At 44.7% G+C, this 72,089-nt stretch overlaps 1 long non-coding RNA gene and 1 pseudogene across 2 annotated transcripts; one reads left to right on the forward strand and one right to left on the reverse strand.

Moving 5' to 3' along the window:
• Positions 1-8,716: 8,716 nt before the first annotated feature.
• On the reverse strand, positions 8,717-36,494 carry LOC102096953 (sucrase-isomaltase, intestinal-like; annotated as a pseudogene).
• Positions 36,495-51,338: 14,844 nt separating this feature from the next.
• LOC135575480 (uncharacterized) lies at positions 51,339-57,201 on the forward strand. Of its 2 annotated transcripts, XR_010466302.1 has the most exons (3): positions 51,339-51,533; positions 51,853-52,107; positions 53,615-57,201. It is a non-coding gene; the product is annotated as an uncharacterized LOC135575480 (long non-coding RNA). The 2 variants fall into 2 exon arrangements; XR_010466301.1 differs by having other exon boundaries at positions 51,853-57,201.
• The last annotated feature ends 14,888 nt before the right edge of the window (positions 57,202-72,089 follow it).

Raw genomic sequence — 72,089 nt, forward strand, 5'->3', positions numbered from 1 at the left:
CAGTAGCTACAATATGAAATTTAACCAGAAATCAACAGCAGAGCTTAAAGATGGTGTTATCCTTATATCTTCAAAAGGGAAAGAGAGGAAGAAAGTGGTAGAGAAGGAAGAAAACTAAGGTATAAGGGAGAGAGAGAGATATAGAAGGAGAGACAAAGAAATGAGGGTATAGAAAAAAGGAGAGAAGGAAAGAGCAGAGAGAAAGGAAGAAAGAAAAGAGTGAGGGATCCAGTCTCTAATGGCCCCACGGTGTGGATGACAGGACTTGTACAATGATGTACGGCCTCAGTGTTCCACAGCGAGGATGCTGGGGTCAGGAACGCAGCATCCTCCGATGTCTGGTTCAGTCTGAGGGTCCTCAGGGTGCTGGTATTCTCTTGGTGAGGCCGAGCTTGTATTCTCTCCGGTGAGACTGGTAGGCCCTGGTGAAACTGGTGTTCCCTCGCAGAGACTGGTATTCCCTCCCCCCATGCTGTTTTAGGGTGAGCTTTTTATAGCTTCCAGAGTAGAGGAAAGTCGGGGGGGGGGGGCGGGTCAGAAGTGGTGATTGCGAAAGAGGGACAAGTCTGGACAAGTCCTGGGCCATGCTGAGCATCTCCCTTTGTGTCCTGCAGAAATCCAAGGGGAAATGGTGATTGCAAAACATCAACAAGCTTCGACAAGCTCTGGGCCATGATAAAGGGTCTCAACTTTTTCCCCTTGTTTGCCAAGCTGGGCATATCAGGAGATGGGGCTCTGTGCCCTCCAGCACATCCTCCATCTCCTGACGGTCAGCCAGCCTGATCTGTGGCTCGTTAGCTCATCGGTGATGTGCAGATCACAGTGCCTCCTGCTCTGAATGTGTCTTCTTCTGGCTGAACTAGTCACAATGTTTTCAGCCATGATCCTTATCAATCCTCAACAAGGGGGAGTAAGATATCACCACTCCACAGGTACATCGGCCCTGCGACAACCTCTGGAGGGGGGGACGCATTGAAGATTTACACGCCGCCAACCTGTACCATACGTGAGGTTGTTTTATAACCCAGTTCATTTACATGTGAGATAGGAGAAGGCGGTTTGTCTCCTCCTCTGCTTGCTCTTCATGCTAATTAGGAAGACTCTTCTGAAAATGGGTCTGGGGTCTTCAAACTAGGGGAAAGTTCATGGTATTGACCAGAAGTGAGTTGCCTTGCCCATCAGGGGTAGCTGTTGGTTTGTGGTTTCTTCTGGTAGTTGGTTGTCTGACAGATGGTACATCTCTATCATCCCAATCAGGCCATGAGACCTTTCACAGCAACACTGTGGCAATTTACCATAAACACATTGAGGTCTGGTCTTCGCAATATAACCAGCTTCCTTCGCCTGCTGGGCTCAGTGCCTATACCGGGTGAACAACCACCCCTGCCTGGCCTGTAGCCACGCCCAGACCCCAGCTGACACTGTACCATGATTGCCTGCAAACCCTCATGTGGGATATGGCTGAGACAGGAACAGGCTGGGAGCTGAGGCTGCCAAAGCCAGAAGGCTGGAGGGGAACAGGGCACTGAGGGCTGCTGTGGGGGACTGTGCTGGGGGTTGGTTCCCCACCCCTGAGCACACCCTGCCCCAAGCACGGCCTACATGGTGGGTTGTGGGGCTGGGCCAGTGCAGGGTTGGGTCTACCAGCAGGAGCCACGATCTCTGGAAAGCTCCCACCCTGCTGGGACCCTGCAGTGTTAACTGCAGGGTTAAAAGATGTACTCTGGAGTGGGAGGTACAGGTACGCCGTGCCAGCCCCAGCTCTGCTAGAAGCCCTTCTGCAGTCGGAATGCTCCGCATGTTTGGGAAGGAACTCACTGCTGCTCACAGGACTGGGGGATCTCTAGTGGTCTATATATGCCACCACCAAGCAACTGTATCCCCTCCTCTCTCAGAAGCACTTCTGGGTGCATGACACCCCAAGGACAGAGATTTCCTGCAGCCTTCTTTGTCCCGAGGTGGAGCAGAAACAGAGGAGCACAGGGGGAAAACTTGACATTTTTTTTTTAATTGGCTTTATTGATTTTGAAAACAATCCAAGGCCGAGCAGAGGCTGGCAGCACCATGTCCTCAGGGCAGGTGAATGTCGCGGTCGCGGCTCTACTCCTCTTGCTGTCCCGTGTCGGGGATTGGCTCAAGGAGCACAGACATGAGTCCACCAAGCAACTGTACGAGCAGAGCCCATTTTAGTTGACATAAGTAGGCCTTAGTTAGCTTGTCTATTAGGCCGTGGGAAAGGGGGGAACGGAAAAGTACTAACTAAAGCAGGGTCAGGATATTTTTGAAGAGAAAAGAGTCAGAAGAATGCGGGATGCGCATAGCTAGCTAAACCCAAGTAGGTGGAGTAAGTAAATGTGCTTAGCCTATTAGATAGAGACAAGTATGCATAATTATGGTATTTGGTATAAATGCACGCTATCTCGGGCAATAAAGTTGAAGTATGCTTTATCACTCATATTGAGTCGGCTGCATTTCTTCCTCCGTCCGCTCGGGTCTGGAACTCTGATGGGACTTTTCTCTCTGCAGTCCCGCGGTGCAGCTGCAGCGGAAAGCCCGGCGCAGAGCCCGGAGTGCCCTCCTGAACCGGGAAGGCCGTTGCCGTGGAGCTGGGCCCTGCGCTGGGCAGGCGATGTCTGCACTGGTCTCTCCCCCATGCTCTGCAGACATTGGAGAAACCGTGTTCTCTTCTTCCTCCTTTGCAGCTGGGACAAGAGGGGCTGTGCTGGCCTGAACATCCGTGCATTGGGCCAGGTCCTGCTGTTCCACCGGTTGCTGGCCAGGTCCCTGGATCTCAGCCTCAGCCCTGCGCACGGCCTCACTGACGATGTACTCCACAATGTCTGACAGGTCCACATCGTCCTCTGTGGGGCTGTGCTGGGCAGGTGCCAGGCGCTCTGCCTCTGCTGCTGCGTCCATGTCTGTGCAGATGGTCAAGCCAGATCCCTCCTGGGGACCTGCAGGGGTGTCCTGGAGGTGCTCCTGGACCGAGGGGTTGATCCAGATGCTGTGGATGGTGTCTCCACCTTGGCAGCCCTCTTTGCTGTTCTCATCTTGCAAGTCCCTGCGCTGGGCCAGGTCCTGCTGTTCCTCCGGTTCCTGGCCAACTGCCACGATCTGAGCCACAGCCCTGCGCACGGCCTCACTGACGATGCGCTGGGCTGTGTCCCACAGAGTCGCGTAGTCCGCTGTGGGGCCCTGTGGGGCAGGTGCCGGGCACTCTGCCTCTGCTGCTGCCTCGCTGTTGGTGCTGCGAGGCCAGCCATACCCCTCCTGGGGACCTTTATGGTGGTCCTGCAAGCGCTCCTGGACCGAGGGGGTGACCCAGGTGCTCTGGAGGGTGTGCTGGCCCAGGCTGTGGCTGATCTGCGGGCAGGAGGAGGAGCAGGACACCTCCTTGTCAGTTGGCATCTTGGGTCTCCTCTATCAAATAGCTGCAACGGGCACCCAGGGGAGATGCTACCTCGTGAGAAGCTGCTGCCTCCTGAGAAGCTGCTCTCCTGAGAAGCTGCTCTCCTGGGAGTGAGCACCCCAGGGCTCTCGCTCCTTAAATACCCCCACGGTCAGGGCGGGGACCCCCGTGTCACAATGGCCTCTGGCTATGTCGACCCCGTGTCACAATGGCCTCTGGTTATGACGTCACAGAGCCCAGGCAGTCGTCCGGAGACACCCACCTCCGGGCCTGGCTGGGACTGGCTGTGTGCGGCGTGGGCAGCCCCTGCTTGAAGGAGGAGGGAGCAGAGAATGGCGAGGGAAGCTGTCCCCAGCACACAGGACCCCATCGCCCAGAGCTTTATTCAGATGCTGCTGCCTGCTCCGCTACACCTGCAAGAATCCGCATTCAGAGGCTGTTTGCAGGACAAACCAAGGGCCACTCGACAGCCTCACCATACTGATTCTTTGTTTTCAACATGATCGTCATGAGTTTTCTTAAGTAGGTATGAGTCTCCTTTGAAGAAATAGGCTGAAGCCACATTCACAAAACCACACAGTCTGTTTTCAGCAATAGAATCTACCGTTTCCCCCTTTCGTGACAACCAAGTTTCTCTCAAGGTGCGCTATTACAGTACTTGTGAGCTGTTCAGTGACTCACTTGCTAAAGGAGGTGGCCTCATCCAACTCCCAGTTTTAGCCTGCTAGCTCTCCAATGCATTGCCTCTTCCACCTTCCTTCTACTGGGCCCAAAGTGCATTCTACTGCCTGGTTAGGGAGATGCACGTGCCACCGGTCTCAAAGCATCCCTCTGGGGACCCATCATAGCTGGCCATTACCTCTCAGCTGCTGCACCAGCCAAACCTTTCTGGAACAGCAAACTCTCAGAATCTGCTCCAGCTCTGTAAGAGTCGGTCCAAAACCAGAATCTGCCTGAACATGGCCACCAAGAACAGACTGACAGTGACTTAGAGAGAGGCCTGAGGAGAAGCATTGTGTTGCACAGGTGTCTCCAGCCTGGAAGGCTACTGCTGACAATGGCTGCTGTGTGGAGTTTGCATGCTGCTTCAGCCAAGCTAGCCCCCACCTCCTAAAAGGGATTGTTAGATGGGTCTCTCTGACCCAGGGACAATCGCTGCCGTCCAGTAGATGGATTCTTGCCTGCAGCCTCAGTCACACCTTGTCCCCCACCCGCTCCCTCGAACAAAGGACAACAAAAAAGAGCATGCCCAGAAGCTCGCCAAGGCCACCCGATGGACCAGAGAGATACCCCTGAATGCAGGCCACGCAGGCGCAGACAAGCGCTGGCAAGAGAGGCGAAGACTTTTCGAGCCTGCGCAGTTAAGCCCGGATTGAGAAACAAAGGTGGAGGTTGGCCTGAAACAATGGGAGCGAGGTGGGGTGAAGAAGTATAAAGATGGGTCCTGACGGGACGTCATTGAGATCTCCCCACCAGAGGATCCCAAACCACCATGGAGGACCGGCAGGACTCCACGGGACTGGACACCAGAGGGACGCCTTTGGAACTCACCTGCTGGTAAAACAGTCCTCATTCCCATCTTTTCCTTCTTCTTTCCCTGTTTCTTTTCCCTTTCCCGTTTTCTTACTCTCTCGCTATCGCGTGCCGCTTTACGGGCAAAATAATAAAGTAACATTGTTTGATTGCATTCTAATCCCTTGGCATTTCAGATGCCTTCGTTTTGTGCTTCGAGAAGAACGTAAATGAACCATCACGAGTCCATCACTGAGTGGACCCTAACAAGGTTCTTGCAAGCTCTCAATCTCCTTTTGCTCCCCTAGCACACTTCTTCCCCCGTGTGGCCTCCTATGCCCCCAGGGATAAACTGGTGTGCTCTGCTTGCTCCCTGAAATGCCTGCACACCAATGCGCGCAGCATGGGGAATAAGCAGGAGGAGTTAGAATCCTGTGTTCGGTCGGGAGATTATGATCTGGTTTGCAATTACAGAAACATGGTGGGACAGTTCTCATGACTGGAATGTGGTCATGGATGGCTATGCCCTTTTCAGGAAAGACAGGCCAGCCAGACGTGGTGGTGGAGTTGCTCTCTATGTGAGTGTACAGTGTACTAAATTCTGCCCAGGAGCGGATGACGAGCGAGTTGAGAGTGTGTGGGTCAGGATCAAGGGGCAGGCTGGCAGGGGTGACACTGTTGAGGGCATCTGTTACAGGCCACTGGATCAGGCTGAGGAAGTTGATGAGGCCTTCTATGGGCAGCTGAGAGTGGCCTCACAGTCACAGGCCCTGGTTGTTGTGGGGGATTTTAACTTCCCTGATGTTTGCTGGAAGGACCATTCAGCCAGCCAGCCACAGTCCAGGAGGTTCCTCCAGTGCATTGGTGAGAACTTCCTCATGCAGATGGTGGAGGAGCCGACTAGGAGAGGTGCACTGCTGGATCTCATCCTCACTAACAAGGAGGGTCTGGTCAAAGTAGTAAAGGTTGAGGGCTGCCTGGGTTGCAGTGACCACGAGATTGTGGAGTTCAGCATCTTGTGTGGCAGGAACAGAACAGCAAGTAGAATTGCAACCCTGGACTTTAGCAGAGCTAACTTTGGCCTTTTCAAGCAATTGCTGGGGGAAATCCCATGGGCAAGACTGCTTGAAGGAAAAGGGGCCCAAGATAGCTGGATTGCATTCAGAGATGGCTTCTTCCATGCTCAGTATCAGAGCATCCCCACACGCAGGAAGTCAAGGAGGCCTGTGTGGTTGAATAGGTATCTGCTGGGTATGCTCAACAGAAGAAGAGAGTTTACAGGTCATGGAAGCAGGGGCTGGCCACTTGGGAAGAATATAAGGCTGCTGTTAGAGGATGTAGGAAGGCATCTAGGATAGCCAAGGCCTCCTTAGAATTACAGCTGGTGAGAGGGGTCAAGGACAGCCAAAAGAACTTTTTCAAATACATGGCAGATAAAACTAATACCGGAGGCAATGTAGGCCCACTGATGAATGGGGTGGGTGCCCTGGTGGCAGAAGATACAGAGAAGGCAGAATTACTGAATGCCTTCTTTGTCTCTGTCTATTCTGCAGGAGGCTGTCCTGGGGAGCCCTGTACCCCTGAGACCCCGGATGAAGCCAGGTCAATGGAGGAGTTTGCTTTAGTTGATGAGGACTGGGTTAGGGAGCAATTAAATAGTCTGGACATCCATAAATCCATGGGTCCAGATGGGATGCATCCGCAGGTGCTGAGGGAGCTGGCTGAAGTCATTGCTGGACCGCTCTCCATCATCTTTGCCAAGTCTTGGGAAACGGGGGAGGTGCCTGAGGATTGGAGGAAAGCAAATGTCACTCCAGTCTTCAAAATGGGCAAGAAGGAGGACCCGGGTAATTATAGACCGGTCAGCCTCACCTCTGTCCCTGGGGAAGTAATGGAACAGCTTATCCTTGGTGCCATCTCAAGGCATATCAAGGATTAGAGGGTTATTAGGGGTAGTCAGCATGGATTTACCAAGGGTAAGTCATGTTTGACCAACCTCGTAGCCTTTTATGAGAATGTAACAAGGTGGATGGATGATGGCAGAGCGGTGGATGTGGTCTACCTTGACTTGAGTAAAGCCTTTGACACATTCTCCCACAGCATCCTCACAGCTAAGTTGAGGAGGTGTGGTCTGGACAATAGAGTAGTGAGGTGGGTTGCAAACTGGCTTAAGGAGAGAGCCAGAGAGTGGTAGTCAATGGTGCAGAGTCTAGTTGGAGGCCAGTATCTAGTGGAGTGCCTCAGGGGTCAGTACTGGGGCCAATATTATTCAATATATTCATTAACGATTTAGACAAGGGAATAGAGTGACTGTCAGCAAGTTTGCTGATGACACTAAGCTGGGAGCGGTGGCTGACACACCAGAAGGCTGTGCTGCCATCCAGCGGGACCTGGACAGGCTGGAGAGTTGGGTGGGGAATAACCTGATGAAATTTAACAAGGAAAAGTGTAGAGTCCTGCATCTGGGCAGGAACAACCCCAGGTTCCAGTATAGGTTGGGAAATTACATATTAGAGAGCAGTGTATGGGAAAGGGACCTGGGAGTCCTGGTGGACAACAGGATGACCATGAGCCAGCACTGGGCCCTTGTGGCCAGGAAGGCCAATGGCATCCTTGGGTGTATTAGAAGGGGGGTGGTTAGTAGATCGAGAGAGGTCCTCCTTCCCCTCTACTCTGCCCTGGTGAGACCCCATCTGGAATATTGTGTCCAGTTGTGGCCCCTCAGTTCCAGAAGGACAGAGAACTGCTGGAGATGGTCCAGCGTAGGGCAACGAAGATGATTAAGGAAGTGGAGCACCTCCCTTATGAAGAAAGGCTGAGGGAGCTGGGGCTCTTTAGTTTGAAGGAGACTGAGGGGTGAACTTATTAATGCTTATAAATATATAAAGGGTGAGTTCCATGAGGATGGAGCCAGGCTCTTCTCGGTGGCAAACAATGATAGGACAAGGGGTAATGGGATCAAGCTGGAACACAAGAGGTTCCACTTAAAATTGAGAAAAAACGTCTTCTCAGTAAGGGTGACAGAGCACTGAACAGGCTGCCCAGGGGGGTTGTGGAGTCTCCTTCTCTGGAGACATTCAAAACCCGCCTGGACATGTTCCTGTGTGACCTCACTTAGGCGTTCCTGCTCCAGCAGGGGGATTGGACTAGATGATCTTTTGAGGTCCCTTCCAATCCCAAACATACTGTGATACTGTGATACTGTGAAAACTGAACACAGGATCCAAGGTGCGGCATCAGCTGTGCCGAGAGCACACAACGATTCTGATACACAACGGCTGAGCATGCAGCAGAGGCGGCTGAACGTGGAACATGCAATGGAAAGCATTGACCAAGAGAAAACATTTTCAGCTTCAAATTTTGAGGTCGATGTGTATCAGATCACTCAAGGTATGGAGGGAAGAAAATGTATTTCTAGATTCAGAAATTGCTAATTTGAAAGACCTTCCCTGGGAGAAAATGTTATTATTTTCCAGTATTCCTAGTTATCTCTTATCATCAAGACAAGCTGGTGACTTTCTCTTATTTTTCATTGACTCAAAATGTTTCCATTTTCAAATAATAGCTGTAATAATGCACAGCTATTCCATGATTCATCCCTTGCAAACTGTCAATATTTGTGTTATGTATTAGTGCTAGAGTCAGGTTATGGTTGAACTCAGTGACCCTGAGGGTCTCTTCCAACCTAAATGATTCTGTGATTTTATGATTCTATTGAAAACCAATACATGGGTATGCTGAGACTAATTGTTTATTTATTTGTTTAAATTCATAAGTAGGAATTCAGTCCTAGAGTTGCAGGACCTCAGGGCTCAAAACGGCAGCACCAGAGGCGGCAGGATCACCTCAGCACACAAAATGGTGGCAGCAGGAGCACCAAAACCGCTTTGAAACACAAAATGGTACCACCAGAATCACCTCAAAACATGAAATGGTGGCACTGGGGCACCAAAATCACCTCAAAACACACATAAAAAAGCAGAAATTCCAGGTAAGAAAGCAAAATGGACTTTTTTTTTTAATTCCACATACTCCAGGAGGTTGGTCCCTGGTGAACATCCCCCAGATGTGCCAGTTCATGTCGTGGCGAAATGTGGTGTGTTCGGTTTCACCAAATCCATACAGATACTGCGAAGCCAAACGTGTCGGAATCTGGATGAACATGTCACTGAAGGTGAAGGTCGGGAGCTGAGAATCCCAGCTGAAACGGGGGAAATAGAACAAGATGGCAGAAAGTGTCTAAACAATCTCATTATTCCCAATTTGGAATAAAGCTTTTATGGTTATCAAGAAAACTTTAACAACATTAGGACATTTTTAAGAATTTAAAGTATTTTTTGCACAGATTATGTTAAAATCTTGAGTGTAAATAATGTTTTTTTCTGTTAGAAACTAAGTCACACTTTGATAGCTCTTCCAGCAACTGCCATAGATGTGGGGGGCTGAATTGTGAAATAAATAATTTGCTCTGGTTGGCAAAAAGTAAGTCAATTTGCAATTAATTTTTTATTATTTTAAAGAAGAGCTTAGTGTTTGACAGGTGGGGTTGTTTTATGGGACAGACACAAAAGCTTGTCATGTGGCATTTAGAAGAGATGGGACAATAAAATATTTTGGCTTGAAAATTAAAAAATAAAGGAAAAAGGTGAAGAAAGAAAAGGGAAGAGGAAGAAATAATGAAATAATGAGGTGAATTTAAAGTAAATTTATAAATAAAAGAAAAATGAAATTAAATGAATTAAATTAAATTAAAAATTTGAACAAAAAAATTCAAAATGAAAAAATAAAGGAAAAATAAAATTAGTAAAATTGCATTAAAAAATGAAGTTGAATGATATAAGTGTGGCTTACATCACCGTCCCTGTGCTTCAGCGTTGGACCTGGATGCCAAATGGTTTGTCCTGAACCACCACATCATAAAGTCGATTCTCGACTGTGCTCTCGGGGGCCGTGGGGAGATTTATCGGAACCGGCACCTCATACCGTTCATTTGCATAATCATAAATCTATACATGGAAAATGCACATGGAATATGGATAAATTAGCAAGTTATGTTTTCGAGAATTCATGATAAAAATAGTGAAAACATTTTCTTGTAATCCCAGAATCCCAGAATGCCAGGAGTTGGAGGGACCTGGAAAGCTCATCCAGTGCAATCCCCCCATGGAGCAGGAACAACCAGATGAGGTTACACAGGAAGGTGTCCAGGTGGGTTGGAATGTCTGCAGAGAAGGAGACTCCACAACCCCCCTGGGCAGCCTGGGCCAGGCTCTACCACCCTCACCCCCAAAAAGTTTCTTCTCAAATTTAAGTGGAACCTCCCGTGTTCCAGTTTGCACCCATTGCCCCTTGTCCTGTCACTGGTTGTCACCAGAAGAGCCTGGCTCCAACCTCCTGACACTCCCCCTTTCCATATTGATCCCCAGGAATGAGTCCCCCCTCAGGCTCCTCTTGTCCAGCTCCAGAGTCCCAGCTCCCTCAGCCTTTCCTCACACGGGAGATGCTCCACTCCCTTCAGCATCTTGGTGGCTGCACTGGACTCTCTCCAGCAGTTCCCTGTCCTGCTGGAACTGAGGGGCCACAACTGGACACAAGATTCCAGGTGTGGTCTCCCCAGGACAGAGCAGAGGGGCAGGAGAACCTCTCTGACCCACTGACCACCCCCTTCTAACCCACCCCAGGTACCATTGGCTTCCTGGCCACAAGGGCCATCCAAGTGACAAAGGTCATCCACGTCATTGATGAATATTTCAAGTAGTATTGGTCCCAGTGCCGACCCCTGGGGGACTCCACTAGATACTCCTATTGGCTGATACAAATTAATCTACAGACTGAGAGACTCTGAGACGGACACAGAAAATTGTTCCATTTTTTCTTACCAATAACAGTAAAAAATCTTGAACTACTGAATTTTCTCACCAATAACAGTAAAACATCTGAATTACTGAATTATGGTTGATGACATTTCCTGAAATAAGCATTTTCTTTCAATATGTACTTTCTCAAATTCCTTTAAAATATTTGGGTTGGGAAATTATGAACCTTTATTTTGGGCCAGGAATGGCTTATTTAAATATTTAGGTATATTGATTTAAATGTATTTTTGTGTGCGGTAAATAAATTTCAACTTTGCGGTTGAATTTTTAGCCAGATTTAAGAGAATTTTCTTCAGGTATCATAGAAATTGGCAAGAGTCAATTCGAAACTAGGAGCAATAAAAGCAATTTGGTTAAAATGAAAAATTTACTTAGATAACAAAAAATGGACCAAAAACATTACTCCTGGAAATCACATTATTTTGACCAGTGGAAGAATGTAAATTTGGAGAAATTCACCTTAAATTGCAGCATGTGGTTGCTGTGATATATCACCTCCAGGCGCAGGGTGCTGGTGGGTGACGTGGATTTCTGGGACTCTTCGAGGTCCTTCTGCGTGAAGGTGACATTGGCCGTCACACCAGACGACACGTACATGACATCAGCAATGGAATAACCGTTGTCGGGGCCATTGTAGTAGCAGTAGGGAATGCTAAAATCAGAGGTGACTTCCTGCAGATGGAAATGGGATGAGGTGAGTTCCTTTCAATTTCTATTCGCTTTCTCAAATTCCTTCAAAATATTTGGGTCGAGAAATCAAGAATCTCTATTTTGGGCCAGGAATGACTAACTGAATTATTTAAATTAATGGAAACAAATAAAATAAATTAATAAAAATGTAAATGAAACAATATCTAAAGGAATATAAATTAACTGAGAACTATTTCAATTAATTTAAACTTTCTGATGTGATGACTTTTTATAAGTACCTTTTGTTTTTATTTTTATTTAGCAGCAAGAATTCCAAACCCCTGGTTTTTAACCGGGTAATTAATTAATTTTGAATTCGGCCCCAAAATCTTCATGTTATTGTGAAACAATAAAAAAGTGGGGCTGAACCCACCTATCTCTAGACTATTTTAATTGTAATTAATTAGTTCAAGTCTGTTCAGTCCCATCTGTATCATCACAAAGTGTCAATGATTTGATATTCCCTCTATCTGTGAATTTCACCTAAAAAAAAAAACCAAAACAAATATTAAAAAACAACTTTAAATCTCTATTGTCTGGACGTTTTGTACACCTTCAAGAGGATGTGCCCAAAATGAATTCATATAAATATCTGGATTTATAAATAAATAGAGATTTAAATAAGATTCAGCAGGGGGATTTTTTTACAATGAGGGGGGATGAAAATTCAAGGATTTCTTCTGAGAATCTCGATTCCAGAGGAACCTGTGTCATTTAAATATCGTTATTTATTTGCTCATTTATTATTTACTTGGATTTATTTATTTTTCAATGAGTATAAGCCTTGGAGATCTCAAGTCTACTCGGCTTAGTACAAATCTGTTATCAACTTAAAAAATGCCAAGTTTTTCCTCTATTTTTCTCATACTACAGAAGAACAGAAGTTGTTGAAAACTGTGTTCTTTTCAGAAAAGGTCCTTGAAAGGACAAATGAGACAGTTTCTTTTGTTGTAACAATAAAAGTCCCAATTGGTTTGCAGAAAATGTTCTTACTTCCCAGGTGCAGCCGAGCTGTTCGCAGTTTTCCTGGGATGCACTTGGGTTGGGATCACAATCGAATTTCTCATTATTGCTGATTCCCGGTGTCCACCTTAACGAGTATGATTTGCCAAGTTCCAGCTGGAGCCCTTGTATGAGAGTAGCCTATAAATGTTAAACAATAAAGCATTATTAATTTATTCTTTCTTTCAGATACTTAAAAGCAAGAAATTTCGCTCCACCAACCTTAGGAGCTCTAGAGAAACCTTCATTTTTACAAACTTACGTATTTGAAATTCCCATCTGGAACATCTGGAAAAGGTCTGATCCTGCAGATGAGTGCACTCTTTGGAAAAACAAATTCCTATTTTTAAGTTTCAAATTTTGTGTTTTACTTTTAATTTTAATTTTTAAAATTTTAAATTTTGTGTTTAATTTTTATTATGTTTAATTTTACGTTTAATTTTTCCAATTAATAATTGTTGAAAAATGTCAATATTATTTACCCTCCTACAATATCGACTAAAATCCTAGAGCTGTCGCTCGCCTTATAAATGAATATAAATGAATGCAAAAATGAAAGTGGTGTTGCATGCAATGTTTGAGGAGATCCTTTTGTATGTTATTATGTATATTATTAAAACAAAAGTGCATATCATTAAAATAAATTATGTATAATATTAATAATATAATTAACATTATCATTCAGGTAAATATCATAATTTCACATTTTAATAAAATACCTCACCTATACTGTGGCATTTGCCGTAGTACAAAGTAATCTCCCTTTCAATATATAAAATACAGAAACATGTCAGTCCAATTTTCCTATTTCTTACCTTATTTGTAGGATCGTAGGTGAAATTATGTGATGAAATCTGCACATTGCTGTTCTGCAACACGGTGATGGACGCTGGTTCCTGGAGCAAGCCCAAAATCTTGATTTCTTCGAACATCAGGTTGTTGGGATCCACGTAGTTGTTGTGCGTGATGTTCATTTCTAGAACGTTCTGAGGAATCATGAAATAATTTTGCTGAATTGCCAAAATTTCTCCCGATTTAAGTTGGCAAGCAACATTATTTTTCTGGGTTATATATATATAAAATTCTTACATAAATTATAGATGTTTCTGTATTATATGCATAATATACATATGCATATAACAAATTCATGTTCTTCATCTCACTCGTTGTAGACATTCAGCTAGATTTGTTTTTAAATATACCAGAATTTTTGTCAAATTTTCTAATTTTTGAGATCAAACAATCCATTCATTTCCTTCCTTATCCCAACCGCCACTCATGCTTCACAATTTTTCTGCTCTATAAACTGTTATAAACTCTGTAAAGTTCTTCTGGGGTTTTGGTTTGTTTGTTTGTTTGTTTGTTTGTTTTCAGTTCTGGAGAAGGTTTGGAATCTCCAGATATTAAAAAAAAAATAAAGGAAGACAAATTTTATATTTCCTCCTTGATTGAGTGACAATATTTTGAAACGGCAACTTTTCAGGTACTTCGCTTTTAATAAAAAATCTAGGAAAAATAGGGAGAGGAAAAAAAGGTAATGCCAACAGAAAGTATTAGTGATTAAAATTTTAAATTAAAATTAAATCCTTAAAAAAAATATTTATACTTACACTGGACACTTTGAAGTCATAGGAAATGTAGTTTTTACTGGTAACCGTGCCTAAAAAAAAACATTAATGTTATTATTAATTAATTATATATATCATTATAATTAATATTATTATCCTTTCTGTTACCTCCAAACCACCCCAAACTGCAGCAACTTACGACACTGTTTGAAGAGGAAATAAAATGAACTTCCTGCCAATACAAATTTTCCAATAAATTCACCCGGGGTGTCAAAATTTCTACATTTTTCCTGCAATTTTGATTTTTTCATTGTCTTTTTCAAGTTCTGAAGTTGAGATGTGATGTTATTAACATGTGCTGCTGGGATGCCAAAAAACACCTAACCTGCCCATTTTTGCCCTTTCATTATATGTTTTTTAAATTTTAATTATTCTTAGCCTTAGAAACCTATTTTTTATTACTTTTGACAGCCTTTCCTTGCTGTCTGTCATAACCCACTTCTTTTTTTTCTCCCAAATTATTAAGAATTTTCTCTTAGGTGAAGGACTACATACTCCAACTAAATCAAATTGAGTTATACATATTATAAACTTATTAAATTAATTAAATGATATATAAATTTAATTGGTTTTTATAATATATACAATTTATATTATGTCATGTAATACTTAAACAAATTTAAATTGAATAAACCATCCATATTATAAAATATAAATATTAAATATTAATATTTAATTTATATATTAAATGTTAATATTAAATATTCTGTCTTTTCTAGAGAATGTATCTTGAGGGATAAAACTTCAAAAGGCACCCGAAGGATTTAAATATCTAAAGTCAATTAAATCTCATTAAAAATGGATGCAAATCCTCAAAAATTCAAAGTTCTTAATTTTCCAAATATTCCTTTGCCTCAAAATTAAAATAATATTTTGCATTCTGAGGTCCATTTGCACAATTAAAAAAAAATAATAATTTAGCCTAAAATAAAAATTTTAAAAATGAAGAAGATTGCATTTTTCTATATGTAGTAATAATAGCTTGTTGTAACTTTATTAAAGAAAAAATTAATTTCAATTTTATTTAATTGAATTGAAAATCAAATTTAATATTTAATTTGCTTATGACAATTTAATGTCATTATCACAATTTAATTTTAATTATAGTTATTTCACTTAAATTAAATTAATTACAGTTACTTGAATTTAAAATGTAATTATTGAAAAATATTATTAAATTTAAAATTTTAAATTAATTAACTTAAAAATATTTTTAAATTAAACAAATTACTTTTAAAGCTTAAAAATCATTTCAATTTTTTAAATTTTGCTTCTCCCATGAAACCAAATCAAGTCTTCAATCTGCAAGTATTAGTATTTGGATTATCATAATTCCTTCATCTTGACATTTGACTCACCTGTCGATTCTCCGTCATCCCACAATACTTCCCCAATGGCTTCGTTAGCGTCATCCAGCGCGACGATGAGTCCCAGGGGATTCTTACGGCTGTAAAAGACATTTAATATAATAAATTATGATTAATTTAAATTAAAGTATTTAATAAATATCATTATTAAACATGTTTTGTCTCCGGCTGCAGCAGCAAGCAGTGACTGGGAGTTATTGCCAAATTGCAAATGCTAAAGATTACTAACTAATTACTAACTCAAACCCACAGATACTGCTACTGGTAACAATGTGGTGTTGTGATGTAGGGTAATATTAAGAGTAATGCTAATAATAAAACTGATATTATAATATTGCTAGTGTTCATTAATGCTGATATTTATGATCATTCTAATTAAAAAAAAAAAAAACGCACATTAAAACGAAAAATAAAATACCCCCAAATTAAAAATAAAAAGAAGGAAAAATAAAATCAAGAATAATTATAAAATAAAAACAAAATTTTAAATAAAACTTACATATTTACCCCAACATTAAAAGAAAATTTAAAAATTTAGAAATAGAAACCAAACAACAAAAAAGAAAAACAATAGGTAAAATACTAAATATCAAAATTAGCAAAAAAAATAATATTAACCTATAAAATAAAAATTAAAAAAATAATCAACAAAAAAATGAAAACAAAAAATAAAAACAAAAAAATAAAATAAAAATTAAAAATAAAAATAAAAACAAAATTAAAATTAATAAAGTTTAAAACTTTCAAAAATATAAAAACAAACCCAGAAATAATGATAATGAGAGTAATGCCATTTTTTTCATGTGATCAGGTGGCCATGACTGACTTCCTGCCCCTCACTCCCCAGCAGTCCAGGCCAGGTTTACTCAGGAGTTTAGGCCAGGTTTACCCAGTTCAGGTCACCTTTACTCAATTCAGAGCAAGTTTAACCAGCAGCTCAGGCAGACGGGGTTTACCTGTCTGTAGTCGTGCTGGCTGCCCCTCACTCCCCAGCAGTCCAGGCCGGGTTTACCCAGGAGTTTAGGCCAGGTTTACCCAGTTCAGGTCACGTTTACTCAATTCTGGGCAAGTTTACCCACCAGCTCAGGCCAAAAGGGTTTACCTGTATGTAGTCGTGCTGGCTGCCCCTCACTCCCCAGCAGTCCAGGCCGGGTTTACCCAGGAGTTTAGGCCGGGTTTACCCAGTTCAGGTCACGTTTACTCAATTCAGGGCAAGTTTACCCACCAGCTCAGGCCAACAGGGTTTACCTGTCTGTAGTCGTGCTGGCTGCCCCTCACTCCCCAGTAGTCCAGGATGGGTTTACCCAGGAGTTTAGGCCGGGTTTACCCAGTTCAGGTCACGTTTACTCAGTTCAGGGCAAGTTTACCCAGCAGCTCAGGCCGACAGGGTTTACCTGTCTGTAGTCGTGCTGGCTGCCCCTCACTCCCCAGCAGTCCAGGCTGGGTTTACCCAGCAGGTACAGGTCCCAGTGCTGCCACCGCGCCCACAGCTGCCCGCCCTAATTAACAGGGGAAATAATTAATCTTTCCTCCACAGGTGTCGCTTCTTTCTTCATTTGCCCTTTTGCAACATCTGTATCACCATGAATGTCCAAAAAGCAGAGACCACAAAACTACAAAATTCTATCTATAAATAAGCCTAATTATTGAATTTTGCCTTATTAATTCTCCTTATTCTAGCAGACTTTTTAATTAATGAGCAACTTGGTGACAGCCTCTAACAAACCATGGCCCTTCCCCACGCACTGAAACCACCACCACAGGCGGGGAAATGGATTTGCAACAGCAATGCTCTGTGCATTGGTAATACTATGAATATATACTATATCTTGCTTAATATCGTAATTATATATTAATTACACACTCAATATAATATATTATACATTAACTATATATAAAGATCAAACATATTAAATATATTAAATAAATTACATATATGCAGAAATATATTGAGATATTCAGTATATAGTTAATGTATAATATATTATATTGAATATTTGATCTTTATTTGTACATTTAATATGTATAGATATTAAATATTCAATATCTAAATCTTAAATACATATTTAATATCTACAAAAAGACATAATCTATACTATTTTGCATATATTGTACATTCTATACCTTTCCAGAAAGGAGATAGGCAACATTTTGTGCATTATTAATAATATGGACCTATTAATATGTTAATCCCCACGTCCGTCACCCTCATTACCCCCTAATTAATCCCACTTACTCACCGAATGGTAATCGTACCAGACTGCGTCGGGGATGTACGCCTGGTTCACCTCCACCCTCTGCCAGTGCCAAACAGAAATTCAACCGTTATTGTTATTGTTGTTATTACTAATATTATTAACAATATTATGATCTATGATTCCATTAATTATATTCCTTCTTCATATTATTGCTATAACTATTAATATTATTCTTTATATTATTGTTGATTATGTTATTCATATTACTAATATTATTAACAATATTATGATCTGTTAATTATATTCCTTATTAATATTATTAATATTATTGCTATAACTATTAATATTAATAGGGGAATTCAGATTTTTAAACCAAATAAAAATATCACCCCGGTCTGAGTAAGTGAGAAAATCCACAGGCAGTTTCAAACAGAGGGAATAATTTGCATTGTGTTGGTTAATTAATTACAAATAATGAATTGAGAATTACCGGCTCAAGCACAGGGGTGATGAGGAGCCCAGGACCCCAGAGGAATTGTTTATCTACATTCCATGTCACTTCATCAGAATAGAACCTGTTAAAAATATGGGAAATCAGCAGCATTAATTGCACGTACATAAGAACAGATTAATTAATATCATCAGAAGCAATCATAATGTTTCAGGGTCATAGTTGTCTAAAATCACTGCTGAAAAGTTTCATATGGTGATGCTGCAAGATTATTAGAAATTGAAATAAATTAAAATTTTAAAAACAATCAACAATTTTAAAAATAAATCAAATAAAACTTTAAGATTAAAAAAACATATTAAAATTTTAGAATATATATACAAATGTAGAAGAATTTCATCGACTGCCAATAGCATTTTATTACTATGAAATTATTTGAAATTAATATTTTTAGTGCTACCAATTTAATTAAGTTAGGGTTAGGGTTAGGGTTAGGGTTAGGGTTAGGGTTAGGGTTAGGGTTAGGGTTAGGGTTAGGGTTAGGGTTAGGGTTAGAGTTAGGGTTGGGGATAGGGTTAGGGTTAGAATAAGGGTTAGGGTTAGGGTTATGGCCATTAGGGTTAGGGTTAGGGTTAGGGTTAGGTTTACGGCGGTTAGGGTTAGGGTTAGGGTTAGGGTTAGGGTTAGGGTTAGGGTTAGGGTTAGGGTTAGGGTTAGGGTTAGGGTAAGGGTTAGGGTTAGAATTAGGGTTAGGGTTAGGGTTAGGGTTAGGGTTAGGGTTAGGGTTAGGGTTAGGGTTAGGGTGACGGTTAGGGATAGGGTTAGGATTAGGGTTAGGGTTGGGGTTAGGGTTAGGGTTAGGGTTAGGGTTAGGGTTATGGCGGTTAGGGTTAGAGTTAGGGTTAGGGTTAGGGTTAGAGTTACGGCGGTTAGGGTTAGAGTTAGGGTTAGGGTTAGCGTTAGGGTTAGGGTTAGGGTTAGAGTTAGGGTTAGGGTTAGGGTTAGAGTTAGGGTTAGGGTTTCTTTTATGGTTAGGGTTAGGGTTAGGGTTAGAGTTAGGGTTAGGTTTAGTGTTAGGGTTAGAGATAGGGTTAGGGTTAGAATTAGGGTTAGGGTTACGGCGGTTAGGGTTAGAGTTAGGGTTAGGGTTAGGGTTAGGGTTAGGGTTAGGGTTAGGATTAGGGTTAGGGTTAGGGTTACGGCAGTTAGTGTTAGTGTTAGTGTTAGGGTTAGGTTTAGGGTTAGGGTTAGGGTTAGGGTTACGGCGGTTAGGGTTAGAGTTAGGGTTAGGGTTAGGGTTAGGGTTAGGGTTAGGGTTAGGGTTAGGGTTAGGGTTAGGATTAGGGTTAGGGTTAGGGTTACGGCGGTTAGTGTTAGTGTTAGTGTTAGGGTTAGGTTTAGGGTTAGGGTTACGGTTAGGGTTATGGCGGTTAGGGTTAGAGTTATGGTTAGGTTTAGGATTAGGGTTAGGGTTAGGGTTACGGCGGTTAGTGTTAGTGTTAGGGTTAGGTTTAGGGTTAGGGTTAGGATTAGGGTTATGGCGGTTAGGGTTAGAGTTAGCGTTAGGGTTAGCGTTAGGGTTAGGGTTAGGGTTAGAGTTAGGGTTAGGGTTTCGTTTAGGGTTAGGGTTAGGGTGTAGAGTTAGGGTTAGGGTTAGGGTTAGGGTTACGGTGATTAGGGTTAGGGTTAGGGTTAGGGTTAGGGTTAGGGCTAGGGTTAGGGTTAGGGTTAGGGTTAGGGTTAGGGTTAGGGTTAGGGTTAGGGTCAGGGTTAGGGTTAGGGAGAGCGTTAGGGTTAGGGTAAGTGTTAGGGTTAGAGTTAGAGTTAGGGTTAGGTTTAGGGTTAGGGTTAGGGTTACGGTGATTAGGGTTAGGGTTAGGGTTAGGGTTAGGGTTAGGGTTAGGGTTAGGGTTAGGGTTAGGGTTAGGGTTAGGGTTAGGGTTAGGGTTAGGGTTAGGGTTAGGTTAGGGTTAGTGTTAGGTTTATGGCGGTTAGGGTTAGGGTTAGGGTTACGATTAGGTTTAGGGTTAGGGTTAGTGTTAGGGTTAGGATTAGGATTGTAGTTAGGGTTAGGGTTAGGGTTAGGGTTAGGGTTAGAGTTTGAGTTAGGGTTAGGGTTGGGGTTAGGGTTAGGGTTAGGGTTAGGGTTAGGGTTAGGGTTAGGGTTAGGTTTAGGGTTATGGTTAGGGTTAGGGTTAGGGTTAGGGTTAGGGTTAGGGTTAGGGTTAGGGTCAGGGTTAGGGTTAGGGAGAGCGTTAGGGTTAGGGTAAGTGTTAGGGTTAGAGTTAGAGTTAGGGTTAGGTTTAGGGTTAGGGTTAGGGTTGTGGGTTAGGGTTAGGGTTAGGGTTAGGGTTAGGGTTAGGGTTAGGGTTATGGCGGTTAGAGTTAGAGTTAGGGTTAGGGTTAGGGTTAGGGTTAGGGTTAGGGTTACGGCGGTTAGTGTTAGAGTTAGGGTTAGGGTTAGGGTTAGACTTAGGGTTATGGTGGTTAGGGTTAGAGTTACGGTTAGGGTTAGGGTTAGGGTCAGGTTTATGGTTACCGCTGGACTCGTTATGACCCTGAGGATCTCTTAAACCAAAATGACTCGATAATTCTGTTAATACAGCCAATGGGGAAATTGTAAATTTGTAATTTCCGCGTAAATTCTGGGAGTTGCCAGAAATTTGTGGTTCGCACTCGTGGAGCAGCATCCGTGCCACCGTGTCGCCGCGGGTGTGGGCGTAGTAGAAGAGCGTGTACAGGTACGGCAGCAGTGTGCTTTGGATGCTCAGGTAGAGCTTGGAGGAGTTCACCAGAATGGAATCGGCACCAAAAACGGCCGGATCCTGTGGCTGGAAAGAGACAGACAGAAACACAAATAAAATAAAGGAGAAATAAAAAGAAGAAATAAGAATAGGGCATTGAAAAATAAATAAAAACATAAAACATAAATACAAATCAAAACAAAGTAAATATAAAGAATAATAATAAAGTAAAAGTAAGACTAAAAATTAAAAAATAAAATTATATTAATATGGAATTTACAAATAAATGTAAATGTAACTAAAAATAAAATATAAATATACATAATAATAAGATAAATATTAATAATTATTAATTATTAATATATTATTGATTATAAATAAATATTAATAGAATAAAAATTGAAACAAAGAAAAAATAAGGAATGAAAATAGAATAATAATAAAAATTTAAAAATTATTTTAAAATAAAAATTATCATTGCTCTTGCATATTCAGGATACGACAGTGGCGGGTGGTTCCAAGAGCATGAACCATTCCCTGCTGGTTGGAGCCGCCATCAGGTCGAAATCCGTCGTCACATGAGGATTTCAGAATTTCAGAAAATGACATGATGCCAAACGCGTCTCCTGGTAGCCAAAATTAACCTGACAAAGCGGAACCGTCTGGAGCAAGGATTTCCCAAAACATCATTTTGAACCAGTGTAAGCACTAATCACAGCTAAGTTGAGGAGGTGTGGTCTGGACAATAGAGTAGTGAGGTGGGTTGCAAACTGGCTTAGGGAGAGAAGCCAGAGAGTGGCAGTCAATGGTGCGGAGTCTAGTTAGAGGCCAGTATTTAGTGCAGTGCCTCAGGGGTCAGTACTGGGGCCAATATTATTCAATATATTCATTAAAGATTTAGACGAGGGAATAGAGTGACTGTCAGCAAGTTTGCTGGTGACACCAAGCTGGGAGGAGTGGTGACACTGGAAGCTGTGCTGCCATCAGAGACCTGGACAGGCTGGAGAGTTGGGTGGGGAATAACCTGATGAAATTTAACAAGGGCAAGTGTAGAGTCCTGCATCTGGGCAGGAACAACCCCAGGTTCCAGTATAGGTTGGGAAATTACATATTAGAGAACAGTGTAGGGGAAAGGACCTGGGGGTCCTGGGGACAGCAGGGTGACCATGAGCCAGCACTGTGCCCTTGTGGCCAGGAAGGCCAATGGCATCCTGGGGTGTATTACAAGGCGGGTGGTTAGTAGATCGAGAGAGGTCCTCCTTCCCCTCTACTCCGCCCTGGTGAGACCACATCTGGAATACTGTTTCCAGTTCTGGGCCCCTCAGTTCCAGAAGGACAGGGAACTGCTGGAGAGGGTCCAGCGTAGGGCAACGAAGTTGATGAAGGGAGTGGAGCACCTCCCTTATGAAGAAAGGCTGAGGGAGCTGGGTCTCTTTAGTTTGGAGGAGACTAAGGGGGGACCTTATTAATGTTTATAAATATATAAAGGGTGAGTGCCATGAGGATGGAGCCAGGCTCTTCTCAGTGGCAAACAATGATAGGACAAGGGGTAATGGGATCAAGCTGGAACACAAGAGGTTCCGCTTAAATTTGAGAAAAAACTTCTTCTCAGTGAGGGTGGCAGAGCCTGGCCCAGGCTGCCCAGGGGGGTTGTGGAGTTTCCTTCCCTGGAGACATTCAAAACCCGCCTGGACATGTTCCTGTGCGACCTCACCTGGGTGTTCCTGCTCCATGGGAGGATTGGACTAGATGATCTTTTGAGGTTCCTTCCAATTCCAAACATACTGTGATACTGTGATACTGTGAAGCACCAATGGCAGAAATTGAACTATCAGAATTGAATTTAATTTTCAGAATAGAAATTTTGGCAGCGGGATTTGCCACTTACAATGCGTTTCTCGGTGTTGTGGTTCCTGGAAAAGGGGTAAAACGCTCCCACTTGCATCCACCGTCTGCAAAGTTCTTCCGACGCATCTTCAAAGAAACCGCAGATATCTGCTCCCACCTGACAATAAAAAGACATTTTTTTTCAATTCATCCCTACTTGCTGACCAGGGTAACACAGTCATTCAAACACATTTTTGCAAAATTTCACTTCTACCAAATTTTATTTCTACAAAATTTTGTTTCTGCAAAATTAATTTCTGCCAAATCTTATTTCTACAATTTTTCATTTCTACACTTCTTCCAAATCATTTGGCTGTACCTACATTTTCCCGTTGTATTTTCCTCTAGTTGAAGCACAGAATTTCTGATTTATTTTTCAACGGAAGTAGATTTTTCTGTATTTTTTTTTCTGCCTCCAAGGTCTGAAGTTAATTTTAGAGCCACACTATCTCGACAATGGGAGTTGGAATAATTTGTACTTAAGAACTGAAGTTGAAATTAAAATTAAACTGACTATGCATTCACAAAGTAGTTCAAAAGTCACATAAATTCAAATTCTGAAAAGTAAAATGGGTATTTAATGAGCCTCACTTCAGTCATTAATAAATGGCAAATATCAGAGGTACCAGTGCCTGGAAATCTAAAACCCAGTATATTCTATAAAGAAAAATAAATTACATAAATAATGAATAACGAAAATGATAATAAAATAAATACTAAGAATGAAATAAATAATAAAATCAACAATTAGCTAAATAATTCAATAAATAATAGAGATGGACTAAGATCAATTAACAAATCAATACTGTGGTAAATAATGAAACCAATAATAAAATAAAAATAAGTTACTTTATATGATTGTATTTAATTCATATTCATTCTTTTAATTTATTTATGCATTTATGGATTTTAATGTTTTATATAATTATTTATATTTACCACTTCATTTAATTTTATTCTATATTCTATTTTAATAAATATGAACTAATTTCTATTAATTAAATCGCTTATTCATAAGATTATTTATATTTTTATTTTTATATATATTTATTTATCTGTACATTTTATTTGCATCTTTATATCCTATTTTAATTTATATTTATTCATTTGATCTATTCAGACATTTACTGAGACTTCTTACTTTTATATGTATTTTTTATCTACACATCTTTCTTTGTATTTTCATATTCCGTTTTGTTATATTAATTCATAGTTTATCCATACAATTATTTAAATGTTTGATTTATAAAATTTTTGAATCCTTTCAAGATTTTTTAGTCTAAATGTTTTAGAAATCTATTTCTAAGGATTTTATGTTCACGGTTCCCGTACATATGGGATGCTGAAGAGGCTGAACTCCAGCATGCCGGGAATGGCCCAGTGCAGGTACTCCCAGGTGGCCGCGTTGTCCCCCAGCCAGTGCCCAGCAAATTTCCCTGACCCGCAAACGTCGACCGTGAGAGCAGGAAGCTGCGCTTGCCTGGAAAGAGACGTTCAATGGCGCTGGAAGAGAAAGAGACTGGGATCAGGGAAATAATAAGATAAAGCAAAAATCTAAACATTAAAATGTATAAAATTAAATAAAAAATTAAAATATGACAACAAGGGAAACGATGAAAATGAATACAAAACTTTCCCTTTTTCAGCCAAATTTTCAGGCAGATTTCCTCACCGTTGTGTTGAGATGGTCATGGAGTAGCCAAACAGGTTGTGAACGTCGTATTGTCGCCCCCACTGCTGCACCGCGTCCATGCAGAGTGTCTGGGCGTACAGGACTCTGTCAACAATATCTGCAGTGCATTGAAATTGATATAATTGCATTTCTTTTTTTTTTAATTAAATTTAATTACAGGAAAAAAACAGTATTTCTGTTCATTTTTTTCCCTTCATGTGTGTGAATGACATTTTGCCCCTTTTCTCAGTTTTTAACCACAAGATCAAAGCACCAGTTTCTCCGTGGTGTCACACAGTGTTACTGCAGGTTTCCAATTTCAGGAATTGAATTATTTTTTCAATTTAATAAACTTAAATCCAGCTTCCAGATGGATTTTGCCTACAAAGAGTTATTTACCCAAAACAACTACACCCCAAATTTCTGAACAATTTGATCTGACCATGTAGTGTCAAATTCCAATTTCTTGAGAAAGAATTTAAACTTTTTAGCTGATTGGATGATAATCCACAAATATTCTGATTTCTATTATTTTTCACTCCACAGCTAAAGACGAGGGACTTACGGGGTGTGAAAGGAGGATAATTCAGGTCATTTTGCTCACAGCCCCTGGCTGAGCCTGGAACAAAGCTGGCTACTTCGTTCATATCCCAAAAAAATTGTAAATTGCAAATTTCAAATATCACATTTATGCATAACAACAATTCCTGTGTTTTTAGCCAAATATACAGTTACAAACCCAGTAGCGATTTGAGGATGTCATCCAGCAAGGAGGACATGAATTTGCAAAATAATTAAAAAATCTATAATAATTAAGAATATAAGTTAAAATAATTAAAATAAAAATTAACAATAAAATTAAAAATATATTAACATGAAAATAAAAATAAAAAAATATTACTACTACTTACTAATTATTACTAATTACTACTAAACTACTACTACTCAATCTTTCTGAATGTCAAAAAGCTGATTTTAAGTGGTGATGACCACTCCATCCAAACTGGAGAAATTAAGTAAAATAATTGTTCCCAAATCCTGCATTATGAACAAATGTTATTTGTTCTGGCCTGGAAATTATTATAATTAATATATTATAATTATACATTATAATTAAAGTATATAATAAAATATATTATTGTATTATAATTATTTTCTGGAGGGAAATAATTTCTCCCAAAAGGTGGCATTTATTAAAACTAAAAGCTATATCAGCAACTACCATCCTGGACTCAGTTCTTGGATAAATTGAACTACAGTCAATTACTTTAAATTACTGCAAGAAGCATCAAATTAAATTTCTAACAAATCCATCCGACTCCAGAAAAACAAGGATTTTACCCAAACACATTGAACAGAAAATACAGAAATTCCACATGGATTTCAGGTTATTTGCAGGAAATTTTCCTTTGAATCAATCCAGACCAATTTGCCTTTTTTTTTTTTTTTGCAAAATGTGAAAATTTTGGGGTAATTACTCACAATCCAGATCCCGTCGTAGGGAACCTGGTTGTAAAATATTTGACATTCCTCCACCCACCAGTTGGTGCACTCGGGGTTGGTGAAGTTGGGGAACACGGTTCTTCCTGGCCACACCTGCCAATTAAAAAGTGGAAATAAATACATTAATTTTTAAAATGAATTTGCAGAAAGATTGAAATTCTCAGATTTCCTTCAAAATTCTGGGCATTGTTTTATTGGAGCAGCATTTGGGAATAAAATTAATAATTTTGTAGGACAGCTTTGATACCATGACTGGAAAAAGGTTTTTGAGCTGTGAATCACTAACGTTATCAATTAATATGAATGACCATTATTAATATTATCTATCATTTTAATATATGAATTATCATTCTAATAAATACGAGTTATCGTTATTAATTATTCTTAAATTTACACACAGAAACAAGGCAGAAAGCAGCTTCAGTAACTGATGAGTTCTGAACTCCAAACTCACTTTTCAAATCAAAAATTATTTTGAAGTTATGAAAATGTTCCAAATTTGTCCTCTTTTTCTAAAGAGATTTTCAAAGCAGTAAATAGAAAATTAAAATATATTGACCACCCGTGTCTCCCAAACCTTCACAATCTCTTTCCCTTTTGAAAAAAACCAAAATATTAAGAAAATTCATGAAAAAAAAAACATGAAAAGTTGCAAAATTTTGAAAATAGCAAAAAAATGGCTCAAATTGAATGGATTTTTTTTACCTCTCCAACTAACAGTGTGACTCCATCTGACTCGTTAACCCAAATGTTCCGGTTTTGGACCCTCTCGTAGGCCAGGTAGGGGGAACCATCAGCCAGAGCCTCATTACTGATGGCAGGATCCTAAAATGGGAAAAATCACCCCAAAAGTGCAGAGAAAAGTCCCATCAGAGTTCCAGACCCAAGCGGACGGAGGAAGAAATGCGGCCGACCCAATATGAGTGATAAAGCATACTTCAACTTTATTGCCCGAGATAGCGTGCATTTATACCAAATACCATAATTATGCATACTTGTCTCTATCTAATAGGCTAAGCACATTTACTTACTCCACCTACTTGGGTTTAGCTAGCTATGCGCATCCCACATTCTTCTGACTCTTATCTCTTCAAAAATATCCTAACCCTGCCTTAGTTAGTACTTTTCCGTTCCCCCCTTTCCCACGGCCTAATAGACAAGCTAACTAAGGCCTACTTATGTCAACTAAAATGGGCTCTGCTCGTACAGTTGCTTGGTGAACTCATGTCTGTGCTCCTTGAGCCAATCCCCGACACAAAAGAAGAGGTTTCTCTTGGTTATTGGCTCTCTACAGCAAGTCTGAACACGAAAATGAACATAAAATAATAATGTCCACTGGTGATGCAGAGCCCAGCAACAACACCGAAAGATGTCTCATGGCACAACAGATATAGTATTATATTAATAGTAGTAATAAAAATAGATAAATAAAAAACCTAGAAATAATTTCAGATAATAATAAATCAATACATAATAAGCAAAAAAGGACTAAAATAAATAATTAATAATGTATAATTTCTTATTATCTACACTTATTAAAATAATATTAAAATAAATTATTATAAACATATAAAATGGTTATATTATATTACATTATGTTACGTTACGTTATATTAATATTTTTTATATGTAATTGTTCTCTACATCAATTTTTGGTTTGCCACACTGTTTCTGTAGGACCCAGCAGCCACATGGAAAGATGTCTCATGTCACAACATACATATTAAAATATAGATATATATGAACTATATATACTGATAATAATAATGTTTAAAATTAAATAATGTGATTTTAAATGGAAAAATAAATGTTTAAATTCTTACCAGGATGAGGATGTATTTTTTCCCATAATTATGCAGAAAGCTTTGGAAACTGCGCAGGTCTTTGTAATTCATTTTGTCATAAGTAAAATCTTTTGTGGCCTCCATGTAGTCAATGTCTGTGTACTGGACATCCTGCAAGGAGACAGTTCTAAATTTTGGTTAAAAATTGATGAAAATTTGGATTAAAAATTCCCAGAAAAGCAGAAGGATATGGACACCCACAAGATTTTTTTAAACTGCTATCAGTTCCTAAATTGGGGAAAAGAAAATAGCAAGAAATATCCACGTACTGGACTTCTTGGAAGGAGATGGTTCAAAATTGTGGTTACAAATTTTGTTTAAAATTGTGATTAAAAATTGATGAAAAATGAGAATAAAAATTCTCAGAAAAGTAGCTGGATATGGGCACCTACAGAATTTTTTTAAACTGCTATCCATTGCTGAATTGGGGAAAATTTAGCTAGAAATACCTGTGTACTGGGTGTCCTGGGAGGAAATGGTTCAAAATTTTGGTGAAAATTGTGATGAAAAACTGGTGAAAATTTGGGTTAAAAATTGAGAGAAAAAATAATGAGAAATGAGGAAACATGGAAATAAACATATTGAGCTGGACAACTGAACTGAAAATTTGCTCACACACAAAAAAGAATGAATGACACTTAATATTTGTACAGAAAAGTGAAAAAAGAGGAAAAAATCTGATTTTACTCACGTATGGGAGGCCGATGGCCCGGTTGCGCTCCACGACGGCCTTTACCTCCTCCAGCGTCTCGTAGCCATAGCGGCTGAGCTGGAAACCCAGCGTCCAATAGGACGGGAGCGCCGGCAGCCTGATAAACTGGAAATTCAACCTCAAAATAGTGAGTGGTGGCGGTTTGATAACACAAAATTCTCTGATTATCTCTCAAATGATTCTATAATTCTATAATCATCCTATAATTCTATAATCATCCTATAATTCTATAATTCTAAATTCTAAAATGATCCTGTAATTCTATAATTCTAATTTCTAAAATGATTCCGTGAGTCTATAACTGTAAATTCCAAAAGTCATTCTATAATTCTAAATTCAAAAATGATTCTATAATTCTGTAATTCTAAATTCTAAAATTATTCTATATGTCTAAATTCTACACCGATTCTCTAACATACCGTCACATACTCCTGCACCACCTGCTCAGGGGTGTCACCCAAAACGACGCAAAAATCAAGAATTCCACCATTTGTTAGGTAGGTGACAGCTGGTGCTGGCTGCAGGGCAAACTCTGAGAGCAACAAAATGCAACAAAATTAATTTGGGATGTTACTTAAATCTCAAATAACTGTGATACCGAAATGAAAGATTGAAAAATTACAGAAAATATCTAACAAAAATATTGAAGGAAACTGAAACCCGTTACTGGAACTTTAAACTTTGTCATTTAAATAATTGTCCTGGTTTTGTTAAAAACAAGATTCTCTTTCAGTGAATTTGCCTGCCAGCTAAAGCTTCATATTAACTGCATTTTCCTGGAGAACCAGACACATGTTTTGGTAAACCTGGCAATGGAATGCAAACTTATTGATAAGCACGGATGGAGATCTCGCGAGAGGGGCGACGAGAAGCAAGTGAGCAAGAAACTGACCAACTGTGTATAACACCCCATTCATGTGAATACTTCATATAAAAGTGGGAGATCATGAGGATCTCGTCCCTTTTCCCTTTGCTTTTCTCTTCTGCTTATGGCCGACATTAGGAGAGGACCTTGCTAGTCGTCCCTGCGAACTGAGGCCAGTGACAGACTGAATCCAGCTCCAGTTGGCTGCAGAGTCCAGTCCAGGACTTTGGGTGCCTGCCCTGCAGTTGCTGAGACTGTCAAGATTGGTTTTGTATATCTTGTATTATTTTCTCTATTCTTATTAGTAGCATTAGTAAAACATTGTTAATTTTTCCAACTCTCTTCTCTCTGTCCTTCTTTCCCTCCCGATCGCCTGTCCTGAGTGGGAAAAGGGGAGAGGGAGGGGCAAAAAGGGGGAAGTGGTGGGGAGAGGGGGTTAACAATACATTGCCAGGGTTTTATAGTCACCCCGCAATCTAAACCCTCGACAATAATATATTTAATTTTTTTTTCAATATTTTAGGAGCAAACATCCTTTACCATGGTGCTGCAGATCATTTGAATAATTTAAAAAAAAATACTTATGGAGGAAATGTCCTTACCCATGGCATTGCTGTTCAGCAAGAAAACGCCAAGCGAGGCGCCGCTGGTGTCTTCCAAACACATGAAGAAAGTTTGAACACTGTATAAATTATCCATGTTCTAAAGGAAAACAGAAGATATTACTTTTTTTTTTTTAGTCAAAATTCATGCACGCTGTGGTGTCTCAAAAATATCCCACATGTGAAGTTAAATGTGTCAAAAGGAAATAAAAATAAAATCACTGACATGAGTTTCATTATTTTTAGTTTTCTCTTTTTTGGGAGTGCCTTTGAGTTGCTTAAAATCAAAAGCCCAAATTTGAGGAAAACAAATTATTTCAAAGTTAAGATTTATAAATTTCATCTCGAGTAAGGACAGAAAGAAAACAAAGGAGAACTTTTCTACAAATTTTCTCAAGGCAAGTTCCAATTTTTGGTTCAAAATACAAAATAGATATTGCAGCTCATAGACAATGCCTCAAAAGACAATTCTAAAATATTAATTAACTGAGCTGCTGACATTAATTACTGTCAAGCTGCTCCCCGAATCGCATTCGTGTCACTCAGAATTCAGTGTATCCCCTTAAAAACTGTTGCAAATCTGAGTCAGAAAAAGGAATAAGCAAAGAAAAATAATATAAAAGCTGATTTGAAATAAAAAATCAAATGAAGTCACAAATGTAAAATGAAATACTGGTTTTAAATCACAAAAATTTGCACATTGACAGAGTGATAGAGAGATATTTTGCCAAACAGACGCAGATTTGGGGTAAAACGTCTCATTGCAGATGGAAGAATATGCATTTACACTTTTTGAGAAGTGTGTGCCCTAGAAATCACCTGGGGAAAAAAGTAGAAAATGGAGAAAAAAGTAATTGCAGGCAGACCTGCTGCTAAGGGCACGTTTGCATTATTTCTAAAGATACAAGACAACAAAAGGAAAAATACTAAATCTACTGAATTTTGCACACGGCCGTGCACGGACAGGAAAAGACCCAACCAATTCAATCCAAATATTTCAAAAAATCTATTCCAACAGGATTTTTTTTGGTGGTATCTCACATTTTTGTGACACTTGGAGAGCATTTAGGGGGAAAAAAACCTCGGTGGATATTGATGCAGCAATTTGCTGAAATATCAGTTTGTTGATTTGCTGCAAACTCCAAGCAATTCAATCCAAATCTTCCCAAAAGTCTACTCCAACAGGAATTTTTTTGGTGGTATCTCACATTTTTGTCACATTTGATGAGCATCTAAGGGAAAGAACTTGGTGGGTATTGATGTGCCAACTATGGCTGAATTCCAAAATTTACCCAAAAAGGAGGAAAAGCTAAAAAAGTGAAGTTCTTACGGCAGAAGGGGCGGTGTCTTGCCTAAACATGGGCCACGTTTTCCAGTTGACATCATGTCGGAATTGCTTGTGCACGTGCTCGCCCACCCCACAGATGTTGTCACTGGGGAGTTTGATGGAAATTTGTAAAAATTGTTCAGAGTAGATAAGTGGCCCGATGGTGGTGTCAAACCTGGGGAAAAAAAAAGAAAAGTTCAAATATTGTGTAAATTTTTTTGTTTTATTCATTCATATTGCTAAACTCCCCCCCCGGAACCCCAAATTTTTATTTAAGAATTCGTATCATGAGCGACTGCTAATTTTTGTCATCTGCATCTCATAATCTGGACAAATTCACGTGAAAATACAGGGTGTTTTTAATAATAATGTATTAATTGTGAATTATTAATCGTGAACCATAAAATGCAATATTTGTTTTTTTTCCAAAACAAATGAAAATCTAAGGAAAATTTAAGCAATCTCCAAACAGCCCAATATTTTTTTTATTCAAAATTAAAAGAATTTCAGAAAAACTGAAGCAATCTTCCACAGCACTGTTTCAAATAGGTCCCAAATTATTTTGCCAAATTCAATGAAAACCCATGGAAAATTTGAGAAATTTTTTAGAGCACTGTTTTCAACAGATCCCACTAAATTTAAAAATTCACGTGCCAAATAAATCAGCCTTGAGCACCCACTGCTTCTTTCACATGCTTGCTAATGAGGCTGTTAAGAAAGCAAATAACGAGGAAAACAAAAAAAAAATCCTAATTACTAAAATTTGAAGAATTTATAGCAGTCAGCTAAGTAATCACTTTTTAAATGTATTTAATAAATATTTCCTCCTGACACTTCCGCCTTTTGGTGGGTTTTGGTGCTGTTCATCCAACTTTGATTTCTTGAGGTTTGCAGTTTGTTTTTTTTTAGAAAACAAAGAGATTAAAAAATTTAAGTGGAAAATAAGATGTTAAAATCTAAAACCCATGAGAAAGAGCTGCTAAAATCCCAGATTTTATGTGGAAAGTGCTTTTCCGTCCTGTTCACTCATCAAAAGATGGTGAAACTCAAACCTGGTGAGATAGAGCTCCTAACCCCCCAATTGTTTGTCTTTCCATTGTGTCCATCTATCGAAGAGGAGAAGAAGCTGTTTGCAAATGAAAAGGGCACCGGAGGCAACCGACCTCCAGCACGGACAACGAGTGTCACGGTTTTCTGGAGAAAAAGCCCCCAAATGACTCACACGACTTTTCCACTGCTGAAAAAATGAAGAAAAAATAAAAAGGAAAAAGAAAAATGTGAAAGAAAGATGGGAAAGGGAAAAGGGAAAGGGAAAAGGAAAAGGAAAAGGAAAAGGAAAAGGAAAAGGAAAAGGAAAAGGAAAAGGAAAAGGAAAAGGAAAAGGAAAAGGAAAAGGAAAAGGAAAAGGAAAAGGAAAAGGAAAAGGAAAAGGAAAAGGAAAGAAAAATATTTTTTTTAAAAAAAGAGAAAAATATAAGGAAAAAAACAATAAAGAAAGAAAAAACGAAGAAACGGAAGACAAAAAATGAAAAAGAAAGAAGAGACAGTTTAAAAAAAAATGAAGACAAGATCAGATCTTTTTTTGAAATTTGCAATTTTTCTCACAGAGAAAAGGAATTATTGGCCTTTATACACCCCCCAGCACCCCATTCTGCCCCAGTCCCAAATCTGCCCCAACTGGTGCCCAAATCACCGTGAAGCGCAGCCGGGTCTGTGTCTGGAACTGCACGGTCAGCAGGACGGAGCTGACATCCTGGCCAAAGAGTGATGGTGATGGGAGACGAGTCAGCGTCGCCTCCAGCCCTGGCAAGGGAATAATGACATTAAAATAAGGTGAAAGAACATGAAACGGAAAGAAATTTAAAACAAATGAAAACCAACTGGAAGGGAAGGGAAGGGAAGGGAAGGGAAGGGAAGGGAAGGGAAGGGAAGGGAAGGGAAGGGAAGGGAAGGGAAGGGAAGGGAAGGGAAGGGAAGGGAAGGGAAGGGAAGGGAAGGGAAGGGAAGAAATAAAATTAGAAATGGAATTAAATACAACAATGCAATTAAATGCAATGAAATGAAATAAATGAAATGAAATGATGAATGAAATGAAATTATGGAATGAAATGATGAATGAAATGAAATTATGAAATGAAATGAAGTTTAAAAGAAATAAAATAAAATAAAATAAAATAAAATAAAATAAAATAAAATAAAATAAAATAAAATAAAATAAAATAAAATAAAATAAAATAAAATAAAAGAGAGCAGAGCAGTTTTGGTGTGAACTCACCCTGCGGCGTGTCCCGTGGCCCTGTGTCCATCTTGTAGCCGTGGTCAGAGGAGAAGAAGCACCAGAGGGCGCTGCTGGCACTGAGGGGGCTCCAGCAGCAACCACGTCGTGCACACAGCGCCTGGGGCAAAAACCCCACATTTTGGGACAAATAATACCAGAATAACACCCCACACACAGTTTTTATAATATCTCTATATATTTGCACACACAGATTTGGGGATGAAAACCCCACATTTTATACAGAGAAATGCCACAATAACGCCCACCCACTCCAAATATATCAAATATTTAGAACATTTCCATATTTCAACTTTGGCTCCAAATGGGTTTTTCAGGTGGCAAAGAGCATGGAGAAGTGGAAAATTGTTACTTAGTTCTGAAAATAAAATGAAAATTTTGGACATTTGGTCTTTCTTAAGACCACAAGTGACACGAATCTGGTGAAGAAATTAGAGAAATTGGGGAATTATTGTGGTAACAGAGGCAAAACTGTGAAAAAAGTCATGTGCTGAAGGCAAGATAAAAGCTGGATGTCTTATTTGGACTTATTTTATTTTATTATTTATTACCCTGCCTTTGATAACCTGGGCTTTAACGGGATTTATCACTTTGTATAAATAATCATTAACTCTCTTCAGGCTATAAAAACCATAAAACAACCATAAAACCCACATAACCCACCCAACAGCTACTGCATCCCCAGCAAAAAAGAAAGCATCATTTAAAATGTAATTTTAAAATGTAATTTCAGTGTCTTTTTAAGTGCTATTTAAGTGTATTTTTTCAATATAGTTTATACGTATTTTTAAATAATTATTTAAATAAATTGCATGGAATGAGCTTACATGTCATTTAAATAAATTGTCATTTTCCCAGGGAGTATTTAAGCAGGAATCCACTTAGCAGTAAACCAAGCAGCAGCAAATCACCATTATTATTATTATTATTATTATTATTATTATTATTATTATTATTATTAGTGTTGGTGTTATTATTATTATTACATTTACTATTATTACTGCTATTAATGCTATTATTATAGTGTTATAACTTTATTTATTAGTTAATATTTAATGTGGGTCACTTGGTACAGTTCAAAAATGTCAATGAATTCAGCAGCCAAACTGTATTACATGTTATTTTATGACAGTATGATAATGTTTTTTACTGGAAAACCAAAATAACGCTCGATTTTCTAAATTCTGATCTCCATTACCAATGGACATACAATTTGCTTCAGAAAATATTGCAATATTTCTGCCTAAAATGCAAATTTCGTCAACACATAGATTTTGTCTTGGGTTGAAATTGGTTAAATTGGTGACTGTTGATGGCTGCACCTCACCAAAAAAATGTTTAAAAAATCCCTTTTCTGGTATTAAAAGGTTTCTATTCTTTTGTTATTATTGGAGTAATTAATCCCATGTTTTATAGCCTATAGTGGCATTTTTTTTACAGATTTTTCTCCTTTTTCAGACCTTGGTGGCAACTTCATCCGGGATGCAGTCGATGCGCTCCGTTATTTCCACACTGGGGCAATTTGGGGAAAATTCTGTGAAGGAGAGAAATGAAGAGATTAAACTCAAGATTTTAAATGAAAAATTTTATTATTCTTTTTTATTCTTACTATTCTTACTATTACTACTACTACTATTTTTAATTTTAATTTTAATGTTGCTACAACCGGTTTTGATTGTAATGCTATTTTTCGTTTTAATTTTAGTATTACTACTATTTTTACTTTTAATTTTAATTTTACTACTATTTTTACTTTAAATTGTAATTCTAACATGATTCTTATTGTTATTCTATTTTATAATTTTTATTATTATACAGCGTCCTTTTAATTATTTTCCCAAGTTGTTTCTCATCCTCCTCTTTTGCCACTTTGAAGCAAAAGGAAATTGAGGTTTAGGGGGAATATTATTTTATTATGCAATAAAATTTGCCTTTAATTACACTGTATCTCATGTATTTCCACAGTTCAACATCCTTGTTACCAGCACGTGCCTCCGGTTCAATTTTGGTTAATGATAAAACATCAAGAGCCATAAAAAATTCTGCAAATGACAGAAGAAAAATGTTTATTGTCTTTTTTTCCTTTTTAGGAGTTGGTGATTTTTCCACCTTTCTGAAGACCTAGACCACAACATGCATTAAAATAATCAGATCCTGGGGGCAGCATCCCATTTTCACAGATTATACTATACTTTTAAAATTTTAACTATTTTTAAAATTTTAAATTGTATTTATATTTATTATATCTAGTATATTTGTATTTTTATCTATATTAGTTTTATTAATATAATATAATATAATATAATATAATATAATATAATATAATATAATATAATATAATATAATATAATATAATATAATATAATATAATATATTTTATATAAAATATTCTATAATATTTTATAATATTTTATATTTTATTTTCTATATTTCATATAAAAATTATTTTATATAAAATATAAAATAATATACTATACTATGCTATAAATAAATAATCTAATCCCCATCAGATCCTGGGGAAAGTGCCAAATTTCTGCAGTTTATAAAATCATTTTAAAGTTTTAAATAATTTAAAAATTTAATTTATATATATTATAATTGTATTTATATATATAATATTTATATTTCTACATAATTTTAGAGACAGATATAAAAGTAAAATTAAAACTATACATGCATTTATATAGTTTATTTTTATATTTATATTTTAATATATTATTAATTTTACATGTAATTTGATTCTATCAAAGAGATCATTTGGTTTCGTTTTCAATTGGGCACTCACGTGTGCTCTGGGACGCAGGTTCCCTCGTCGCTAGAATCCCAATGAGTACACAGGCCACAGCCACCACCAGGCAGAAAAGGACGATAAATACAATTTCCAATTTGCTGAATTTTCTCTTTTCCATCTCTGTCCAGAAGGAGGAAACCAAAAAATTACAATTTTGGGAAAGCCTAGAAATTATTTCCATCTTAAATTACATCCCTATTACCATTTCCATTCCACTCTAATGATGAAGAATTGTTTTCATTTTCCTGAAACACCCAAACTAAAAATGAATCGATCTGCACATTTTGGTTTTGTAAGCTTGATTTTTTCCAAACAAAACAAAATCCTATTGTAGGAATCAGAATACTAATTGGCCCTAATATATAGATCTATGTCTACACAGATCTATACATATGCATATAGATCTATGCAGATATATCTATCTATATATATCTACAGGGTTTTTTGTAAGTTATTTGTAAAATAGAGGAAAAAAAAGTTATTTGTAAAACAGAGGAAAAATAAAAATAGAAATTTAATAAAAATAAAATCGAAATTTTCAAAAAAGGCTCTGCTCCTCTGCAATGCCTGAATATTGACGAAGACCCCTAAGAATTAACATTAATTTGGGAAGAAAAATGAAATAATAGTGATTATAATTGTAATTAATGACCAAAACAAAGTGTTAAGATATTATTATTACTGTTGTTGTTTTCATGGTTTTCATATTTATTTTTATTCTAATTGTTGTTATTTCTTGTTCTTATTTCATTTTATTATTTTATTTTTATTTTATTTTTACTATTGTATCTTTATTTTTCTTTTTTATTATTATTATTACAATTTTTCTTGCCCACAACACATACCCCAAACCACCACAAAACACAATTTTCCATTCTTTCCTTCCCAAATATTTAAATACTAAAAAAAAAGGATGTTTGACTTACAAATGTCTCTTTGACCACTGGGCAAATAGGCAGCAAAAATAACAAAAAGTCGTAGAAAACCAGTAAAATAACCTACATGCCTCACGGCCCTTTTGCCCTTTTTCTAGCATTTGCACTTGGCTGTAAATCCACTTTTTATTCTGTCTCGTTATCAGCCGGGCACGTCGCTTGCTAACGACATCGGCCAATGGCAGCCATGTGATTACTTTTTTTTAAAGGATTTACAACTTCGTTTTGCAGATTCAGCAGAGTCACCAGAAACAGAGTTTTTCTTTAATTCTGTTTTCTGCTGTTGCAAATTTCCTGCAAAATCAAAATCCTGTAAATTCAAAATTCAGGACTGAAAAAGTCAGGGATTGTGAAAACAAGTTAAAAGGCTATAAAATCCAAGGTATTTTCTTGTATCCTGATTAAATTTGCAGGAATTAATTGTTAGTTATCAACTATTTACTCTTAATTATTATTAGTTATGTCCTGAAAAATGGTCAGTTGAAAGCAAGAATATTCTGGCAAATCTGTGAAAATTTGATTTCGACTCAGCAAAGTTTCCTGTGACCTCCCTGGGTCAAACTCCACCCTCCAAGAAAAAATCAGGCACTAGGAACAACACGCCTACCCCCAAAATCTGCCTTTCTCACACCAAAATGTCTCAATGCCTTCCCTGGGCATTCAGGGAGAAAAAGGGAAAAAATAAAACTAAAAACAGAATTTAAAAAATTGTATTACAGAAGTCAATCAGTGTTGAAAAGATTCATTCAGAAACTAAACCAAAATCATATCACAAAAGTCAATTCACATTGAAAAGCCTCATTCAGAAACTCTATCGAAAAAATATGAATTACAAATGTCAATTTGTATTGAAAAGCTTCATTCAGAAAGTAAAAAAAATATAAAATTAGAAAGAAAAAGGAAAATACAAACTATTCCTGCACTTCCCCCTTTATGGAATAGTTTATCTTATTTTTCTTTTTTTTTTTTTTTTTTAGGGCGGGTGCTTTCGGGGTTAATTTTCTGCATTTCTGTTAAAAGCGGGAACAACGTCCCGACTCAAAGTCCCAACACTTGCGGCTCCTCCTTTTGCAAAGAGCAAGGAGGAGAAACCATTACATGTTCCCTTGTGTTTAATTACAGAACTACTCAATGATCCTGCTGACACAGATGAAAACTTCAGAAAGCCCATTTTTCCCCTTATTTTTACTTTGCTTTTTTAATTTTCCACACAAGGAAACAGAAGCCCCCTAAGCCTGGCTTAACCCCAACCTACAGGTCACCCTGGAAAGGGTTTATCCCACAGTGAAGCTGGGCTCAAAAATCAGGATTTTTCATTCTAGAACAATTTTACACCAAGAAATTTCAATTTGTTTTCCTAGTTGGGTCTTGAAATTTCAACCAAAATTTAAGCCTCTGTGTGTTTAAAAATGGGCCAAAATTGCACTTTTTGGGCCAAGTTTGAAGAACCGCAGAGAGAAGGACCACAGTCTGAAAAGGAATGCTGGTGGGTTTTAAAATGGCCAAAATAGCATTTTGGAGCCAAATAGGAGGAACCGTAGATAGGACAACCACGGTCTGCAATGGAATATTGGTAGTTCTTAAAATGGGTCAAAACTGCATTTTTGGGGCCAAGTTTGAAGAATTGTAGATGGCAGGGCCGTGGTTTGAAACTGAACCTTGGCAGTTTTGAAAATGGGTCAAAATAGCATTTTCTAGGCCAAATATGAAGAACCATAGATACGACAACCACAGTCTGAAACAGAACTTTGGAGGTTTTGAGAATGGGTCAAAATTGCACTTTTTGGGGCCAAATATGAATAACCATATATAGGATAACAACAGTCTGAAACTGAATCTTAGTGATTTTTAAAATGGGCCAAAACAGCATTTTTGGGGCCTAATATGAAGAACTATAGTTAGGACAGCCAATATCTGAACTGGAATCTCAGTGGTTCTTTTACACTTCTTTGTTAGTTTGATTTCTTGCACCAATTGGCCGCATTCCCAACCAAATCAGAGGAGGAACTGAGGGAACTGCTCATCATGAAGCTATAGAGATAACGGTGGCCACTGGAGACCTCGCTGCAGACACGAGAAGAAAACGTGAATTTTATATTACCACACGTGGAAAAAATAGATAATAATAATCTATTTTATTGCTAGTGAAAGTACAAAGAGAAACTGAGGTGGTGTCACATGCTGTATGAGGAAGTTTCGTGATGGTTTGAACCGCAGAATGTTGAACAGTTGCTTGTGTTTGCTAATTAAGAACTGCTGTTCTTTTGCTCAGGGTTTCCATTGAGTGCTTGGGCTACTGATGAGCTTCCTGCATGAGGAGACTGAGTTGGGTCTACCTGCTGGAAAGCAGCTCTGTGGAGAAGGACCTGGGAATTCTGCTGGACAACAGGTTGGCCATGAGTCAACAATGTGCCTTTGTGGCCAAGAGGCCAATGGTTCCAGGGGGGCATTGAGAAGAGTGTGAGCCGCAGGTCAAGGAAGGAGAATCCTCCCCCTCTGCTCTGCCCTGGTGAGGCCATGTCTGGAGTTACTGGATGCAGTTCTGGGCTCCCCAGTTTGAGAAGAGCAAGGAATTACTGGGGAGAACCAGTGGAGGGACACAAAGATTATGGGGGATTTGGAGCATCTTTCTGATGAGGAAAGGATGAGGAAACTGGGGCTGTTCAGCTGGAGAAACTGAGAGGGATCTGATCAATGTGATAAATATCTCCAGGATGGATGTCAAGAGGATGGACCAGACTCTTCAGTGGTGCCCAATGATAGGATGAGGGGCAATGGGCACAGAATCACAGAATGTCAGGAATTGGAAGGGGCATCGAAAGATCATCTAGTCCAATCCCCCTGCCAGAGCAGGAATACCTAGAGGAGGTTACACAAGAAGGCGTCCAGGCGGATTTTGAATGCCTCCAGAGTAGGATACTCCACAACCTCCCTGGGCAGCCTGGGCCAGTGTTCTGTTACCCTTACTGAGAAGAAGTTTCTTCTCAAATTTAAGTGGAACCTCTTGTGTTCCAGTTTGAACCCATTACCCCTTGTCCTGTCATTGGTTGTCATCAAGAAAAGCCTGGCTCCATCCTCCTGACACTCACCCTTTATGTATTTGTAAACATTAATGAGGTCACCCCTCAGTCTCCTCTTGTACAGCTCCAGAGCCCCAGCTCCCTCAGCCTTTCCTCACATGGGAGATGCTCCACTCCCTTCAGCATCTTGGTGGCTGCGCTGGACTCTCTCCAGCAGTTCCCTGTCCTGCTGGAACTGAGGGGCCACAACTGGACACAAGATTCCAGGTGTGGTCTCCCCAGAGCAGAGCAGAGGGGCAGGAGATCCTCTCTGACCTATGACCACCCTCTTCTAACCCACCCCAGGTACCATTGGCTTCCTGGGCACAAGGGCCCAGTGCTGGCTCATGGTCACCCTGCTGTCCCCAGGACCCCCAGCTCCCTTTCCCCTGCGCTGCTCTCTAACAGGTCATTCCCCAACTCACACTGGAACCTGGGCTTGTGCCTGCCCAGATTCAAGACTCTACACTTGCCCTTGTTCTATTTCATTAAATTTTTCCCTGCCCAACTCTCCAGCCTGTCCAGGTCTCTGGATGGCAGCACAGCTTCCAGTGTCAGCCACTCCTCCCAGCTTGGTGTCATCAGCAAACTTGCTGATAGTCACTCTATTCCTCATCCAAGTCATTGTTGAATATATTGAATAATATAGGCCCCAGCACTGCCCCCTGAGGCACTGCACTAGATACAGGCCTCAACTGGACTCTGCCCCATTGACCATGACTCTCTGGCTTCTTCCCTTCAGCCAGTTCGCAGTCACCTCACCACCCGCTCATCCAGAACGCACTCCCTCGGCTTAGCTGTGAGGATGCTGTGGGAGACTGTGTCAAATCCCTTACTCAAGTCAAGATAGACCCCATCCATTGCCCTGCCATCATCCATCCACCTTGTTATGTCCTCATAAAAGTCAATGAGGTTGGTCAAGCACGACTTCCCCTTGGTGAAGCCATGTTGACTGCCTCTAATGACCCTCTTATCCCTGATATGCCTTGAGATGGCACCAAGGATAAGTCATTCCACCAGTTTCCCAGGGATGGAGGTGAGGCTGACCAGTCTATAATTACCCGGGTCCTCCTTCTTGCCCTTTTTGAAGACTGGACTGACATTTGCTTTCCTCCAATCCTCAGGCACCTCTCCCATTTCCCAAGATTTGGCAAAGATGATGGAGAGTGGTCCAGCAATGACTTCAGCCAGCTCCCTCAGCACCTGCAAGTGAATGCCATCTGGACCCATGGATTTATGTATGTCCAGATTGCCTAATTGCTCCCTAACCCAGTCCTAACCCAGTCCCAGACTGAAATACAGGAGGTTCCATCTGAACATGAGGAGAAACTTCTTTAGTTTGAGGTGCCAGAGCCCTGGAACAGGCTGCCCAGGGTGGGTGTGGAGTCTTCTTCTCCAGAGACATTCAAACAAGATGTGATCCTGTGTGATCTGCTCTGGTGACCCTGCTTTAGCAGGTGGGTTGGACTGGATGATCTCCAGAGGTCCTTTCAACCCCAACCAGGCTGGAGAGATTGGACAGACATGGAGATGAGGTTCTCAGGGACATGGCTTAGTGATGGGGCTGGGTTAATGGCTGGACTTGATGGTCTTGAGCGTCTTTTCCAACCAAAATGATTCTGTGATTCTGTGGGTCTCAAGACAAGAACTGGCTCCCTGTTTAGGGTGGAGCAATCAGGACAAGGGACACAGGAAGGGTTGGTGGTTTTGGGCTTCAGCCTCGTGATTTCAGGGTTGGGGACAGGGTAAGGATCAGGGGTAGGAGTTTTGGTAGAGCTTTGTGATAGTGGTTGGTGGAAAAGTATGTGGAAGGTGTCACCATCTGCTGCATGAATATTATTTCATCAAAGACCTTTTCAGCCTACCAAGAGTGGTAACAAATAAAACCAGCAGCAATAAACTAAACCACCAAGGGTGGCCCACTGATAACAGACTCAATGATGGGGATCAAAGGTCTTCGGTGATTAACAGGTGGGTCAGAGGGACATTTCCAGGTGGAGCACTGGAGAAGCCAAGCTGAACATTGCACCTGATGAGGAGGAACTGAGAGAACCATGAGGATTTTGGATATTTGGGGGGTGCCTGTGGGACTCTGTGAAACTCAGAAACTGGGAATTTAATGCAATTTAATTTGTGCCCACTTGCCTCCTGTCCTAGGGATCCGCTGAGAAGAGCCTGGGTCCACCTGCTTAATCACTTCCCACCAGGTGTTTCTGCACATCCGTGGGCTCCCCTGAGCTCTCTCTTCTCATCTCCCTCAGCCTCTCTTCACAGGACAGATGGTCCTGGCCCTTCATCATCCTAATGGCCCTTTGTTGGATGTTCTCCAGTATCCCTGTGTCCCTCTTGTACTGGGGACCCCAGAACTGGACATAACTTCGTGGCCTCTCCAGTACTGAGCAGAGGAGAAACATCACATCCCTCAACCTTTTGATAGGACAAGAGGGAATGGCCTCGAGTTGTGCTAGGGGAGGTTGAGGTGGGAAATTTGGGATAATTTCTTCACAAAATGGTTATCAGGTGTTGGAACAGGCTGCCCAGGGCTGTGGTGGAGTCACCATCCCTGGAGGGGTTGAACAGATGTGGAGATGAGGTTCTCAGGGACATGGGTTAGTGATGGGGTTGGGTTAACAGTTGGACTTGATGGGCTTTAGGGTCTTTTCCAACCAAAATGATTCTGTGATTCTGGCAAGACTCTGCCCACCACAGCCCTGGACAGCATTGGCTGCCTTCACCACAGCACTGGCTCAGGTTCAACCTCGTGTCCACCACAACCAAGGTCCTTCCCAGTGAAACTCCTCTCCAGCTGGTGCAAACTGGTGGTTAAGCACAATGTGGTCATCTCCAAGCTACCACTCCCACCACCTTCTCATCCTCCGTGCCTCAAGAAATGCTTTCAGGGGAGGTTTCTCCACCATCTTCTCAGAGTGGAGGTCAGGCTGACCTAGCTGTGGTTCCCTGGATCTTCCTTCTTGAGGACAGGAGCAACATTTGCTACCTCCCTGTCTTCAGGAACCTCTGCCACTTCCCAAGACCTTTCAAAGGTAGACAGCAGACACCAGTGTGTAGTCTCCTTCTCTGGAGACATTCAAACCCGCTTGGACACAATGCTGTGCGATTCACTCTAGGTGAACCTCCTTTAGCAGGTGGGTTGGACTGGATGATCTCCAGAGGCCACTTATAACCCCAACCACCCCAGGATTCCGTGGCCTTCACCTGGTGTTGCGGACAAGGAATTTGGGGTCCTGTTCGTGTTTAGAACGCAAAGAAAAATGTGAATGAACAGAGTTCGTCAGCAGGGTCCATTTAATGGACAGAATATGTCAAGGACGATTGCATAAGAATTGGTTTTGAATTATTTTTATGGGACAGGAGATGCAAAATGTCAGGAGGACGCCCTTCCGTTGAGTCACGAGGTTCAGAATGGACCCTCTTGCTTTCTTAACTCCTTCTCAGAAAAGTCTGGATGCGGCTGGATCCAAACTTAATCCCAGGCTTGGTCAATGGTTTAAGTCTAAGAGACATAGATGGAAAACAGGTCAAATGGCCAAAGGGTTATATGTGCAGACACAATTCTTTATATGGCTTGGTCAGGATTTCAAAATGTCATCATTCTGCATCTTGACCCGCTTGAGATCCCAGGTCTCTCGACAGAAACCCAAAGGCATCAAAGTTCGCAGAAATGGATAATTTGATTAAGCGGTACAGCAGCAGGGTTGTCCAGAGCTGGTGCCTTCACAGAGGCTCCAGCCCTGCATAGAAGTCCCGGGGATTTTATACTTTTGCCGACTGTTTACCAATCCCTCACACCATGATTCAGTCCAGTTGCAATATTTGAGTCTGGCCAGTGGGACCAGGGCAGTGACCTCGAATCCTGGGGTCAGTTTTGGGCCCCTCACCTCAGGGTTCAAAATGGCGGCACCAAAGTCACCTCAGGGCTCAAAATGGCAGCACCAGGGGCACCAAGATCACCTCAAAACACAAAATGGTGGCCCCAGGACACCAAGATCACCTCAGGGCTCAAGTCTGGGCTCTTCTCCTGGTTGTCGGATCCTTTCACTGACCTTGGACCTTTGTTTTTTGCCCAAATTAACCCTGTTGTTCCTCAGCAAAGTGCAAAAATTGCCTCATCTCGATGGTGTCCATGGTAGTCTGCAGCTTCATGCTGGTCTTGAAGGCCTCATCTTACCCGAATAAATTCTGTTTTTCTCAATAAAGTGCAAACCAGGTCTTGTTTCTCAGGTGTCCATCACAGCTTCTTTTGTTTCCAAGAAGTAAATGCAATTTAGGTAAATTTGACCAGCACTTTACAACACAGGGCTTAGGATTTCAGCAAATCTAAGTTAGTAATAACGAGAGGCAGAGAGCACATTAAAAATCACACAATCTTATAATTCTAAGTTATTAATTCTATTTATTATGCATTTTCTTAAGCTAAATTATTAATATGAAACTTAAATTTGTCTTATTTAGCAGACAGAGCTCACAGCAGCTCCCCCAGGTTATCATATTTAAGGAATACAGTGTTTTCTTTGCTGTCAAATGGCCCACAGTGAGGAATTTCTGCATGAGGTTCCTTGCACCCACAATTTATTGGGGTTCACTGTGCATTTCTACCCTTTTTTTGGGTTTATTAGCAGGAGTTTTGGCCCCTGCCCCCGCCCCCCCTCCCAGATGCCAGAAGACACCAGGCAACACCAGGAAAGAGCACATTCTATATTTGAATTTTTTATATTTTTTTTTCCCTCAGAAATGCAAGAAATAATGGGGAAGGGGATGGGGGGAGGGGCAGAGAGGGAGGGGATACAAATTGAGCACAGGAAAGGAAAAAAAAATAAAGGTTATAGCAACAACAACAACAAAATATTTTCCCCCCACCCCTTTCCCAATCCCTTTTACCCCCCAAGTTTGGGAACTGGGGCTGCCTGGGACAGCAAAGCGCCACCTGCACTGGGAAGAAAATGTTAACAGACCCAAAACTACCCCCTTTCATCCCCAAACCAACCCCAGGAGCCTCCAGCCCCCGCTGTATGATGCCACCCAGCGCCATTCTCACTGCTCCCAGTATCTGGCCAGGACTTGGATTCCACCCCCTCATCCTGGTTCTCCAGGACCTGGGGCTGTGTTTTGGGGCAGAAACCCTCAATTTGAGGGTAAAGTCTGGGAAAACGGGATTAATGCCAGGCCTGAGGCAGCTCCCTCCTCCTCCCAGTATACCAGTGAAAAACCCACCTTCCTCCCAGTATACCAGTAAATCTACTCAGTATACCTGCTAAAAATGGCCATTCTCCCAGTACACTGAGGAAAAGTCCCCTTCTTCCCAGTATACCAGTTAAAAACACCTGACTTTCCAGTATACCAGGTAAAGCCCTCATACCCTCCCAGTATACCAGTAATAAAGTTCAGTCCTCCCAGTACACCAGTGAAAAGATTCTTGTTTTCCCAGCATACCAATGAAAAGCGGCCTTTCTCCCACCATACCAGTTAAAAAGAAAACTTCACCCAGTATACCAGCGAAAAGCCAGTCCTCCTTCCAGGATACCATTTAAGAACCTCTGTCTTCTCAGTACACCGGTTAAAAAGAAATATATTCCTAGCATACAAGTCACTAATCACTATCCTCCCAATATACCAGTTAAAATCCGCTTTCCTCCCAGTATACCAGTGAAAAACACTGTCTTTCCCAGTATAATTGTTAAAAACCCACTCACCTCTCAGCATACCAGTTTACTCTTCTCCTTCCAGTACCTAAAGGGCCTTCCTCCCAGTATACCAGTTCCCCCCACTCCCCAGTCCTCCCAGTGAGCACCTGGGGGACACGAGGCTGCTCCTCCCCCCGCCCCCCAGGGCCAAGGTCTCCAGACATGGTGGGGTGGTCCTGGCAGCGCCCCCCCCTCCACCAGTGCCTCCTCCTTGGTGCAGCATGGCCATGAGTCCTCGTGGGCACCGTGGCCCCGGCTGGGGTTTGCCTCAGATGGAGGGGAAAGGAGAGGATGAAAGTGCAGCCAGGGAGGCATGAAGGACACTGACGTGCGGGGCAGTGGAGACCACCTGAGCTTTCAGCCAGGGCTATGCGGGATCAGAGAAAGAAAGACAGCAAGGCTGGACTTTCTTTCGCTTGCAGGAGAGCCAGGGTTCTTTACTGTCCTATTTATCTCTCAGATTAACCAATTTCTATCCAATTTCTATCTCTGCTTATGAAATCATCCAAGCTGGTCTCTGCCATTTGGCCACCTGCGCTGAGAGAAGGTCCACCTCCAGTCCCAGCACTATGGCACTTGTGTCCCCTGCTGTTACCCAGCATTTTCCTCCTTGCCCAAATCCATGCTATTCCACCCAGGAAACAAACTGGCCTTGATGGGAAGCTTCTGCTTAGGACCCCCACCAGCATCTGGGCAGAGGGACCACCCTGATGCTGCTCTAAAAACTCCAGCCCTGACCTTGAGCAAAGGTTGTTCCTCAGGACGCTGCTGCGAGTGTCGGGGGTTTACAAAGCTGAATTTCACGTTGCAGGGGCAGATCTTCCCTTCCCTTCCCTTCCCTTCCCTTCCCTTCCCTTCCCTTCCCTTCCCTTCCCTTCCCTTCCCTTCCCTTCCCTTCCCTTCCCTTCCCTTCCCTTCCCTTCCCTTCCCTTCCCTTCCCTTCCCTTCCCTTCCCTTCCCTTCCCTTCCCGTCCCTTCCCTATAAATTTCCCTATAAATAGAAAAACCACCAGCATGGAGGGATCTTGGTGTTTTAGGCTCAGTCCAAGTGTCTCAGGTAGTTGGGTGTTTTTTGCTCTCCTGTGGAAAATATTTTGCTGCTTGTGTTTGATTATCAAACCTGAAGATTTCTCAAAATGTCCCATTGGTGTGTGGAGATGCTAAAAGTGTGATGTTACATATAAAATTTTGCTTTTGTATCTGTAAAAGGATTCTCATATCAATATACAGTCATGAATTGACTCATTTGTTTTTCTTTTCTGTATTTATGTTATTTTCAGAATACACAGATGATAACACCCCTATCCCTAAGAACTCATCGGAAATTGTTGGAAGAATCCTGGCTGGAAGAATCCTGGCAAAACACGCATTTTGTAAGTATTGCAAGAGCTTTGTATTCTTTGTGAGGCATTTCAGTGTGTTTTAAACATTTTAATGGATTTTAGTTTATAGTGATGGAGTAGATTTGAATGGATCTGACCCAAAGTAGACTTTTCAGCCTACATTTTTAGGCCTACATTTTTATGCCTGCATTTTTAGGCCCACATTTTTCAGCCGAAAACTTCAGTCCTACATTTTTAGGCTTACATGTTTAAGTTTACATTTTTAGGCCTACGTTTTCATGCCACTTAGGTCAAACACTATGTGTCTCTACACATTTCAAAATAGTCCTTATACTGTGAAAACTATTATGTTGTGGTTTTTATATTTTGTCTTTATTTTAATGTAAATTGCATTTATTGTATTCCAATTAGTTCAGATGGGATTTTATTTCTTGGAAACAGTTATTTTAAATAAAAACCATGATGATCCAGTCCTGCTGGGAATACGATCCAGCCAAGTGAGTGTTGGTCATGTCAGATCTCCTCTCTGAAGATGACGGAAAACTTGTTGTTAACAAGAATGACACATTTTTCTCTTTTTTTCCCCAAAAAACCTTCTAGTTACCTGAAGAAACCTCCACGATCATATACTTGTTTTCATTGTGGAAAACCCAGCCACTGTATAAAGAACTGTCCAACAAAAGGGGTAAGACTGGGAGGGACTTCTGGTGATGTTTTTTTTTAATCTTTGAGTTTTCAATGTTAATATTATTGTATTCCATTTTAAGGAAATACAGAGGTTGTCCGGCAATGTTGCAAAGCCCTTGAAAATACAAGGTAACCTGGAATTCTAAATGTAAAGTTTTGGCTTTTTCTAGGTCATAAGCAATAAATATGGCTGTAGACCATCCTCTGTGATCCTTCATGCCAGTTTTTATCTATTTCAGTATTACTGGAAATTTTTCTGGTTTGAACTGTTTTTAATGACATTTCACAGCTCTTAGGATTTTGTACAAAACCAAGAAGTTTCTATTGACCTTGTCCGTTGGATATTTATGTGTTTTAGCTACACAAGTCTTTTGCTGAATATTCACACAACCCTCATGCTCAGTAAAAGGAGAGGATTAAAAGCTTTGGCTAATTAAAATCATCATTGAAATGTCATTTGAAGTGTGGGTCTTCATATGAGATATGCCTGCATTTCTGTTCGGAACAGGACAAAACTTTTGAGCCTGTTCCCAGGACTAAAAAGAGCACAGGAATTCCCAGGAGTTTCTTAATGAAGGTGAAAGTTCCCAGTACAAGGGGTGCAATGCTGACAAACATGGGAAAATACATAATACTGATTATTAACACGTACGCACAGAATTAATTGGCCTGACTCGAAAGGCAACAAGAGACACCACTGTTGTGAAGGGAGTAATTTAGGGTTCTGCTTGCTGCAGAACAATATTTAGATTTCTTAAAGAGAAGCACAACTTAAAAGAGTTCAGTGGCAGGTTCACTCTATTATTTGCTCCATAGAGTCTGTGTTTTAGAACTCCAGTAGCAAACTTTCAGGCAAGGCCCAATAACCATATGCAGAGCAGCCTTTCAGGAGACAAAATTCTCAGAAAAATAAAAATTGAATGGAGTAGAAGAGCAGAAGGGCTGGCTCAAGCTGGGTACCTGCACAGAGGTACCCCCAAGCATAGAAAACTGCAGACTTTTATATCTTTACAGACCATTCACACCAAGATCCAGTCCAATAGCAATATTTCACCACCAGGTCCTTTTGCTCCCCATTGGACCCATTTTCTCTGACTCCACATGGGCCTTTGTTTTGTTTAGTTGTTAGACATTGGTTTTGGTCCATATCCTCGAAAGTGCCATTTTGTCTGGATAAATCCTTTCTTCTCAGAGAAGTGCAAAATAGGCCCCGCTTTGCAGATGTTTGTAATGTCTCCATGTTAGCCTTGGATCATTGTTTTCCCAGTCAGTTCCATTTTTCTCAGCAAAATGCAAGCCAGAATTTACCTTGTGGGCATTTAGTGTAGTCTGCAGTTGCTTTTGGTAAATACAAGCTTAAAATTTTGGCAAATCTAGTCTACCATATAACATGAATCAAAGAGTATATTAAAAATCATACAACCTTATATCTCTAAATAATCCATTACATTTGGTGTGTATCTACTTAAGCTAAATGATTAATATCTAACTTGAACTGGGCTCATCCACTAATATGTGAGTAATAAAACCATTGACATACAGCTCACTTATTGAGCAGGGAGGGCTCAGAGTGGCTCATCCAGGTTGTTGTGTTTATAGAATGAAGTGGTTGACTCGTACTTAAATCACATGGTAGTCAATGGTGCGGAGTCTAGTTGGAGGCCAGTATCTAGTGCAGTGCCTCAGGGGTCAGTACTGGGGCCAATATTATTCAATATATTCATTAACAATTTAGACGAGGGAATAGAGTGTACTATCAGCAAGTATACTGATGACACCAAGCTGGGAGGAGTGGTGACACTGGAAGCTGTGCTGCCATCCAGCGGGACCTGGACAGGCTGGAGCGTTGGGTGGGGAATAACCTGATGAAATTTAACAAGGGCAAGTGTAGAGTCTTGAATCTGGGCAGGAACAACCCCAGGTTCCAGTACAGGTTGGGAAATTACATATTACAGAGCAGTGTAGGGGAAAGGGACCTGGGGGTCCTGGTGGACAACAGGATGATCATGAGCCAGCACTGTGCCCTTGCGGCCAGGAAGGCCAATGGCATCCTGGGGTGTATTACAAGGGGGGTGGTTAGTAGATTGAGAGAGGTACTCCTTCCCCTCTACTCCACCCTGGTGAGACCACATCTGGAATATTGTGTCCAGTTGTGGCCCCTCAGTTCCAGAAGGACAGGGAACTGCTGGAGAGGGTCCAGCGTAGGGCAACGAAGATGATTAAGGGAGTGGAGCACCTCCCTTATGAAGAAAGGCTGAGGGAGCTGGGTCTCTTTAGTTTGGAGAAGAGGAGACTAAGGGGGGACCTCATTAATGTCTATAAATATATAAAGGGTGAGTGCCATGAGGATGGAGCCAGGCTCTTCTCGGTGGCAAACAATGATAGGACAAGGGGCAATGGGATCAAGCTGGAACACAAGAGGTTCCACTTAAATTTGAGAAAAAACTTCTTCTCAGTAAGGGTGACAGAGCACTGAACAGGCTGCCCAGGGAGGCTGTGGAGTCTCCTTCTCTGCAGACATTCAAAACCCACCTGGACATGTTCCTGTGCGACCTCACCTGGGCATTCCTGCTCCAGCAGGGGGATTGGACTAGATGATCTTTTGAGGTCCTTTCCAATCCCAAACATACTGTGATACTGTGTGATTCATACAGTAGGAAAAGTCTGCACGAGACTCCCTGCGCCCACAAGCCACTGGTGTTTAGTTGCCGTTCTGCTTCCCTGTGAGTCTCCTGGAAACAGTTGTTTCAGGCCTTTACCTCCTCTGGACCAAACCCTGCTGGTTTGACTGGGGAGGGAGGTCGAGTGCATTGGCCACAACCACGTGTGAGCATATGAGTGGCAACATCAGCAAGTTGCGCAGCACCTGTAGTTATGGGGGAGGAAGCATTGTCACTGTGTCCTGGTTTTGTTAAAAACAAGACCAGTTTCACTTTTAGTGAATTTTCCTTTCAGCTAAGTTCTTCTAACTAACTGCACTTCCCTGAAGTTAGCTGCATATTTTTTTTCTGAGACACTGTGCTCTGTGCTGATAAGATGACCAACAGAATGCTGAAGAAGCTCGTGTTTAGATTTATTACTATGGTAACCAAGGTTAACTGATAACGGGACATATTTGCAAGGAGAGGCAGAGGGAACAGATGACTAAAATTGACCAACTGAGTATTCCGCCCCATATACGTCATCCATCCTATATAAGAGGGAGATGACGAGGGTCTTGCTCTCTTTGACCATGGCCAACATCTAAAGAGGACTCTGCCTGCCGGCCCTGCCAGCCTAAGCCTGCAATCCCTGCATCCAGATTCTGGTTTGCTGTGAAGTCCTGCCCAGGACTGCTGGGTACCTGCCCTGCTGCCACTGGAGCCACGCCAGCTCCTAGCTCCACCGCAACTGGAGTGCCATCAACTCCATATCAGACATTCAAGATTGAGGTTTGTATATTTTATATATACTCTATTTATTAGTAGCGTTAGTAAAGCCTTTTAAACCTTTCTAACTTGCAAGTCTCAGTCTCTCTTCCTTCCTCCTTATCTTCCTTATCATCTTTCCAGTCTTAGGAAAGGGTGGGGGAAGAGTGAGGCGCTAACAGAGAGCATCTGCCACAGTTTATTGTCGCCTTGCATTAAACCTTGACACACTGTCTCGCAACCTGAAAATTACATCTCTTATCTCCCTTTGACGAAATCCAAAGGTTGGAAAAGTTTTCCTTTGGCCATCTTCAACTTTTTTATTTTCCATCCCCCCGTCCAGGGAAAGTTATGCGAGAGGGAAGAAGAAAAAACCTTCCTTTTTACCAGCGGAACCACCCTCCTCCTCCTCAAACCACAACCCTGTTTCAGAGGAGTTGTTATGTCCCATTTGTAAGAACATAATGACAGATGCTGTCATTATTCCCTGCTGTGGAAACAGTTACTGTGACAAATTTAAGTGTCTGTTAATTCCAAACATCACATCTGCTCTTCTGAGAGAAGAAAGATAAGAAAGAAATGTCATTTAAAGTATCAGGTAAGAAATAAAAGAAAGAAATACAATTTAATCTGCATTCTTCTCCATGGGAGAGTTGGTTCAAACCTCCAGAACTCAAATCTACTCATGTTTTTGGAGACGTGTTTTGTTTGTTAACCGTGAGGTTGGTGACTTCTCACTGGATGAGATGGTAGAAAAAAGACCATTTGAAACCTCCAGATACAGCCTGGTCTAATTAGACTAATTAGAACACCAGGACACATCCCAGTCTACATCTTCAAATGTTACAAGAGCAAAATATCAAATCTTGATAGTTATTTGCTGCATACAAGAAACCTTTTACACTATGTTCGTGCTCTCAATTCCAGACCCCAGCATCACGCAAGGGGGTTTAGGCATGACCCCAGGATCATGCCAGTGGGATCCCTAGGAGGTCCCAAGGTTAACCCTGATATTACACCAGGGTGGTCTCGACATGACTCCGGGGTCATGCTGGAGGTGTCCTGGGAGCATCCCAGAGTTGACCCCAGCATGACGCAGGTAGGGTTGAGGCATGACCCCGGGATCACCTCCCAGGATTTTCCACTGCATCACCATGGGCAGGTCAAGGTGTGACCCTGGGGTCATGACAGCGGGGTCCCATGGGGGTTCTAGAGTTGATTGCAGCATCTCACCTGAGGGGTCAAACCATGACCCCGAGGCCAGGCTGGTGGCACCCCAGGGGTGTCCCAGAGTTCACTCCGGCATGGGGGTCCCAGAATGATCCAAGGGTCTTGCCAGAGGGGCTCCAGGGACATCCTAGGGTTAACCCCGGCATCCTGCTGAGGGACTCAGGCAAGAACCTGGGATCATGCCACCAGCGTCCAAAGGGGGTCCCAGGGTTGACACACCATCATGCTGAGGGCGTGCTATAATGACCCCAGGGTCATGCTGGAGGGGCTCTGGGGACGTCCCGGGGTTAACCTCGGCATCCTGATGAGGGGCTGAGGCAAGAACCTGGGGTCATGCCACCAGGGTCCCAAGAGGGTTGACAAACCATCATGCTGAGTGTGTGCTATAATGACCCCAGCGTCATGCCTGCAAGGTCCTGGTGGGGTCCCAAGGTTGACCCGGCATCACACTGAGGTGGCGGGTGGGTCCTGACATGACCCTGAGCTCGTGCCGGCGGAGTTCAGGGGGGATTAGGGTTGAGCCTGGCATCACACCAGGGGCATTGAGGCATGATCTGGAGTCATGCCAGCGGGATCCTGGGAGGGCCACTGTGTTGATCATGGCATCACACAGGGAGGGTCAAGGCATCACCCCAGGGTCATGCTGGTGGCATGACCTTGTGGTCATGCCGGCGGGGTCCCAGGTTTGACCCAGGCTTCATGCAGGGGTGGTCGAAGCATGACTTGCGGTCACGCTGCCAGGGTCCTGAGGGGTTGTGGGTTTGATCCTGGCATCGTGTTGTGGGGGTTGATGCATGACCCCAGGGTCATGGTGGGGATGTCATGGAGGGCTACCGAAGTTGATCACAACATCATGACTGTGAGTTTTCCTACAGAATCCATTACTCTTGGCATACCTAGTTGTACCAAGAAAAATGCTACGCCGGTGATCTGCAAGAGAAATATGACAAAGCATGCCGCACAGAGAAAAAACAGCATAGCGTGTGTTCACAAGCTTGTCTGTGATATATGGTTGAACGCAAACACGTTTGTGCCTCTGTGAGACTAAACACCTCAGTCTAAGTCTGTGACTGTGCACACTGGTGCAAGTGGTTGTACATTCACACGGTCCTTGGGTGCGGGGCTTTCAGAAAGGTGTCTGTAGGCCCATGTGAATATAGGCCGCTGTCTGAACACGCATACTCCATTGTTTACCCACACACATGCAGACGCGTTTTCACACATAGTTTTGCATGCACACATGTACCTCTGTAGATAAGCGACCATGTAAATGTGTGTGCACACAGAGACAAAATCGGACCCCTTTGCTTCTGTGTGAACATGCCAATTTATAAGCAGACGCTTGTACTCTCACAGACACATGAACTTGCATACATTCAGCCACATAACCACCAGCTTTTTAACACAGGCTCTGCTGGTTTTGGAAATTTTTCATGTACAATACATCTATACTAAGAAAAAGTTGCTTATGCATAAGGTTAAGGTGGCATAGATTATTACACGGTCTTTGCTGTGATCTAGCCTCCTTGTACAGGAACTGCAGTCGCTTTCGGTGGTGCTTCTGAGGGTCTGTTCGTGTGTTGCTGACCGACCTCTCCACGTTGGCAGCTCTTCACAGAAACGCAGCCACCAGACATCAGTGTGTTATCAGCACTGCTTGGGTCGAAGGTCTAACCCACAGCGCCGTAGGAGCTGCTGTGAGGAAAATGAGCTGCTCTCCAGCCAGGCCTCATGCCCTTGGGAAAACAGGCAATGGGGCTGATGACCTCTGAAGCCCTCACTTCTGCCGTACACTGCAGCGATGTGTGTGAATGCTGCCTGGTTGTCTGGCAGTGACGCCCCTTGGCTGGAGTGACAAGCTCACCGCCTGCCACGGGCTCATCATATTGGAATGTTACTAATCTTAGTAGAAATGCCGGAATGGAGCCAGGCCAGGAGGGAAACCACATTGCCCTAAGCTTCGGGTGCTGAGCATTTCCTAAGTTCTCACAAAACAGAACGTCCCAGGGCTTGGAAAGTAGTTGACAAAGTAAGCAGATGAGAATGCCTGCGAAGAGGGGCTGAGCAGCTGGGCCTGCACGTGTGGTTTAAGCATTGTGGGCGATTGCCAGCTTGTTGACAGCTGCCAGCTCTGCTTGCCCTGCCTCTTGAGAAAGTGTTTTGGGGACGGTTGGCTTTGTCTCAGCTGCACCTTGCTGTCTGGGGGGCAGCAAGTCTCTGCAGGGCCTTGTGGAGGACCCGGCGGTGTAGGCAACCTGCAGGTGTCTGGGCCTCATCAGGGCAGGGTGGGATGGGGAAGAAGAGCTCAAATGTCACATTAAGTTCCACAGTCTCTTTATCAGTCTTTTTATCAATGGCTGGGAGACACAGGCAGCCTGGCTGGGGTAGGGCCTCTGCTTCCATCCTACAGGGTGCCCATCACCAACCATCAAGTGCTCCTCTCGCTGCGCTGCCACAGCCTTTGGCCTCTTCTTCAGGCTTCATGGCACCACCTCTGCACATGGCTCCAGCAGCACCTTCAGCCATTTCCCAGGGTGGGGATCCTCCTCCTCCCCCTCCTCCATGCCCTCCGGAGCTGGTAGAACAGGGCTCGCAGGTGAAATTGAGAGGGACGCTGTTTCACTGCAAACTCTAAGATCAGCAGGGTTTGAGAAGCCAGGGAAGAGACCGAGAGGTTGGCATCGTTTGCCTGGTCTTGAAGGGCTGGACAAAAAGGAACAGAGCTGAGGTTGGAGCCTGGTTCTGTGGGGACCTCTGGAGCTCCTCCACCCATGGTCACCCCTGCCCCCCCAGCTCTCCCCAGGGACAGGAGGGAGACAGAGGTGCCATGATGAGCCCAAGGGTGCTGGCCACCAATGTCCAATGTGTCCCTGAAGTCTCTCTCTGCTCTGCCCACACTGACCCTCACCCGTCCCAGGCTGGGGCAGGAGCTGGGGTTTTTCCTCCTTCCTGCCAGCCCCCCCAGACACCCCACTGTCCTCACTGACCCTCGTAGATGATCTGGAGCTTCTCCTGGCACACACCCGCCTGCTGGCGCCCGATGAGCCCCAGGCACACACAGCCCGTCACACAGCCTGCTAGCCTGCCTCCCCAGAGACCCAGCTTCCTGCCACCAGCCCCCTGGGCTTGGCCACGCTCCTTCCTGCCCCTGGGCAAGGCTGAGCCCAGGGCGCTGCCCCAAATGGGAAGCCCAAGAAGGCTGCGAAAGATGCAGCAAAGCTCCCACTAGGAGCCCATGTGTGAGTCCAGGTGTGAAAGGGCAGCAGAGATCCCCATGGACCCCACGTGGGGCAGGCAGGGCTCTTCAGCTGCCCAGCAGATTTGGCAGCAGCCGTGCTGGAGCTAAGCTGCCGTGGGGCAGGGAGGGTCCCTTGGCAGGGCTGTGGCTCACCCAGGAGTATATATATTACATTGCCCACTTCTGCAGTAGAGAGCTTTAAATTTGTACTAATTAACCAAAACCTTTCTGAAATTCTATCAAAGAAATTAGGTTATGTCCACCTTGACATGTTTTGTCAAGGACCTTCTGGGTGACCTTTTGGTCCTTCTGGGTGACCGGCCCACGCGGCACTTACTACCTCAGCAAGAAGAAACCCAAAAGAGAAGACAAATGTTATAGCCGCAGTGAGCGGGGTCACCACGCCAAAGAATGCAAGCTCCCGTCGCAGCCCAGAAGATGCTGCTTCTGCCGGAGCACCAGCCTTACGCTTGTCAGCTGCCCCAGAAAAGCTCAGCAGCGCAGCAGACAAACACCAGGAGCCTGAAGTAGCCTTCTTACCTGTGGCCAGAGAAAACATAGATAAAGAATCATCACATTAGTAAAAGAATTTACTAACCTTTTAGAAAAGGGGGGAATGATACAGGGAATTGCCAATTAACTAATTAACACTTTAAAACTAACACTTGACACTTAAGGAACTAACCCTACCCCACATCACTAAAGACACTTAGAGAGCCAACCCTTTAACCCACATCACTATTGCCCAGCCTTGCTTAACTCTGTGTAACTTATTGTACAAGAAACGGGACGTCACTGACGCCTTGCAAAAATAATAATCCTTGGTGCATCCTTGGGTGAACTAGATTACAGAAACCTGGGCACAGGACAGGAGATACGCCAGTTTAACCAGCTCAGCAGCCTGAGACCCAACCAACTCATCACACTGACCAAAGGTGACCGTGTACAGAGAAAGAGGACCCGGGGTCACGATCACTGCGCAGCTGCAACCAGGAAGAGCCAGAGGTGGAGACTATGGAAAAGGTCTTTTGAACTCATTGTAATAAGAACCGCCTTCTCTGGGACAGGTTATGAATATGTACAGGCATTCCTAGAACTGTCATGAATATGTAACACTTTACTGCATTTAACCAAGCTCACAGCTACTGTAATTTTACACACATATTAGGTGAAATGATTCCCCTTGTGTCCAGCGTCGTAAATAAATACATACCTTCTTTATAATCTGAAGGGTTGTAAGGTCATTCCGCGCCTCAATCTAAGTGTAATATCGCCCTTTTGGCTCTCCTGCTGCTTGTTCAAATTGCCATTCTCCACAGAAAGTACAGCACCTGCTTGCCAATGGGCTTCTGGACCACCAGGTCTGTGAGCATCTATAGCACTGAATTAGGATCCATCATTCCTGACCCCATCTTGCAAGTAAAACCCTTGAGAAGAGGGAGGGGGGAAGCACAGGGCTGCTGCCAGCGCGAGTGGGAAAAGTGGGGAGAAAGTTTTACAGCGCACTTAAAAACAACTACTAAAACAATTAACTCACATTCCTGACAAGCTGCTTGATTTTCAGAGAGGGAATACACAGGAGCACATAAGATGTACTGTAAAACTCGCAAGTAACATGTTGATAGCAAACATTAGCATTCTACTGCTAATTTCAACACCAGTGCTTCCTTAGCTTCTGAGTTTTCAACCTGCTTATTGATGGCCTCTTGAAGATGGTCAATAAATTGCATGTAGTTCTCACTGGGATGCTGATTAATAGTTGTAAATGATTTGGCTGCTGTGTTGGTTTCAGGCACCTCTCTCATAGCTTGATATGCGAGGTCTGCTGCCTGCCTCAGGATTTCAGAAGCTAATGGCACCTCTAATTGTGGTGTGCCAATTAGTGTCTCTTCCAAGAGTTGGGGGATACCCGCCCCTTTCAATGAATCCCCATCATTCCGTCCTAAACGATCTAGAGCTGTTACATTGCATAGGTCTAATTTTGCTTGAGTCTTTCGTGGTTTTTATCTGATCTCGGGGCAACTCGTACACATACTCCTTCAACTTTTCAAGAAAATGCTGCAAACCCTCATCCTCATCCTCATCATCAGATAACACGGACTTGAGTGGTGCTGGAGACTCATTAGTAACAGGGGGGTTTGGAACAGTGCACATTCTCGGCAACACTTTCTAGCATCGTAATTATTCGTATAACCTGAGTTCCCAGGCGCATCCCCTTTCCCGACACGATCAGCGTGACCGCATTGCCGACTGCTGGATTCACTCGCTATTCACTCATCTGTCACACAGATCTGTTGTCCAGTTCTTATCCAGTGACTCCTTCTGCTCTCTCGTGGAAGTTGGAGGGTTAAAAGGTGGTACAGGCAGATACAAATTGGTATAAGGACTGATAGTACACTTGTTTACGACTTTAGCATCCTCAGCTTTCACAGGTTCTTTAGGCAAGTTGTCTGACTCCAGTTCTTTGGACTTGCTGTTCTCATCAGGGTTGGGTAATTGAGTAGGAGGACACCGCTCGGCATTTTTCCTCCCCCCGCCCCGGACTGCTGAGCCAACGGGGGCCCGAAGGCACAGCAGCACATGGAATAGGGAGGGTATCAAAGACACGAACCGGGTAAACTCCACAGTGACTTTCAGGATCCTTATCAGGCTGCAACGCTACAAAAACTCCAGCAGCAGCAGACCGTTCAGCCTTAAACCTTTTATAAGCTTCCATGTAGTTACTAATGGTTTAGCTTCTTTATCTCTATTGCTGAACTTATCCCATCATTTCTGCCCTTTATCGTCCCAAAGTTAACGTTTAAAAGCCTTCTCGGTTTCTCCCGGGTAGCCATTAATTCTACACCAAACGAACACTCTGCATATGTTACTTTCTCCATATTTAAGTCCTCTCACAGAGAATATCAGGAGGAGCTTCACTCTTCCCTCCTCCTGCCCCAGCCGCTCACCTTTTCTGGTGATCCGTCGACAAATTTATCCCCAGGGCATCCGTACGCCTCCGTCCGGTCTTCAGTCCGGCTGAACCGCCTCCGGCTGGGCCGCTCCAGCCTTTCCCCGATCGCAGTGAGACGCCGTTCAGAGCATCGCGCTGGGGTCACCGTTTGATGGAACGATAAAGGACTCGGCATTCCGATTCAGTGTGAACCACGCAAAGCTATTTATTACAGAAACAAGCCTCCTTATACGTGCAACTGTTCTCTGATCACGCGTCCACGCTCCAAGCACGCATTCACTGATTGGGTATCATCGATGCTCATGAGCTGTCCATGCGCTGGAGTCTCACTGATGACAGGTCCATCAATCCACGTCATGTTGAGGCCTTGTTATTACAGAACTGCTTCTCTCCCACAGAAGGTCCTGTCTTCAGCATTTGAGTTGGCCTTGAAATTCCTGGTTGGTTCAGTAACAAATCTCCATCTAACAGAAACCCCTGCGCAGGTGCCCAGGGCAGAGCTGGCCTGTACTTCCCCAGGCACAGGGTCACAGTGGGGCCCTTTGTGACCTCACACTGTGGCACCCACTGCCCCGCACGTGATCAGCGCAGCTGCAGCCCCAGCCCACACTGTCCGACAGGACGGTGACAGGACAGGGTGCGATCACGGAGCTGGCAAGAGCCCCGAGCGTAGCCCACGTCTGACAGAGAATCAGAGAGTCTTCTTGGTTGGAAGCGACCATTAAGATCACAGAGTCCAACCACAGCCCAGCTCTAGCTGCCCCCGGCAGACTTGGAGCAAGGAGCTCCTGAGCTCACGTCTTTCCCCGACGAGGAGCACACGGGCGCATCCCACACCCTTCACCGCTGCCTCTGGCAGAGCTGCAGCACCGAGGCGTTTTGCCGAAGCGTCCGCCTTCCCCATCCCTAGTCCTTCCCTTTGATTGCAAAATGGCAAGGAGACCCCCCATCCGACGCAGGCTGGCCTGGCAGGAGAGACCCCCCAGCCGCCCCAGGGTGGCCTGGCAGGAGGAGGTTGGGGCTCCCCAGGAGGTCACATCTCTACCGCAGCCCAACCAGGTGGACGTGGCCCAGCCACCGCAGATCGGTGAGTGAGGGGCCCTGGTTGTCTGAGCAGGGTGGGGCCCAGCGATCGCTCCCCGCTCGACACCAGGGTCACGGTTCCCCACACGCTGGCAGGGGGTTCCATGGGTGGTGATTATGCTGCCTGAAGCCCAGGGCTGCTCCGAGCTGGGAGCCGGCCCCAGCACAGCCTCTGCGGGCAGAGGGGATCCAGCTCCTGCTGCAGGGCACGGGCAGCGAGAGGCAGTTAGGCGGGCAGGAGGCAGACGTGCTGCGGGAGTGGGACCTTTCCTGCCCGTCTGAAGCGAGTTCCTCACCCGCTGCACTGGGCGCTTCCCCGTCCTGCCTGGCTCCAGCATCGCAGCCCATCTGCCGGGCACCCTGCAGGCCTGACACACACGGGGAGACTGTGCTGGGGCAGCAGGCACTGGGATGGACATGGGGCAGAGCTCCTTCTGCTCTGTCCTGCCTGCAAACCCTCTCTGCAGCCCTCCCTGCTCTCCTCCTTTACTAGATGCTGATGCATTACCTGTGAACGGATTTCTAAGCGGATACATGGACTCCATCATGTCCTTTCTCAGCAGCCCAGAAAAGGTAACCACGGCCGCTTTAAAGGCACCTGTGCTGGCGTCTGCTGACAGGGGCTCTGCTGCGGGTGCTGGAGGGTGCTGGCTGGGCAGAGCTGCTGCTCCCAGGTCTCTAATGGGCACTGCACCTCCATGCTGCGGTGCCGCTGGCCGCGTGTCCCCATCTCACGCTCCCTGTTGGCCTCTCTGCTCCCTGGCTGCCAGGAGGAGAGCCACAAGATCGGGTTTCTTATGGACATCCGTGACCTGTGCAACACCAGCAGGCGCCAGCGCTCGCCAGTGGGCCTAGGTGTCTTCTGCCGGAGATACGAGCTGGCAGAGAATATCGAGGTGAGGGGATACCCGGCGGCTCTGGGGAAGGGGTCGAGGACTCCGGCACCGGCACCCTGTGAGGACAGCATTGGGCAGGGCCGGGGGCTGGTGGCGCTGGGCACTGGCAGCTGCAGGTCCCATCCCGGCTGTGCTCTGCAGGTGCTGCTGGAAGAGGAGCCCAGGGACCAACTGCGCACGGCGCTGCGGCAGATTGCCATGCGTGCCATTGCTGAACTGAGGTACCTGCCCATCCCTCCCGGGGACGCCTGCACGAGGCCTCGAGGCGCTGCTCCAGGTACCAGCGTGCGGCTGGCTGCTCTCTTTCTTTGCAGCACAGTGGAGAAGGTGCTGGAGGGCAAGGAGACAAGGCTGCTCCAAGCCTGCTTCTCCAGTGTCTTCTCGCTTCCACCAGAAGTGGAGGACATGGACCGTTACCTCTACTTAGAAGTAAGTGCTGCATGAGCTACAGGAGCCCCCGGTCCCTCTGTCTGCTCCCCTACCACCCCGTGCCGCGATATAACCAGAGATCCAAGGCAGGGCAGGGTCTCAGCTCTGCTGTCCCACCCTCATCCCTTCGCCCCCTGACTGTGGGCCCGGTCACGTCCAGTTTCGCAGGCTGCTCTGCCCAGAGCAGATTGTTTGCCCCTGGGTCTCTCCCAGGCACAGCGCAGCTGCGCGGGAGTCGTCCCTCGGTGCTGGGTGTTCACATCAGTCCCCTGGGAGTGAGAGGGGTGGCAGGAAACACGACCACAACCTGTTGTGTTCTTGCAGACCATGCGGTCCATGGACAACATGCTGCAGGCGTTGCTCCTCAACTCTCGTGCCTCCAGAGTCAGCGAGCTGCTGCAGAATATCTTCCAGGTCTGGGTGTGCGAAGTTTGGGCTTCACAAGGGCTGTTCCTCACCCTGGGGATGGGGTGTCCACTCTGGAGGTGACAGTCCCACCCCGTGCCGTGCAGAGAGCACTGCCGGGAGGGTGCCCACCTCCCCGGGGAGCCAGGGGCTGCCCTCCAGGCTCTTCCGCAGCACAGTGGCCGCAGAGGGTGGCATCTGCCTTCCTGCCTGGCCACAGGGCTGTCCTGGGGCATGTGCCCCAAGCCTGCCAGGGACCCCAAGGCAAGAGCCTCGCTACAGGCTTTGGTTGAGTCCTGGGGAACCCTTAATGGAACGGGCCAGTCCAGCCCAGGAGTTGAGCGGTGCTGCTTCTGCTGCAGCGGTGGCTGCTCCCAGGGCTCACCAGCAGCTTCTCTCTTCCCAGATGCTCTTGACTCTGAGCAGCTCCAAGAGAGAACATGTGCGGCAGAGGGCCGTGGGGAGGATTGAGGGGCTGAGCTTCATGTTGGCTGAGAATCCCACACTGGGGGTAAGGAGCCAGGCACCCTTCGGCCAGATCGTCTGCCCATCCCTGCACCCCAGAGCAGCCTGCAGCTCTCCCCACGTGGGGCTGTTGCCCACCCAGCTGCTTTGGGAGCTGTGACCGGCACAGCCCTGGACAGTCCTGCCTGCCCACGAAGCCCTGGACATGCGCTTGGGTTCAGGGCTTTGGCACAGCCGCCTGCCCTCAACCCTCCTGCTGTTCTGTCTCCCTCGCCCAGGCCTGGTGCCGCTCTAGGACAGACATACACGGCCCTGTCAGCTATAGAGACATCCAGATCCCAGGGCTGGGACAGCTGCTGGGGCATCTCCTCCTTTTCCAACATTCCTGGGGAGAGGCAAGAACTCTGGCTCGAGATGCAGTGCAGCACCTCACTGTCTTCCTGGCTGGACAAAACAGTAAGAGAAGTTGTGTTGGGCTCAATCCCTCTACACACAGACATCTCCCGATGGGTCTGCTTCTGTTCCTCACCTCCTTTGTCCTTCCCAGCTGCTTCCCGTAGCATCCCAGCTGCCATTTTGCTGCAGCAGCTGAGGGCTCTCCCAAAGTCTGGGATCTGTTCTCTGCTGCTCTCCTTCCTCCCTCCTTTCGGGATCCTGAAGCCCGCTGTTCTGTGGTTCCCAGACCCAAACAGACGGCTGATTGCCATGACCCAAAGCCATGGTTTTCCTGCCAGTGAAGAGCAGGTCTATCTCTGAGTCCTCCTGGCTAGAGCTTCCAGTGCTTAGAGCAAGAAGCTGTTCCTGATGCCCTCCAGAATTCTCCTTGACCACTTATGTCCTGCCATTGTGAGGGCAGATCTCGGGGTGCTTTGGGAAGCTTGCTGACAAAGCTGCTGTGCTTTACTGAGTTCTCTATGTTTCCCCGCTGTTTAGACAGGAGGAATGAAGCACGACAGCCCCACTTGGAAGATCCCGACAGCTCCTCTGAGGACTGGCTAAAACCTGACGTCATGGTAAAGAGCTCCTGCTGGCACTCTTGTTGGTGGCACCAGCAGGGGACTCGTGTGAACAAAGGCCTCCACAATCAGGGGGCTGGCATGTCCCTGCTGAGAGGGCTCCTGATGTCCCCGAGCAGGGACGATGCGAGGGCTGCTCTCCAGTGTCCCAGCAGCAGCCCCAGTCCTGCTGGCCACCAGCCCTGGTTGGCGGCAGGGCCAGCAGCCTGTGCCCAGGACCCCAACCCTCCTCCCTCTCCCCGGGCCTCTCTTCTCATCTTCCCATGCAGTCACTGCCGCCCCTGCTGCCAGCTTTGCTGCGGGCACTGCCGCAGCACCGCCGGGCGTCTCTGCAGGGCTGCTGGCACTGCCCGGCTACGCAGCAGCACCGGGGCACTTGGTGTGACTTGGCTTCGCTGCCTCCCTTCCTCCCTTAGCTCTTTGCAGAATACCTCCAGCCTCCCGAGAGGACAGACATGGTCCTGGTGTTCATCGAGGCGATGAGCGACTCCAGCACCTTTGGCAAGGAGGCAGCCAGAAACATGCTGAACATGGTCATGGGAAACTGCGATTTCTGGCTGGTGGATGTAAGTGGCCTTTGGCTGGATTGTCCTGCCCTTCGGCCCTGTCAGGCCTTGTTCCTCCCTCCATCCATCTCTTCCTCTCAAATCCCAGTAAAGTGAAGCCACCTGAAGGCGGCAGAGAGGGATGGAAAGGGCAGCTGAGGAAATGGCTGCACTCCAGTGGCAGCACCATCCTCACCTGTGTCCCCTCCAGGTGCCAAAGATCACAAGCAGCATCTATAAAACCCTGGAGCGCATCAACACTGCACCAGCCCGGCAGAGTGTGGAGTCCCTAATCGTCCCCTTGGCTGACAAGTGCCCTGGGGAGGTGGTGTCGACGCTGCTGACAATCGCACCACCAGGAGACAGGTACCGGCCCCAAAAGCCATGAGGGCTTGTTCCCTGTGGGGAGAGGGGCCCAAGAGATGCTCTGGCTGCCAGCACCAAGGAATCCTGCAGGACACCCCCGAGGAGCAGGACCCTCCATCCCACCACGCTTTCCAGCGCTGGGGGTCAGCCAGGCCCGCAGCAGCCACAGCTGAGCAAGCCAGCCCAGAGCCCCCCACTGCGCTCCTGCCAGCCCCACGGGAGCAGCAGCTCAGCCTCTGCTGCTGCCCAGGGCATCCCAAGCGTCCTGCAGCGTGGAGCCGGACACGCTGCTGTGGCCCAGGCTGCCCTGCTGACAGAGCGCTCTCTTGCAGCACTGCCCTGGCACTGTGGGAGGTGATGTTCTCCGTGCCCCACACCCTGCGGAGCGTTTTGAAGGAGCTGCTCATCCACCTCCGGGACCTGAAGAGCAGGCTCTTCTGCACGTACCTGGAGGACCACTACCTCGTTAGCTTGGCTGTGAGTGACCAGAAAAACGCCCTGGTGCCCTTGGTCTGGGCTGCCCTGGGAACCAGGAGCTGCACGGTGCCAGGAGCCCCCGCGGCTCTGCCGGTCGCTCACTGCTGGTTTGCTTTCAGATGCTGGCCGGCAGTGATCTGGGAGATCGGGAGTTTTCTCTGCTCTACATGGCCTTCAGGTTTCTGAAGGAAGAAAGGCCGGCCATGCTCTCCCTGGTGCTCACGGGCATCATGACGCTGTCACAGACAGACGAGATGGTGAGCGGGGTGTCACCAAGGGCAGCCATCGTGGCTGCTCCAAAGGCCCTTCCTGCCATGGTGGGGCTTGGGGGCTGCCTGGGGAGCTCTCCACACATGGACCTGGTCCCAAAAGGGCAACTCTCTTCTTCGTACAGGCAAGGAAAATGGAGGTCATGCTGCCAGACCTGATGTGGGTCCTGCAGTGTGCCAACAAGGCCATCAAGATCAAGGCTCTGGCCATCTTCAGAACCGTGATGGCTCAGCTGCAGAGGGAGAAGGCCAGTCCCATCGCTGTGCGGCTGGCAGGATTTCTCCTGCCCCTCTTTGATGACGTAAGGCTGATGTATAAGGCTGATGTATAAGGCTGAGCCCCGCGGGTGGGCACTGGACAATGACAGCTGCCCTTCAGCCCAGCCACTCAAAGCGGGGGCTTCTCTCCTTTCTCCCCGGGGTTCTTGTGGGATGGTTTCTGTGTTCTGCAGCCCAGCCCAGCTTCTCCCTGCCCGCTGCTCCCACAGCTCCTTCCCACCATGGCTGCTGAGGCTGCTGGGGGTGCTGGCTGGCTGGGAGAGCACTTTGAGGCACAGGCACTGCCTGAGCAAGTCTCACGAGTGGCCTTTCATGGACCCAGGGCCACAGATCTGGCCACAACTCCAGTGTGCACAATGCCGCCCTGGAGTGTCTCCCCTCACATCAGCCATGCAGGAGTTTCTGCTCCCCGTGGCAGAGAGCTGCTGGTGCTCAGGTCCTACTGTGCTGCTCCCTCCCAGGAGCTGAGCCAGCTGAGGGAGAGCTCCATCAGCCTCTTCAGACACCTGATGAAGATGGTGGTGAGGAACGACAAGAGGGAGATGAAGAACACGGTGCGACGTGGCCTGCTCCCTCTCTTCTTCCGAATGAGTGACCAAGTGCAGAGCGTGGCCAAGGTACAGATTTAAAGCCGAGCAGCGATGCAAGGAAGAGACCCCTGGGCGTTTGGGCCAGGGCATGTCCCCGCTCCCTAAGGGCAGAATCGCCCCAGGAACAAAGCCCAGAGCAGGGGGACGCCAGGTCTCCTGCCCCAACCGTGGTGCCATCTCCCAGCTTCTGCTGTTCTGCAGGCTGCTGGGGAAGCCCTCCTTGCTGCCGCAGAGCTCCTCAGGTGGAAACAGCTCCAACACCTGGTGCAGGCACAGCAGACATGGCGGATTGGAGAGAGCTTGGTGAGGACAACCCCCAAGGCCCAGGGCCCAGGCTGGACGGGGCTGCCCCACATGTCTGTGCTGTGGGCTCTGCAGATGTGCCTCCCCTGCTCTGCTGCAGCCCCGAGCTGCATCCTTGTTCCCTGTCCTCAAGAACAGAGCCCCCAAGGACTCTTGTCTCTATCCCGCTGCCCTCCCCGCTCTCAGCAACCCTGGGACTCCTCAGCCTGTGTCGCTCTCTCAGCCTCAGCCCCACAGGTCTCCTGGCTGGAACACGGGAATGGCCAGAGGGGAAGGGGAACATGGGTTGCTGGGAGGAGAGACTGATCCAGCCAAGTGGGGAGGAACAGTGACATGCTCACACCCTTGTGCTCTCTCCAGCTGGAGCAGGACAGGAGCAGGGCTGAAGAATACTTGAGTCAGAGCCTGCTGTACCTGGGGGATGCTCAGGCCAGCTTGCAAGAGGCCGCCTTGAGGTTCATCGGTGAGTCACAGCCCCTGGGTCCCTCTTTCGGCAGCCTGGCCCCAGTCCCCGCCGCTGCCCTGGGACAAGGAGCAGCCCTGTGGCTGCCAGAGCCCCGGCTGCCCAATGCAGGGCCTTGGCCTCCCCTCCCAGCCCTGCCCATGCAGGTGGCCTTGGTGGCCGCCTTGCCCGGTCCCACCATCTCGGATCCTGCTCTCCCCTGGGCTCAGCCCTGATGAGGGGAGGGAGCAGGGGCTGATGGAGCTCTGTGCCCAGGGCTGGCTGTGCGGCACCTGAGGGACCCAAGCAAGGAGAGTCTGTCTGAGATCTGCAGAGGTGAGTAGGGAGCGTGGTTGGGAGGGGATGCCTGGGGGTCTCTGCAGACATGGGAGCTCATCTGGGTTCTGCTTCTTTCTGTTGCAGCCATTCAGCCCTTGGAGCAGGACAGCGAACCCTCCATCTGCTCCCTGGCATCTCAGACCATTGTCATCGTGTGCTCTTCATGGAAGCGGCCAAGATCACGATGGACCCTGCGAGCCCTGTGCTGCTGGCGCTAAACCAGGTGGAGGAGCAGCTCTTCTTGAGGAAAACAGCTGGATTTTAATAAAGAGCCCTTCTTGAAGTTGGGTTGTATGTCTGCCTTTTCCAAGGATCCCAGAACCTCTCTGAGTGCTCCGGTACTTTTGAGAGCACAGCCCAGGATCATGGGCAAGGGTGACGGAGCAGACAGGAGCACTTGCAATGGGCCATTCCAGCAGCTGAGATGAATCTCACTGAGCCACTGAGATTTGTTCCTGGAGTCACACACAGAAGTGTCAGGGTCGGTCAGGCATCCATGCCTGAGCTGGCCTCGTGAACTCCTTCTGCACCCAGGGGTGTTCAGAGGCAGAATCTTTCCCTGTTGCACATAGAGGCCGTAGCCTTGGTTTCCCTCTGGCCTCCTGTTGCCACTTCCAAAGGATGGGAGGCACCTCAGGCCTGTGGTGTGTCACCCTGCTCTGCACTCAGCTGAGATGTCCCACGTCATTAGGAATGGACATGGGGACCTGAGTTCAAGGAAGCACAACCCAGTGCTGCATTCAGGCTGTTTCCCATAGGATGTTTCTGCCAACATGAAGTGACCTCAAGACACTGTCTGTCCCACAGGCCCTCACGGAGCTCCCAGGAAGAGCTGATGTTGTTTGTGCTCTCTTGGATACATCCCACCTCACATCCAGGATGTGCGTGCTCACATCTCATCTGTACAATGCAAACATGGATTTCTGACCTGCTCATTCAGTGTCCCTCCATGGAGGGAAGAGCAACCTCTGTGAGTGGGGGAGAGAGGCCAGAGCTAGAAATGGTGGTTAAGAGGGGCAGTTCATGACGATGCCCTGGGGCAGCTTCTGCAGGGTGCCCAGTGCACAGGGGCACAGCCCAGCCCCTGCTCTGCTGGTCCTGCAGGTCTCTGGCAGGAGCCTGGCTGTGAGAGGACACTGCTGTGTGCCAGCCCTGCACACACACAATGTTCAGCTGTACACCGGTGTTTCGTCTATGGGACACTTTCTTGGGCATGTTCTTGGGAGAATCTTTGCAAGAAGACCTAAACCTTTAGGCACTGCCCTAAGAAGATCACTTTTCTTTATAAAAGTACTGTTGTGAGGCCAGCTCTGTCACAGCAGTGCCCATTGCCTGTCCCTGCCTGTGCTCACAGCACTGACACACAGCAGGACGGTGACCAAGCTGCCAGAGCACTCAGGCCTTGCACCAACACAAGGATGAGAAGGAGAGTGTGGGAGTGGAACCAGAACAGCTCTGGAACAACAAGCACTGCTGCTCCCTGGCAGTGCTGCTATGATGGACTCTTTTCCCTCCTCCCATGTACACAGGAACTGTCCCTGCAGCTCCAAAAACGCCTTGCAGGAAGGATATAGTGAAAAACAAGTGAAAAAGGGCCCTTTATTCTGTTTAAAGACCAGGAGAGCACGGCTCCTCATTCAGGTGGGCAAACATGCCAGTGATGACTTAGTGGGAGACCACGGCCAGGTGAGGGAGGCAGGTGGAAAAGGCTTTGTGCCGTCCCTGCTCAGAGGGGATCCTCAGCACCGCCCTCAAGATCTGCACATAGGACACCGCAATGAACACAAAACAAATAAAAGCTAAACAGGCACTGACCACAAGAAGCCCAAGTTCCCTGAGGTAGGAGTGTGAGCAGGAGAGCTTGAGGATCTGGAGGATTTCACAGAAGAACTGGCCCAGGGCATTGCCCTTGCACAGGGGCAGTGAAAATGTATTGGCCGTGTGCAGCAGAGCATTGAGAAACCCAGTGGCCCAGGCAGCTGCTGCCATGTGAACACAAGCTCTGCTGCCCAGGAGGGTCCCGTAGTGCAGGGGTTTGCAGATGGCAATGTAGTGGTCGTAGGACATGACTGAGATAAGAAAATACTCTGCTGAAACGAAAAAGAGAAACAAAAAGGTCCGCGCAGCACATCCTGTGTAGGTGATGGCCCAGTTATCCCATAAAGAGTTGGCCATGTATTTGGCGACAGTGGTGGAGATGCAGCCCAGGTCGAGGAGGGCGAGGTTGAGCAGGAAGAAGCACATGGGGGTGTGGAGGTGCTGGTCCCAGGCTATGGTGGTGATGATGAGGCCGTTGCCCAGGAGGGCAGCCAGGTAGATGCCCAGGAAGAGCCAGAAGTGCAAGAGCTGCAGCTCCCGTGTGTCTGTGAACGGCAGGAGGAGGAACTGGGTGATGGAGCTGCTGTTGGACATTTGCTGCCTCTGGGCATGGGGCGCTGTCATGAGGAAAAAAAAAGACAGTGAGAAGCCAGGGAAGAGTTCTGCGACAAAAATGAAACCAAGTCCCACAGATCATCCCCTGTCACACACAGACACCCCTTTCCATTTCTGGAGGAACTGTCTCCAGCACTGTGGCTGGAGCCATGTTCGGTGCTGGAAAATGTGCAACCAAGAGCAGGGCCTCTGCCCATGGGCCATCGATAAGTCAGCCCAGTTCTGCAGAAGTGGGGCCACATCTTTTCTTGTCCCATCTTGTCCCATCATTAGACAGGACACCAGGAAGATTATAGCAAAGGATCTAATTTCTCCAAGCTGGGGGGAGGAATATCTTCAGTTGAATGAGTTTAGGTATTTTATTCTGTGTTTGCAGTCCCAGGGCTAGCCCCGGGGCCACACGAACTGCACACTGCAGAGGAGAAATGGAAGAAGATATCAAGACACGGGCAGAGAGATGAGGAAAAAGGGATGGAAGAAGAAAAAAAGGAATAAGTTGGGAATGAGATGAAAACAATTTAAAAAAATACACCGGGACTGGGACAGAGTGACAGAGAAAGGGCAAAGGAACAGGGGGCAGGACAGAACTGAAGGAATGAAACAACTGTGGTGGGCAGCAGGACAAAGAGATGGAGAAAGGAAACATAAAGCAAGAGAAAGAGGAAAGAAGGGGCAGCAGCTGGACAGGGGATACGGTGAGGAAGAATCAGAGAATGTCCTGAGCTGGAAGGGACCCACAGGGGTCACGCAAGGAGTGAGAGGTGAAGAACCTCTGGGGAGCAACGGAGAGCGCAAATGTCCAGACAGGCTTCTGGAGAGATGAGTTCAGACGTGGTGGGTTGAGTAAGGACAGGTAGAAACACCTGGATGTACAGGGGATTAAATACACGTAGTGATAGACAGAGTTCTGGCACTGCAAGCACAGGGAAAGGCCAACATTTCATCTCCCACAGTCCATACACTTTCTGAAAATTCATGTTTTGGCAGGATAGAATTTTCACAGATATTTTATTGGAAATACTGAATTATCTAATCTGATGAAAAAGAGAGTGGGGGGTTTTTTGTTGCGTTGTCTTTGCTGTTGTTGGGTTGGGGTTTTTTTTAAGTTTTGAGGGGAGTGCTCAGATTTTCACACTGAGCTCCATGGTCTCACTATAAGCACCCAGTGCAAACCTCAAGGGGCTCCCGCATACCTGAGGTGTTTGCCTGGGACTGGCGGGTATCAGACCAGACTGACAGAGCCACCAGACTGACAGAATGTGCTTTTGTCATTTACATCTGGTATTCAAGACTTGTGCACCTAATTAGATCAGTTTCAGGACTGTAGGTAAAGAGGCAGGTGTGTGAAGAGCACTTAGAAGATGCGATAGAAGAATTTTCCAGTTGATACCATAGAATCATAGAATCATTTCAGCTAGAAGAGACCATCAGGAGCATTGAGTCCAGCCACAACCTAAATCTAGCACTAAACCATGTCCCTAAGAACCTCATCTCAATGCCTTTTAAACCCCTCCAGGGATGGCGACTCCACCACTGCCCTGGGCATCTGACATCCCTTTCCAGGAAGAATTGTTTTCCTAATATAATATCAAAACCTCCCCTGGCATAAGTTGGGGCCATTTCCTCTTGTCCTATCACTTGCTACTTGGGAGAAGAGACCAACACCCTCCGTGCTCCAAGCCCCTTTCTGGTAGTTGTGGACAGCAAGAAGGTCTCCCCCCAGCCTCCTGTTCTCCAGCTGAACCCACCAGTGCCCTCACCTGCTCCTCATCACACTTGTGCTCCAGCCCCTCAGCAGCTCCGTCGCCTCCTCTGCACTCTCTCCAGTGCCTCAATATCCTTCTTATGATGAGGGGCCCAACACTAAACATAGGATTCGAGCTGTGGCCTCATCAGCACTGAGAACAGTGGCACAATCACTTCTCTAGTCCTGTTGGCCACACTGTTCATGATACAAGCCAGGACACTGGTGGCCCTTTTGGCCACCTGGGCACACGCTGGCTCATGTTCACCTGCTGTCGATCAACACCCCCAGACCCCTCTCCACCAGGCAGTTTTCCAGCCCGTCTTCCCTGAGCCTGCAGCGCTGCCTGGGGTTGTTGTGACTGTTGCGGCTGAGACGGACAAACGACATGGACCAAGTTCTTTCAAGATTAAAGTAATGGATGCCATTTATTGCTACAAGTGCATTTTTATACAGTTTTACCAATTCATGAGTCTCTTCACTATTGGTTACAAGTTACAGCAGTAACATCTCATTGGCTATTTTTGCTCTCATCAATGCTACTCTTCTACTCCCTTCTCTCTCACGGGTACATCCTTAACACCTCCGGACACTCCTTTACTCCCATCTTTCTCATGGGTGGGCCTTTATATCTTCAAGGCTGATTTCTGTTCCCGTGCGTCAGGGAATCCACGGACCCACCGTAGTCCCACAATTCCCCCTTTTTGTATTTGTGCTAAAAAAATTGCTTACATTGTCCACTGCAGGGCCCTTTGCAGCAGAGAAATCATGCACGGCAACACTAGTAACACAACCACAGCAATCATCAAGACAATCAGTGCCGTTTTCACTAGTGATAACAACCATCCTGAAAGCCCCCAGCCACTGAACAATTTATTTAACCAATCCCATCCATCATCAACTTGTAACTTTTGTACCCCCTCTTTCAACAATTGTATACTTTTATGAATTGACTCAGAATGATCTGACAAGTCCATACAGCACATACCACCAAAATCTTCACAGCCGTGCCCTTGAGCTAATAACAAAAAGTCTATTGCAGCTCTATTCTGCAGTGCAGCACGTCTTACAGAATCTA

Source organism: Columba livia, chromosome 15 (assembly GCF_036013475.1).
Source record: "Columba livia isolate bColLiv1 breed racing homer chromosome 15, bColLiv1.pat.W.v2, whole genome shotgun sequence".
NCBI lineage: Eukaryota > Metazoa > Chordata > Aves > Columbiformes > Columbidae > Columba > Columba livia.